Source organism: Ailuropoda melanoleuca, chromosome 12 (genome assembly GCF_002007445.2).
Source record: "Ailuropoda melanoleuca isolate Jingjing chromosome 12, ASM200744v2, whole genome shotgun sequence".
Classification (NCBI taxonomy): Eukaryota; Metazoa; Chordata; class Mammalia; order Carnivora; family Ursidae; genus Ailuropoda; species Ailuropoda melanoleuca.
Window position 1 is genome coordinate 24,096,953 of NC_048229.1, and position 71,160 is coordinate 24,168,112.

The window sequence follows — 71,160 nt, forward strand, 5'->3', positions numbered from 1 at the left end:
ATGTTCTAAATCAAGGATCAGCAAACTTTGGCCCACAGGACTAATCAGGGCTATGGTATATTTTTAGAAGGTTAATGCCATGAGCTGAATTGTTTTCCCCCAAACTCACTCACACGTTGAGGGCCTATCCCCCAAAGTGACTATATTTGGAGACAGGGCCTTTATAGAAGTAATAAAGGCTAATGCGAGTCATAAGGGCAGGGCTCTCATGTGTGAGACTGGTGTCTGTATAAGCAGAAGAGGTGACACCAGGGGTCTCACTCCCTACCATGTAAGGACCCAGAGAAGGTGCCATCTGCAGGTCAGGAAGAGAGTCCCCACTAGAAAGCAACATTGCTGGCACCTTGATCTTGGACTTCCAGTTTCCAGAACTGAGAGAAAATAAATGTCTGTTATTTAATACCACCCAGTGGAATATTGTTATGGCAGCACAAACAGACTAATATAGGTAAGAATGGATTTTTACATTTTTAAAGGACTATGTGAAAAAAGAATGAGACAAAAGACTATGTGTGGCCCACAGAGCCTAAAATAGTTCTCACCTGGGCCACTACAGAAAGTGCTGGGTCAAGCCTGCTCTCAAAGAAGGCTGACAGGCCAACAGCCAGGTGTCCTGGCCTTGGGGGGCCTGGCCTGAGTTGGCATCTCAGTTTCATGACTTACTTGATGGACACATCCCTGAACTCCTCTAGCATGAGCTGCCCTCCCTCATGAAGACAGCCTCCCACATCAGGGAGTCTCACAGGACATGAGGGGAAATAACACTCTGGCACCCAGGAAGCACAAAGACAATTTGCTGGGACATTCAGTGAGGTCAGGGACCACCCCTCACCCCACTGTGTGCTGCACGGTGAGCCATCTAAGGGCAACTATGGCACTTTAAGGGGATACTCTTGGCTGCCCTCCTGAGTAGTCTCAGTGATGGTCAAGGGCCCCGCGTGGCTGAATGGGGTATGGAGGCTTAGTTCTGCCCATTCTCAAGAGCCTGTTGTGCAGCCATCACAAACAGAGTCTGAGCCAGAGACCTGTCCCAGGGAACCAGGTGTGGTAGACTTCTGTTCGGTCTGGTCCCAGGAGCTCCTGGCTCATCCATACAGGGCAGGTGCTTTATCTACAGAGAGCCTTTGGCTTTCACATGAAGGCACAAGGGCAGCATTACAGTGCTCTCATGTGCTGGCCTGAGGAGGTGGGTGCTATTCCTGGACCCATTTTTACAGCTGAGGAGACTGAGGCAAAGACAGAAAAGGTTCCTAACTCACCTGGCATGGGACTGCATGAGAATGTGGTTCCATTTCCTCCTCATACCTGAAGAGGCTGTCCTGAAGAGGGCAGAGGTCCTCAGGACACAGGTCTGGTGAAGCAGGGAACAATAAGAAATTCAGCCCCACCTCAGTAAGCCCAGGCAACTGAGCCCACTCCCAACCCCAGACAAAGGAGAGGGCTGCCAGTACCATTTGAGGAACATTCCCTTAGGGTATGAGGAGTTGGGAGACAGGCTCTGACCAAGTACCTTAAAAAGTCCAAGGCTCTGAGGTCAGCTGTGGCAGCCAAGCCAGCTTTCCAGATGTGGAATGGGCCAGCCTGACCAGATCTGAGCCTAGGGATGGACCTGGCCTATTCCAGGCTCAAAGAAAATGCCTAGTCACAGGTGGGTATATCTGAACTGTGTGCCCACAGATACACAGCCATCCCTCAACACCCAAATAAAGGACTGGCCATTTTTTCCTGTCCTTTCAAGAGACCAAGTCGGGGGAGGTAGAAGCAGAGTGTTAAGTGTACAATTTCAAAATATCCCAATAAAACATCAGGTGGTCTTCCAAGAAAACTGTGCAATTTTTAAATACCAGTGAAACATGAGCTGGCTTCAAAAAAAAATTGCACAATTTTAAAGTATCACAGTAAAACACCAGCAGGTTTCCAAAAATAGGGTCTGGGGGGATGGGAACAAGGAGGATGAAAATCCTAAGCTGTCCTAAGGAGGACAGCTAAGGGCACTCTGTTGGGGGCTGCTGTCCCAGGTACGCACTCCCCCAAGCCACTCTGAACATGCAGGATGCTGCCCCACTGTGTATGCGGGCGGGGGGCACACCATCATCCACTACTTTACTGGACATTGTCATTGCTCCCCATACTCTACTTATCTAAGAGCTTGGCTGCAGTCATGTGACTGTCTCACTGAGACAGCCAGGCAAAAGTCCTGCCAGATCTTGCCTTAAACCCTTCCCCATATTTGCCTCCCACTCACCCACTTGTATCAAAAGCATAGCTCTACCTGTGTGCACACACACACCATCTATCCAGTCACTGCTCATTCGGGATGACCCAACAGTCCAGAAATGTATGCTGCATTTGTGTGTTTGTTCACATGGAGCCACTGTTCATTCTGCCAGATTCTGGCATCTTTCATTTGTATGGTGCCATCCAGGTCACAAAGAGCCTTGGACCCTCACCCCCTTGAAACAGAACAACTATCATCTGCGCTGGAGGCCCAGAGAAACCCAGACCTCTCATTCGTCGCTTCCAGAAGGCAGACACTTGCTGTTCTCCCAGGACTAAATACTGGCATTTTTCTTATTCTACTTTCTCTATAAAACCCATCTTCCTGGAGGATCAAGAATCAAGTCATATATCAGGGAAAGTGTGCTCTCTCCATGCCTCACATTTTTGGCAGTTCTCACCTTTGCCTTGAAATGTTTGAGTCAGTTCCTCAACCAATGTCATCTCCTCTTGGGGCTTCTCCAGGTACTGGGGTTTCTCTTAGGTCCTGAGCTCCCCAGAGAGGGTGTTGGGGGCCACTCCTGGCCAGAGCCAGTAGGAGCATGGTGCCTACAGATGGGCCAGGACCTCAACACTTAACAGCTGCTAAAACCAGAAAAGCCCCAGAGGCAGCTTCCCACTGTGCTCTCTCTGAGAACACTACTGCTTCCAACACATCTGGGGTCTGAGAACTCCTTTCCCAAACTTAATTCTGTAGACATTCTTTTCTGGCCATCACCTTCATGGTGGGTCCCAATCTCTTTCTCACACAAACCTAATATCCTTCAGGTAAAATGAGCACTCAAGTCCTCTGAGAATCATTATAAAAAGGAGAGAGTGCTGGGGTACCTGAGTGGCTCAGTTGGTTAAGTGTCCTACTCTTTTTTTTTTTTAAAGATTTATTTTATTTTATTTATTTGACAGAGAGAGATACAGCCAGCGAGAGAGGGAACACAAGCAGGGGGAGTGGGAGAGGAAGAAGCAGGCTCATAGCAGAGGAGCCTGATGTGGGGCTCAATCCCACAACGCCGGGATCACGCCCTGAGCCGAAGGCAGACACCCAACGACTGCGCTACCCAGGCGCCCCTAAGTGTCCTACTCTTAATTTCAGTTCAGGTCATGATCTCAGGGTCGTGAGATTGAGCCCTGCATCAAGCCTGTGTGTTGGGCTCTGTGCTGGATGTGGAGGCTGCTTAAGGCTCTTTCTCTCCCTCTCCCTCTGCCACTACCCTTCCCCCAACCCTGCATGCACTAAAAATAAATAAAATTTTAAATAGGTAGAGAGAGAGAGAGATAGGAGAGACTACTGAGTAGCCAGTTCACTACTGAAGCAGAAGACAATAGCTTCAAAATGCAGGGTTGTCTCTGACCTTGGCACTCAGGCCAGTACAGATAAGGCAGCAATAACCATGCAAGAAATGGAATGCCAGGGGTGCCTGGGTGGCTCAGTCGTTAAGCATCTGCCTTCAGCCCAGGGGGTGATCCCGGCATTCTGGGATCGAGCCCCACATCAGGCTCCTCTGCTGGGAGCCTGCTTCTTCCTCTCCCACTCCCCCTGCTTCTGTTCTCTCTCTTGCTGGCTGTCTCTATCTCTGTCAAATAAATAAATAAAATCTTTAAAAAAAAAAAGAAAACTCATCATCAAAAAGAACGAGTTTTAAGTATAAAGATGTTGATAAAAGATAGTAAAGGGGCGCCTGGGTGGCACAGTGGTTATGCGTCTGCCTTCAGCTCAGGGCGTGATCCCGGAGTTGTGGGATCGAGCCCCACATTGGGCTCCTCCACTATGAGCCTGCTTCTTCCTCTCCCACTCCCCCTGCTGTGTTCCCTCTCTCACTGGCTGTCTCTATCTCTGTCAAATAAATAAATAAAATCTTTAAAAAAAAAAAAGATGGTAAAAAAAGTATGTGGCCTAAACTTTAGTGCAATATCACTAAGAGAAAGATATTTTTTAGGGATAAAAGTTAGGCTGTAGAAGATAAAATAATCTTGACTATTCATTTGCCCAACAGACACTATAGCAAAAATATAAAGCAAAAACTTGGTAATGAGAAACACCACATGGGAAACACCAACCTACATTTTACAATTTGACTGATCGAGAAGACAAATTAGAATACAAAATAAAATTTTTATAAATTTAAATTGTTTAAAACAGTGTCAAGCTGAACTGTATATACAATTATTTGTTTACACACTTGTGTGCTAGACTGAACTGTTCGGTTTACCCAGGGAAAATTAACAGCATTCTCCTCATTTTGTGGATAAGGCAACTAAGACAGAAAGAGCTTGAATAAAACTTAGTCAAGGCCTCATGGCTGAGGACTAGGAAGTCAGGAGCTCTATAGCCCACAGCCTTGAGCACACGGCCGTCCTGGTTCTCTGCCTCTCCCTCTGGTACACCCCTGCCCAGTCCACTGCCCTTACCCTCTTTCTTAGCATCCTCCATCAAGGACCCACCTCTCAGCCTTTCTTACTCAGAAGCTCTGCATGATCTGCCTCAGGCTACTGGCCATCCTGTCTGCCTGCCCTTGATGGTTTTTGAGTCTTAGGTGGTATGAGACTGTCTCTATTGCCCCCACAGCTACCAATCCATGTTCTCACTCACCCATCCCACCCCTTCACTATTACCTGATCTGTGCAGAAAAAGCTGCCTCTTAACTCACTCCAGTGACCCTAGACTCCACCACCTTCCTGGCACACAGATTCCTCTAAGCCCACACCCTCCCAAATGGCTCCCTTCAATTTCTCAGGAGAGAGATTTTCCTTCTGATCAAGTAAACTCTTGCATCCCAGTGTCCCCCCCCTTCCAGTTACTTCCATGCTCCTGTTCCTCACAGCTAGGCCCTCAGAGCAGCCAACACTCCAGTCTCTCCCTCTTCACCCTGTCCATCATCTCTCTGCCATCTCACTCCTAAATATACACACTACAAATGTACACCACACCCAAGAAGCTCACCAAGATTCTACATCTATCTATCTTGTTCTGAGACTCCTGCCCATCCCTGGGCAGTCTCCTACTGCCTGTGACCATTTCCACCCTCCCATCCTCCTTGTCTGGAGGCATCTGAGGGCAAGGGCTGGGAATGCTACTCTTAAGTCAAATTGCCTGCTTTCAAAGTCCCAGCTCCACCACTTGCCTCTGAAGTTCCTAGTTTTGTTTTTGTTTTTTTTTAAAGATTTTATTTATTTATTTGACAGAGAGAGACAGCCAGCGAGAGAGGGAACACAAGCTGGGGGAGTGGGAGAGGAAGAAGCAGGCTCCTAGCGGAGAAGCCTGATGTGGGGCTCGGTCCCAGAACTATGGGATCACTCCCTGAGCCAAAGGCAGACGATTAACGACTGCACCACCCAGGCGCCCCTGTAGTTCCTAGTTCTTAAACAGACCTCCTTAACCTCCCTAGGCCTCAGTTTCTTCTTCTGTAGACATCTGGGAGAATAGCAGGCCTTGTGTCATGGTGCTGCTCTGAGGATTAAATGAGTTGCATTTCTAGAGCTTAATGTCACACTGACACACAGGACACAGTAGATTTGGTCACATCAATTATACTTGAACATAAAATTCCCCTTCTATTCCTCATGCTGGACCTGAGGGGGGCTGGTGTGGCAGGGTCCCTCTGTCTGCAGGGCTGGGGCGGAGGCTGCTTTCTCCTTCCTTTTCCAGTTTGCTCTTTCCCTGCCCGTGGGGTGGGGTTTCAAGTGCTGCCCCAGGCTTCATGTTCAGCCTAGACCTCCCTGTCACTGCCATTTCCTCCTCTATTTCCAGCCCTACATCCCATAGACTCCTCAACTCAACAGATCTGAGTGACCAAGAGTTCTCTCTGTGACCTCCATCCTGGTTCCTCACTAGAAATGGAAGCTCAGAGTCCTCCTCAGCTATTCCTACTCCCTTTGCATTCTCTCTTGCACTCAGTTATTTCTACAGCCAGATGCTTCTACTCTGAGGCTTTTTGAAATCCAACTCTTAAGCCCTCACGCAAAGGACAGTTTTATGTCCCGGCTCTTTACACCTCCAGACCCCTCTAACTTAGCCCCTAACATGGGGTATCAACAAACACACCCAATACAGGCACCCCAATACCGTAGACCCAGAGTTTGCTGGACTGTCTCTAATTCTTTGTTCACCTGGAAAACATGCACTTTGTCTTCAAACTGAGTTCAAGATCACGTACCAGTGGAAGAAAACGTATCCAAGTTCTGAGGCTGCTGGGGTAAAGAAATCCTCACTTGCCAGGACTGCCGCTACCACCTCCTGCACAGAGCGCCTGCGCGGTAGGTGGCGTTAACGAACAGAGAGAGGGAAAAAGACGCGTCTGGGTGGGCAAGCCCCAGATTCCCTCCCATACGCCGGCCTGAAACCCTCAACAGCTGGCCTTCTTTGCAGCAGGAGAGCTTCTGTTCCAGAGTAGGAGAACCTCAGACAAGATCACACCCAGCTGCACTCTGCTGCAGGAGGGGCCCTGGCTGCGCCAGCTTCCTCCCGGTTTCTGCAGCCAGAGGGACTCGAATCTTACAGGCCCCAGTTCCGCCGCGCAAAAGGAACCCCTGAGAGTCTCGCTTCCTCCCCCCGGCACCGCCCAGGTCACAGAGGTCCCGCCTGGCCCCGCCCACAGCTGAGGGTCCGCGTCGGTGCGGATTTCAGGCTCACCTGAACGCGCGGAGTAATGCCGGCGCTTCCGGTGGAGGGCGGAAGTGCGCGCGCTTGGCGCAACCAACTTCAAGTCCCAGAAGGCAGCGCGGCGGCGTCTGTTGCTTACCGGACTCCGTCGGGGCCGGAGTTGTTTGGTCCCCGGCCGGGGGCCTGAGACTCGAAGGCTACCTTTTCCCTTTTACAGCGGCTCGTGTTATGGTTTAGACAGTTGTTTTCCTTGGGCTGCGTCCCGTGGCGTGCCTCTCCCCGTAGCCCGGGCTCACGGACGCGACTCATTCTCCTCAGCCGGCGACTGAGGCCGCGACGCCAGAATGGCGGACGTCTGTGACCAGCGTCGAGGCCTGGGTTCGTGTCCGAACTGCGCTCGGCCGCACCCTTTCCTCGTCGGTTTCTCAGTCGCCTCGACCTTCTGTGGAAGTGAACGAAGACACCTTGAAGGGGGCTCGGAACGGTTGTCGACCCTGAACCTGCTCAAGCGAGGCCGTCCGCCACCGTCCTGTGCATTCTGCGGAGGCTCAAAGGCAGGCAGGGGAGTGGCCTCGGTGCGCCTTGGATGGTCTTTGTCCAGTGTGGAAGCCGGAGACCGGCTAACTATAAGCGGGCCTTCTAGGTTTAGGATTGCTTAGGGGAGCATAGTTGGCTTTCCCCGGTTGGCCCTAAGTGGGACAGGGGCAAGAAATAGGGAAGCTGGCAGTTAGTGATCACGTCCTGTTTGGGCCCGTTCTATTACATATGGTCAGTCCACTGTTACGTGTGCTGTCTCACTGCGTCGTTCTGGGGTCAGTTTGAGACCCTCCGTCTGCTGACCTACCCCGGCTCTCAAACGAGGGAGACCACAGTTACCTTCCCAGGCCGGCCTACTGGCGGGAGCGACTCTGGCTCTGCCCGAGCCTCGTAAGCGCCTGAAATGTTTCCTTGTGTCTGAGGTGCTCCTGTGACCAGCCTTCCTTGCCTGGACTCTTCCTGGGGCTGACCCAACAGCCGTCATCTTCTTACTTGAGTACTTGATGCTTGTTGACAGGACCCTGCAATATGTGGATTCTTCCAGGAAGTCTTTAATCTAGCTTCCAAAGGGAGAATTCTGATGGAGTGGGCTCGTGCCTCTTATTGTGTTGCTGAATTAGGCAAGGGGAAATGACACATCTGCTAGGGGCTTCTGGGGGGAAGTTCTCTCAAAAATGGACGTAAGACACTAGTATGTCCCCTTTCATTGTCTCTGGGCAGTGTTATCTGTGTATAATGTGTAGAGCAGTACTGCCATGCCAGCACCTTCAGGAAGCCAGCCCAAGCGGCAAACAAAGTCGACATGCTGAGAATGGCAGAGGAGAAAGATGGAAAGAACCAGAGTCTGTAATGAGATCCTCCTTGAGTCACTGAATAACTGATATTGCCTATGTCCACCTTGGGACTTTTCCTTATGATATCATAAATGACCTTGTTTTTATTTGGAAAATTTCAAACATACAAGAATAAGGCGAAGAGTGTGATGAAAACCCATGCTTCCCTCCATGCATTTATCCAACTTCATTTACCGTCATCGTTCGGTTTTTTATACTTAATCTTATCCCCACTTTCTCCCAGCCCACCACTGGGTTATTTTGAAGTAAGTGCCATATTGTTTCACTCATAAATACCTAAGATTGTATCTATAAAAGAGATTTTTTTAAAAAAAAGATTTTACTTATTCATTTGAGAGAGCACAATCGGGGAGAGGAAGAGGCAGAGGAGAAGCAGACTCCCCACTGAGCTGGGAGCCCAATGTGGGGCTCCATCCCAGGACCTAGAGATCATGACCTGAGCTTAATTAAGGCAGTTGCTTAACCACCTGAGCTACCCAAGACCCCGGGAATGACTTGGTAGAATAGGAAAATCCATAGAGAAAGTAAATTCATGGTTGCCTAGGGCTGGGGAAGTTTGAGTGAAAACGTGAGTAGTCACTCGGATATCAGTTTCTTTTGGCGGTGATGAAAATGTTCTAAAGTTGATTGTAATGATGGTAAAACAGTATATTAAAAACCATTGAATTGTACAGCTTAAGTGGGTGTATGTGAATTATGTCTCACTAAGGCTACTTAAAAATCCGTACATAAAGGGACACCTGGGTGGCTCAACCGGTTCAAGTGTCTGCCTTCTGTTCAGGTCATGATCCCAGGGCCCTGGGATGGAGCCCCATGTTGAGGTTCCTGAGTTTGGTTCCCAGCTCAGCAGGGAGTCTGCTTCTCCGTCTGCCCCCCTCTCATGCTCTCCCTTGCTATCTCTCAGATGAATAAATAAAAATCTTTAAAAAAAATCACTACATAAGGGTGCCAACATCTATTAGGGAAAAAAAAAGATACAGTGGGGGAGAAGACTTTTAAATATATAACTACAGTCTTTATTTTTTTTTAAAGATTTTATTTATTTATTCGACAGAGATAGAGACAGCCAGCGAGAGAAGGAACACAAGCAGGGGGAATGGGAGAGGAAGAAGCAGGCTTATAGCAGAAGAGCCTGATGTGGTGCTCGATCCCAGAACGCCGGGATCACGCCCTGAGCCGAAGGCAGACGCTTAACTGCTGTGCCACCCAGGCGCCCCATAACTACAGTCTTTAACACACCTTAAAATATTAGCAATAATTTCTTAGTACCAGGTATCCAGTGTTTACCCCACATGTGTCCATTTTTTTTACATTTTATTTATTTAAATTAGGATCTAAACAAGTTTCACACTTTGCATTTGGTTAATGTGTGCTTAAGTCTTGGAATTTATGAGTTCCCCGACATGTGCTTTTTCCTTTTGTTTCTGTTTGTTGAAACCGGGTGAATTTTTCCCATAGGATTTACTACCTTGTGGATTTTGGTGATGGTATCCTTATGATGTCATTTCTCATTCCCTTGCTTTTGTGGTAAACTGATAGTTGGATCTAGAGGCTTAATTAGATTCAAGTTTGTATATTTGACAATCCTTCATAAGTGGTGCATGTGTGTTCTTTTGCATCATATCAGAAAGTGTATAGAGGCACCTGGGCGGCTTATTCGTTTAAGCATCTACCCTCCAGCTCAGGTCATGATTTCGGGGGTCCTGGGATCCAGCCCCGTGTCAGGCTCCCTACTAACAGGGAGCCTGCTTCCCCCTCTCCTCCTTGCTCGTGCTCTCTCTCTCAAATGAATAAATAATTCTTCCATAAGGAAAAACTTTCCCTTCCTAATTTTTTTGGTTACTCTGAGGAGGTAGAGTTTGTTCAGGAAAAACAGGATAGATGCTTCATTCTTTGCCTTTGCTTTGGGAAAACAGATGTGCTAGCAATCTCCAAAGGTAGCCAGTGAGTATGTTTTATATACATGGATTTTTAACGTATTCTATGTGTTCTAATCTGTTGCAGTGAATAATCTGATGCTCTGGTTGTCCAAATGGTGGCCACGAGCAGCTCTCTGAAGCTGCCTTCTGTGTCCTTTTGACATGATCTGAGTAGGTTTTGATAACTACTTTGCTTTCCAGTCAGAGAAGATGTTCCAAGGCTCATTCTGTAAATTTCCTGCCCCTGCCCTAGAATTAGCTACTTCTCTGAGGAACCCTGGTTCTTTTTAGTGGGAAATGTGTTTTAGAGATCTGGGCACTAGGAGTACCATTACTGGTAGGGTAGTTATTGTTATAAACCTCTTCAGTGGACAAAGTTGGAATATATATTTTTAAGAGAAAACACATTTTGGATTAATCTTGATAATTCTAATTTAAATTTAGGATTACAGGGCTTTAATTTTTTATTGCTGAAATCTTGGTTCTGAATTACGTCAGTAATTACATCTGTCCCTCTTCCCTCCCCCAACTTATGCGCTAGCTCACTCTCTCTCATATAAATAAATAAAATCTTTTAAAAAATAAAATGAGGGGCGCCTGGGTGGCACAGTGGTTAAGCGTCTGCCTTCGGCTCAGGGCGTGATCTGGTGTTATGGGATCGAGCCCCACATCAGGCTCCTCTGCTATGAGCCTGCTTCTTCCTCTCCCACTCCCCCTGCTTGTGTTCCCTTTCTCACTAGCTGTCTCTATCTCTGTCAAATAAATAAATAAAATCTTTAAAAAAATAAAAAATAAAATGAATTTTAGGGGCGCCTGGGTGGCACAGTGGTTAAGCGTCTGCCTTCGGCTCAGGGCGTGATCTGGTGTTATGGGATCGAGCCCCACGTCAGGCTCCTCCGCTATGAGCCTGCTTCTTCCTCTCCCACTCCCCCTGCTTGTGTTCCCTCTCTCGCTGGCTGTCTCTATCTCTGTCAAATAAATAAATAAAATCTTAAAAAAAATAAAATGAATTTTAAAAACCTAATTTATATTAATGCAGATCACTTTTATGGCTCCAAAGTAAAAACTACAAAAATCAACATATACTCAGAGAAGCCTAGCCTCTGTGCCTCCTCTTCCCTCTATTCCTGCTCTTCTCCACTGGTAACCATTTATATAAGTTCTGGATCATCCTTCCATTTTATTTTTTCCCCTTCCCTTCCCCCCACTCCTTCCATTAAAAAAAAAATATATATATGTATATACGCAGATATATATATATGTGTATATATATATGTGTGTGTGTGTGTGTGTATATACGCAGATAACATTCTGCTTGTTTAGCCCACCCCCTTCCTTAGGTAAAGGTTCTATACCACACATGGTCCTGTGATGTACTTTGTTGTTCCCACCTAACCAATTGGCTGGGGATACTAGTGTCTGACAGTTGCCCTGGGCACTGACTGTCAGGATGGCAGTTCCTTCCATCAGCCCTCTATTGATGACATATAAACTGTGTCCATCTTTTTGCTATTAAAAATAGTGCTGCATGGGGCGACTACTTGGTTCAGTTGATTAAGCCAGACTTAGTTTTGGCTCAGGTCATGATCTCAGGACCATGAGATCGAGCCCTACATTGGGCTCTGTGCTCAGCGAGGAGTCTGCTTGAGATTCTCTCTGCCTCCTTCTGCCCACCTACCCCCAGCTCTTTCTCTTAAAATGCAATAAATAGATCTTAAAAAAAAATACTGCTGCTATTTTTGGATATGGATACTCCTGTGCCTGGGTCATTTTGTGTTTCTGCCAGTGTATATTTGGAATAGGAGTGGGATTGGTTGGTCAAAGGTAAATGTGTATGTACTTTTGCCCAATTTCTCTCCTTTGGAATTGTGCCTTTTTGCATCCCATGAACAATGTATGGAAGGGCATACAGTCTCATCAGCTGGATGTGGCATCAAACTTTTGACTCTTTGCAAATCTGATAGGTAAGAAACAGTATTTCAGTGTAGTTCTAGTTGGCATATCTTTATGAGTAAGAATTTCTCCAATTATGAGCATCTTTTAATGTGTTGAAGAGTCATTTTATTTCTTGTTCTTGTCATATTTTGCCCATTTTTCTGTAGGGTTGCTAGTCTTTTACTCTAGCTTTAGAAGTGCTTGATTGGCAATATTTTAAATGGTTTAAATTACAATTTGCAGTTTTTCAGTTTATAATCATTTTTAATGTTGCTTATAGTGTTGTGGAGTTTTTTTCCATGTAAAAGTTTACCAAATTTATCATTGTTTTCCTTTATTGCTTCTGGATTTTGATTCATGGATAGGAAATATTCTCCAGTTACGGGGGAATTCACCCATGTATCTTCTAGTACTTATGTAGTACTAGATGACTAGTATAGTGCTTCATCCTAGTGTATGGTGTGAGGAATGACTTCCATTTTATCTTTTGCCATATGGCTCCATAGTTATACTAGCTAAATAGTTTACATTTTCCTCACTGTTTTGAGGTGTTCCTTTAATCATGCACTAAATTCCCACATGCATTTCAGTATTTCTGGATTTTCTGTTGAGTTGATCTGTCTATTCATGTGCCAATATTGCAATTTTAAAATTATAGATGCTTGATAATATGTTTTACTATTTAATGGAGGTCACCCTCTCTAATTGTCTTTCTTTTTCAGGGTGATTCTGTCTCTTCTCACTTTTTTATTATTTAGCTCTTAAAAATTGGTGGAGGGTTGAAAGAGGAGCTAATAATAATAGTAATAACAATAGTAATAGATTAAGGACCTACTATCAGCCCTATAAAGCACATGTGTTTATTAACTCAGTACTTTTCTCAGCATTCCTATAGATAGACACTATCTTAACTTCCCTGTGGAACAGCTAGAAAAACTGAGGTACAGGAGAGGTTAAGTAACTAGCTTGAGGTGGCACAGCTGGTTAAGTGGAAAAGCTGAGATTAGAACTGAGACCATCTCACTCCAGAGCCTGGGTTTTTCCAAACCCTATCTGTCAGTTTCAGATCAGACTGACTTGGAAATCCTGGATTCCTTCAACTCCTGATTTGGTCTCAGCCATGTCTCCTCTTTTCCTGGAACCTCAATTTCCTCATTGCTGCCAGGAGGAGCCCTTAACTGGAGCCCTCAAAGTCAGGGTGTTCAGGTTGAGTGTTGGTGCCACTGTCAGGAACCACTCCGCCTCACACACAGGAGGGGAGATTATAGGCAGAAGCAGCCCAGATCATCCTCCACCGCCCCCCCCGCCCCGAGACTGGATGGAACGCTGCTGATTAGCTCTCCTTTGACCCAGCTGTGTCTCCTAGGTTTGGATGTGTTCCCAGCTCCAAGTACAAAACATCACCCTGCCTGAGATTAATTGTCCCATTGGACATCCCCTCACACAACTTCATGGGGCACCACTCCCTTAGAGGGCATTGTTCACTCACCTTTTTTTTCCCGTTCTGTGAGTTTTTAGCTTCTTAAACCTGCTTTTCTTTCTCTGGGTGTTGTGAATGGAGTTCCTGCTGTTGCTTCTTCTCAATGCAGGTAGAAAAACCCCAGTGAGATGAGAGGAGGGATATCCCCTTTGCCACTAAAGCTGCAGAGAGGCTACTCTAGGGTAAGAAGACTTGTCAGCCAGCTGGACTTCAGATGTTGTTATGCCCTCTTTGAGAATATGTTAACCTCTAAGTACAGTTTCCAGTTCTGATTATCATAATTACCATTATGCCCTTGATGATACATTTCTGTTAACATCTTTGTTTCCTGTGAGAAGGTTGAACTTTACCCCACCCTGTATTCCTGGAAAACGGCAGCAGTGGAAGAAATCTCCCCAGCCTTATGTTCCTGGAAAAGTCTTAACTGCAAAAAACCACTATTCCCACTTGAATTAGATAAGACCACAGGTAACACCCTTGTTTATCTAGGATAAGGCCAGACACTTTCTCATTCTTTGTCTCATACAAAATTAGCTGAACTCTTTGCTCCTGTTGATCAATTGGAACAAAATATTTGTGACCTTGGGGTGCCTGTCTGGATCAGTCCATAGAGTGTGCAACTCTTTATCTTGGGGTTGTGAGTTCAAGCCCCGTGTTGGATGTAAAAAAGTTAAAAAGTATTTATTTGTGACCTTGATATGGCCAAACTTAGTTATTCTCCCCTTCCCACAGGACCCTAAACTCTGAGGTACCATCAGCTTGGGCCAGCATCAGAATGCAAAATAGCCCTTCAACACCCCTCAGGAAAATCAGCTGACAAAAAAAGGAGAACGGGAGGGAGAAGGAGGAGGAGGAGAAGAAAGAGAGGGAGAAGAGAAGAAGATGTTTCTTGATCAGCTGTCCAATGCCTGTCCTTTTTTTCTAGCAACTCTATAAAAGCAAAACCTTTTTCTGCCTGACTTTGAGAGGCAGATCTTGTGGTCAGAGCTTCCTCTTTATTACAGTAGTTTTTTCCAGCAAGGTCTCTTAAGTCTAGATTTTTTTCATTTGACATCTGCAAGGTCTTGGGAGAGTTTTCACTGGTAAGCTCAAAAAGACAGTTAATTGCTATATCTTCTTCCCAGCTCTCCCACCCCCCTCCAGCACTGTGCCTGTGGTGGGATTACAGGTTTCTTCTAGATTTCATATTTAAACAGAGTTTGAGAATCTGTGTCTCATTTAAGTTAATATCTAAGATGTGCCTGAGAGTGCAGGTGCAGAATGAATCTGGCAGAGGACTTTTTGTTGCTGAGGATTTAATTTCAGCTAGTAACAGGATCCTATTGGCTTAGCGTAGGGGAGAATCCTCTGGTGCTTTCTGGACCTACTAACCAATGCCACATGGGACAGTAAATGCCTCCTCACATCTTCCAGTTTAATCAGTTTGGTTATCCTTGGTAGCAAATGACATAAACTGATGGTGGCTGATTTGAGGCAGAAAAGGCCCTGTTGTAAAGATTTCAGGCAAGGAAAAGCTGGAGGGGTAGGCATGGAAAGGGGCTGGAATCAAGGGAAGTGGCAGCAGAGACCTTCTAGCCAGGATGCCTTCCTTGGCCCTGCTGCCCCAGACATACCTCCAGGTGGAATAAGGTATCTCTGGAACTTTCTGTGGTAGGCAGAATGATGTCCTCCACTCCCCTCCCCACTAAGATATACATATCATAACTCCTGAAATTTGTAAATATGTTACCTTATATGGATGGCAAAAGGGACTCGGCAGATATGATCAAGCTAAGTATTTTGAGATGGAGAGATTGTCTTGGGTTATTCTGGTGGGCTCAAGGCAATCATGGGCTCCTTACAAATGAAAGGAGAGGCAGGGGAATGAGAGAAAAACAGATGTGACAAAAAAAGCTGAGATTGGACTGATAAAATTATTGATGGGAACTACAAGTTGGGGGATGCAGGCAGGCTCCAGAAGCTGGAAAGGCAAAAAATGATTCTCTCTTAGAGCCTCCAGAAGGAATGCAATCCTGCTGACTGCTTCATCTTAGCACAGTGAAACCCATTTTAGACTTCTGACCTCCAGAACTGTATGAGGACAGATTTGTATTGTTTTAACCCACAAAGTTTGTGGTAAATTTGTAAATATAATTTACAAATAATTTTTAAAATATGCAACAGTTTGTAAACAATATGAGATTTCTGGGCATAGGTCCCAGCATGAGTATTTTTCAAGCACTCCAAGTGATTTCAATGTGCAGTCAGGGTTGAGCACCTCTGCAGAAATCTAAGAGAGCTGGTGAATTAATGCTGGCAGAACTCTGCATTCTTCCAAATACTAAATGCATACACTAAATATTTTGATACCCACAATACTTTGTGAAGTAGTTTTTATTTCCTTCATTCTAAATGCAAAGAGATTGAATCCAGAGAGACCAAGTTCAAAATCAACCAATTAGGATGGGTTGCTGATAGGATTTGAACTCAGGCCTTTTTGTATTGCCACGCTAAGTCTTAACTCCATCATGCTGCTGCTGTTGTTGCTCCTGTCAAATTGAGAGACTTCATTTTTTTAGAGCAGTTTATTACTGCTTGAGGAGTGGACCATGGCCCTGTCTCAGGTAGATAAAGTAATGAAGATAATGGCAATTGTATTCAACTAAAAAAAAAAAAAAAGTCCTGTTGGGCGCCTGGGTGGCTCAGTTGGTTAAGCGGCTGCATTTGGCTCAGGTCATGATCCCAGTGTCCTAGGATTGAGCCCCACGTTGGGTTCCCTGCTCAGCAGGGAGTCTGCTCTCCCTCTCCTTGTGCTTTTGCTTGCTCTCTCTCCCTGTGAAATCTTTTTTAAAAAAATCCTATATAACATCAAATTGCTACTTTTAAATTTTGCTCCAGTGTTACAACACTAGATTTATCCCACTCTGTCCACCCACTCCCTGGCCCTTTAAGGTAGGGTAAAGCTATAGCTGGGGCACACTGAATACATTTGTAGGGATTCTCTCCAATATAAGTTCATTAATGTTCAATAAAGTGAGAATTTTAGTTGAAAGATTTTGCACAGTAGTGACAATCATGAGATTGCTCTCCAGTGTGAGTTCTCTATGCCTAATAAGTAAAGAACTCCAACCGAGAGATTTTCCACACTGAGTGTACTCATGCAGTTTTTTCTCCAGTTTGAATTCTCTGATGAGTAACAAAGCGAGAACTCCGACTTAAGTATTTCCCACACTGATTACATCCATAAGGCTTCTCTTCAATGTGAGTTCTCTGCTGTGAAATAAAGCCAGAGCTTTGAAATATTTCCTGTATTGACTACACTCATAAGGCTTCCCTCTGTGATGCTTTCTTTGATAAAATCAAGGATGTGACTGAAAGATTTCCCAAACTAATTACAACAGAATAGTTTCTCTTCAGTGTGAGTTTTCTTTTCTTTTTTTTTTTTAAAGATTTTATTTATTTATTCGACAGAGATAGAGACAGCCAGCGAGAGAGGGAACACAAGCAGGGGGAGTGGGAGAGGGAAGAAGCAGGCTCATAGCGGAGGAGCCTGATGTGGGGCTCGATCCCGTAACGCCGGGATCACGCCCTGAGCGGAAGGCAGATGCTTAACTGCTGTGCCACCCAGGTGCCCATTCAGTGTGAGTTTTCTGATGCCTAATTAGTTGAGATGTCCTACCAGAAGCTCTGTCACATTCATGACATTCATGGGGTCCCTCTCCAGTATGAATTATAGAATGTCTAACAGGGAAGGCCAGCTGAAAGGCATCCCATGTTGATTATTCATAGTTTTTCTTGGGGATGAGTTCTTTAGACTGTTGAATAAACATTATTGATAAATTTTCTGAAATTGAAGGATTTTCGTATTCCTGAAATAAATTGGTCATAATGATGTTTAGGTACACTGCTGGATTTGATAAAATACTTTCTTTTCTCATTTTAAAATATTTTATTTTCAACTTATGTGTTTATCTTCACAGATGAGTCTGGGTGGTAAATTTCTTTTTTATACCATCTTTATCAGATGTGGATATTATCTTCATTTAGTATTTTGTGAAGGTGTCCCATTTTGTTTTGATGTGGAATTATTTAACAATTTGGACTAGTTTATTCCTTAATGTTAGATTTAAAGTCAGCTATAAAGTCTCCTGGGCTTTGTGTCCATGTCACTTCCATGATAATTACTCTGAGTCTTCTGCTGCTTCCTGGGTCACTTTTGTTTATTTATATTAGGAAAATGTCCATATAGTTCTCTGTAAGCTTTTATAATTCCTTTCATCTTTTCTGTATCTGAGGCTATCTTTTTTCTCATAATCAGGCTTGTGCCGGGTTTATCTATCATCTTAACCTTTTCTTTCCTTTCCCTTTATTCTCCATTTCATTAACTTTGGCTTTAATCTCAATTAACTTGAATAATTTGGTTTATTGAATTGAAAAGACTTGAAAAAAACCAAAAACTTGAATTTTTGGTTTATTATATTGTTTTTCCAGTTCCCTGAAGCAAAATATTCCTTTCTTTTTGATAATCCTACTGTAATAATACAATCAAGGCTATAATTTTTCCTATTATAATACAATCAAGGCCATAATTTTTCCTGTTATAGAGCTTAGCTGTGCACCATTTATTTTGTTGTGTCCTCATTTTTATTTTATTATTTAAAAGATTTATTTATTTGAGAGAGAGTATGCACATGTCTGTGCAAGCACCGCGGAGAGGGGCGGAGGGAGAGGAAGAGAGAGAATCTGATTTTGTTTTCTCTTTGGTTCAAGGATTAGTTTGAAAGTTATTTCTTAATGCTCAGGAAATTAAGATATTTTTATTATCTTTTTATTATTTACTTATACTTTTTTATTTACTTAATACATCTATTAATTTATGATCAGATAATTCTCACCTATAAAAATTTATACTTTAATATTTAAGTTTTTTGTGATTAAGCACATATATTCTTGAAACCATAGAGTACAAAAATTCTATATACACCTATTAAATTGAACTTATTAATTTTATTCAATTTTTCATTACATTTATTTCATATACTAGATATGTCTGATTCCGAAGGCAGCATATTAAATTCCTTCTCCAAGTTGCTTTTTCTTTTCTTTGCTCTAATCAAATTCTCCTTGTATCTCAAATTGATTTTTGTTTTATTTAAGTGCCATTTTTTAGTTGCATTTAGGTTTTAAGTTGCCATTTCTTCTTTTACAGTACTCACGTGGCCTTTGAATTATTTTCTCCAGGCATTCAAGGACTGCTTGTTGAGCAAGTGACCAAAAGCGTGTGGATCTAGCTCTGCCACTTCTGCCTCTGTCCCTTTGGACAACTTGCTGAGTTTCCTTCTGTTCACCCACGAATCAGGAAGAATACTGCCAACCTGGCAAGGTTATTGTGGGCACTAAGAAGATACTGAAACCAAGCAGGGGCTCTGATGGCTGTCATTAAATGCCAGCTCTGAAGAGTAGTAAGGGTGGTTGTTTCTGTGTTCTGTGATCCGAGGCTCTGAGGAAAGCCAGGTCTCAGCTTGTGAACTGGATCATTTTCGCCAGCCTTCAGATGACTCGTAATTCTACCGCATCCATTTCTGCAAGTGCAGCTGCCTCTCTCCCAGACGTTACATTTGCACCCTTTTCTAGCAGACAACAGTCCTTGTCCCAAGCTCACAAAAAGGTCTGAGCATCCTACTCGTTCCAGCTGTTAGACTTTTCCTACCTAACCAGTCTGTGAGAACTGAGAGTCATTCCACTAGACCAAACCACTAGTTCCCTTCAGGTTGCCAGCCTTAGGCAAAAAGTGTCTGCCCCCATTCCCTCCCACAGATCCAGTGCTTTCCATTGAGATATACCATCCCTTAGGGCACAAATCAGCACCCCATTGGTAGAAACTTGCAAATCACATATACTCCATGCTTTAGTTTGCTATCAGTGCTATTAGTGGCTTGAACAATACAGATTTGTTATTTTACCATCCTGGAGGTCAGAAGTCCATCACTGGGGGCGCCTGGGTGGTTCAGTCGTTGAGCGTCTGCCTTCGGCTCAGGGCGTGATCCCGGCGTTATGGGATCGAGCCCCACATCAGGATCCTACGCTAGGAGCCTGCTTCTTCCTCTCCCACTCCCCCTGCTTGTGTTCCCTCTCTCGCTGGCTGTCTCTATCTCTGTCATAAATAAATAAAATCTTTTAAAAAAAAAAAAAGTCCATCACTGGGCTGAAATCAAGGTGTCTCCAGGACTCTGTTCATTCTGAAGGCTCTAGGAAATGAGTACATTTCCTTGCCTTTACCAGCCTCTAGAAGCCACTCACATTCCTTGGCTTATGGCTTTGCATCACTCCAACCCCTGCTTTTGTCATCATATATTCCTCTTTTACTCAGACCCTCCTGTCTCCCTCTCATAACCACCCTTGTGATGACACTGGGCCCGTGGGGATAATCTGGGATGATCTCCTTGTTTCAAAATCCTAACATAATCGATCACATCTGCAAAGTTCCTGTGGCCATGTGAAGCACCATTTTTACAGGTTCTGGGGATTAGCAGTGGACATCTGTGGGGCCATCAATCTGCCTCCCATGATCCCCCAGGAGATTCAGGCACAATGAGCCCTGATGGCAAACTTGTGAATGTAATGGTGGGTGCTGCTGATATGAATTATGTGTGCGTGGGAAAAGATGGGGAACCACCACCTTCATATATTCAAATCCTGCATCATCTCATCCTACTTTAAGCAAAGTGGAACTCTTCCATTCATCAGAGATGAATTCTCTGGCCTTCTAAAGCAGTCAACTGGATTTCAATTTGGTCACTTTGAGTAAGTGACCCCAAACTTCAGGGGCCTTGGGTGAGCTGCTAGGTAAGCCCCCCTGGGGGGGCTTATCTGTTCACCCCCTCTGAGGGGATGATTTCTCCTCTCCTCATTCACCACCCAGCATCATGTAGCCTTGCCACAGTTTCAGCTGACAACACTGCTTCTCATTTCCCTGAGGAAACAGAAAACGCAGCATCCTTAATGGCCTCATCTCATGGAAGTTACACTGTGTGACTTCTGCGGACCCTATGGATGGAAGCAGTCAGAAGCCCAGCAGGATTCTAGGAATAGAGGAAAGTCAGAGCATTTGTGGCCATATTGGAAACCACCACAGATGTGAAAGCAGTCAGCTCACCTCCTTCAGAGACCATCTTCTGGCAACAAACCAGTATATGACATTTCAGAATGAACTGGCCTTGTTTGAGGACATGGTTATGGCCTTCACCAGTGGGCACTGGGCATCATGGTAAGGCCACTCCCGAGGTAAACAGACATCCCTACATCTTCGGGACTTATAAAAGGAACTGCTGATGTTCTCCATTGAAAACTGCTCTGTCTCCCTTGGAAAGATCTCCAACTGTGTAATGGGAGGGTAGCAGGCCCTGGTAAGTTCTTCAGCCCCTAATGTTTAATCTCAAAGAAGCTGACATGTGAATATGTTTAAATGTGATATAGCAGCCCTGAGCCCAGTGCCTGATGCAGGAAGGGCAACAAGACAGCTGGTGTGCCATCACCATTCTCCAAGCACTTGGCCTCCTGGCTCCTCTAGTCTGTCTGCAGGGGCGATTCATTCCTGTACAGAAAGGAGCAAGACGCTCTACAGAAGGCATGACTGTGCCTCACCCTTGTCAGCGAAAGCCCAAGGGCTCTTAAGAGGCATGCCCAGCAGCATTTAACCAATGTCTGATGAGCTTAAGTTCAATATCTGACCCAGAATTTTAAACATGTTTTGAAATATTATGCACAACTCAAGAGAGCAGAGGTGGAGTTGTGGAGCAAGGGGTGGGATGGGCTGCAGGTTGCGGGTTATGTGACCTGGAGAAATTATTTTAATTTGTCCTTTCACGTAAAACGTGAAATGTGGGCATCAAACACATGCCCTAATGCTGCCAGTTTCCTGTTGCTTAACTTGGTGATGAGCATCCAGTCAGGGTAGTTCCTTCCCTTGAAGGAGTCCTGTGGGAACAGTGGAAATGTGAAGTGAATGAACATTCCCAGGAGGTTCCCACACTGGCCTGGGGTTTCCTTCCCTCTAGGCCTCCAGTGGTTGTTCAAGATTCCCATTCCCTGAACCTAACATTCCCTACATGTTGATGGTGTTCTAGGATCAGAATGACCCATGCATCCTAACTCATTTGGAATCTTGGGCTGGAGGGACTGCAGCTTTGCACAGAGTTTTCGAGAACTGGTCTAACAATCTCTGTTTTGTTTTAATGCTGCTTACCTTAAATATCAAATTACTAATGAAAAGATATTTAATAGGTGGGAAAAACACACAGATTCTATCACAGAAATAGTTTATTTATACTTGTTCTTTTAGTCCTTGTCCATATGCATAAATACTTTACCACAAATATAGTATCAGTGCACTTTTTGGTACCTGGCTTTTTAAACTTACATTATAAGCATTTTCAGGTTTCACTAGTATCATTTTTAATGACCAAATGAGCAAATTATAACAGCAAATCAAGTGAGTGAAAAATTAAATGTTTTTCCAACCTATATTCATTAGCAACAACTCCCCACCAGCTTTCTTATTTACTCCTGTGGAGGGTGGTCTCCCTAATTGTCCTTTGGTCTTGAGAACATCATCACTCAATGCTGCTTTTCACTTTCAGTTCTGAATGGCAACCAGGCCTGTTCATGTTATGCTGCAGGATCAGGCTGAAATGGCTGAAAAGGCTTTTCAACCAGCTCAGCTGGAGGACTGTGAGGTAGGCTGTTTCTTTTTGCATTTCACCCCACTGTGTGTCTTCTGATGCCCAATGAGGTGGGAGCTCTGGGTGAAGGCCTTTCCACATTTGTTGCATGTGTAGGGGCGCTCCCCAGTGTGCGTTCTCTGGTGCCTGATGAGATGGGAGCTCTGGCGGAAGGCTTTTCCGCAGGCCTGACACTGGTAGGGCTTGGCTCCGGTGTGAGTCCGCAGGTGCTGGGAGATGGCTGAGCGGTCATTGAAGGCCCGTCCACACTCATGACACTCAAATGGCCTCTCTCCAGTGTGGACTCTCTGATGCTGTGTGAGGGAGGAGCTCTGAACAAATGCCTTCCCACAGTCCTGACACACATACGGCTTCTCTCCTGTGTGGATTTTTTTATGTACAGAGAAGTATCTTGGGTTCCGGAAAGTTTTGCCACATTCGCTGCATCGGCAGACTTGGCTCCCTTTGTGGATTCTTGTGAATGTGATCTGCTGAGCACTCCGGCTGAAGGCTCTCCCACAACCACTATTTTCTCTGGCTTTTTCCCCTTTGTGGCCCTTCTGATGAATTTTTACACATGGACTACGTGTCACCTTCTTAACCCGCGAGCCACGCTTGCGCAAGCGTTTTCTAGGGAGAGTTTTCTGGAGTGAAATATGGCTTGTGACAAGGCCAGTGTTTGCCTGGGATGGGGGGCTTTTCTGAGGGAGGGTTTCTTCCTGAGTTGGCCCCACCTGCTTCAGTGCCGTGTCCAAGACTTCCTGGGCCTCACCCTGTGAGACATCTCTTGACCTAGGGGACCACGTGTCATCCCTTGAGATTTCTTCGATTTTCAGGTCATGGGCTAGTTCTTTCTCAGGAATGTCAGACTTTGAAGTTAACTCTTTACTTTCTAGTGTAGTCTCCCACCCTGAAAGAACCCAGAAGGTTTAGATAAAGTAAAGTGCTAAAAATGAGCTGAAAGTATGACATAACCAAGTGTTCAAAACCTGTTTGTGTTTTTTTTTTTCTTCCAAGTACAGTCATATGACCTGGGGGAACTATGAAAAGTAGTGAAGCAGCAAAGAGAGGAACATGAGCAGTCGGGGACGGGGCTAGAACTGGGAGTACTCTCCTGGCTCCAACCCCTCTTACACCTTGAAGGTAGGCAGCAAGTCAGTCCTTCACTGGACCTGAGGCTGCTGCTGTCCACATAATGCCCACCCCTCTAGGTCCACAGGGCTAGCTGAAGGCATGGACGGTACAAGGAATTCTTGAGGGCATCCCCAGTTCTCACACTAGGCCCAGAGAAGGCAAGAGCCTCAACTCAGGGCCTCGGTGCTCCCAGTCCTGGAGATGGAGTGGCTAGCATGGGCACAGCCTTACCCACAGAGACCAGGTGTCCAAAGGTTTCCAACATCACGTCATGGTACTCGGTCCTCTGCGTCGTGTCCAGCAGCCCCCACTCTTCCTTGCTGAAGTCCACGGCCACATCCAGGAAGGTCACTGGTTCCTGTAATGCCACATTCTGTGTCTGATCAGCAGGAGGGCCATTGACAGGGACAAAAGGAAGGACGACTGGGGCCTCCTAACAGAGTCTGCTGTGCTGAGGACACCCCTTGCTAAGAAACACTGACTTAGGCCATAAAAGGCCCAGTGGGTCCCTTCTCACAAAATCAGAGTGGGGCCCAGGCTGGAGACAAAGTCCTTGCTTTGCTAAGAGCTACAGGTGCCATAAGCAAACTGCCTCCACTCTACCCAACCCTACGTGCAGCTCACCCTTTCCCCGCAACTTCCCATAGAAGACTGCCCCTGAGACAAGCCCCCGACTAGGCACACCCCCTTCTCCTGAGAACAGTCCCTCCACATGTGGTGGAACCAGCCCCTGCCTTTGTGGACCGGGGCTGCTTGGGGGTGGGGTAGTCAGAGGCTGCACCAAGATCAGTTCTTTCTGGGGAGCTGGCCAGAACTCTAGCAGGAAGAGGCCTCCCCATGGCACTGTGCCTGGATCTGGGAGGTCTTTTGCCCATGAGGGGCAGAGCCTGCTTGAGAAAGAATGGGAGAAAGCAGAACAATTAGACCAGGACTAGACAGACATTCCTCTCTCTCATCACCTGGAAGCCCCTGAATACAGCCTTGCCTGAAGCCTATCCCAGACCACTCATTATGTGAGAGCCAATAAATTCATCTCATGCTTGAACCAGTTGCGAGCCACTTGCAGCATAAAGAGTCCTAACCAATGCCACACACACCATCACTTGGTCGCACTCTGGGCCTCAATAGTTAGCAAGACAGGGACAGTGGTGTTTCATCTATGCCCTGGCTCTGGGATATTTTTTAAGCAAATCCCAGACATTTTTTCTGTCATAAACACATAAATATGCATTTCTGAAAGACAAGGGCTCCCTTGTTCTCACGCAGATCCATACGTGGTCTGCATGCCTCTGCCTGGGGCTCCCAAGCATCTATAAACACTTGGCCCCTGCCTTTTGCCTCCTAAATTTCTTGACTTCAGTCACTGTGCCCTTTCTTGGTCTCCATGGTGGCAGCAAGGCAGTCCAGCCCTTCACGCTCAGAAATTCTGAAAGGCCTGGCCGGTGGGAGATGGGGGGAAGGGGAGGTCATCTCACAGGGGATGCTTTGACTAGAGAAGGAAAGGGTGGTACTCCCCACTCACCTCAGGTGGTGCCTTCGCCGGCCAGGTAGTCATATTCTCCCCTTTTTCTTCCTGAGGAGCTGTGGTCTGGAGAGAGCAGCTGGGGTCCTGGGCAGGCAATGCTGGGAGGAGACATCAGCCCAGGTGATCAGCTGGGTATAGTGCTACTTCCAGGACAGGGCAACAACAGCCATGTCTCTCTCTGGGACCCAATGGGCCAGCACACACATGGTATCCTGCTGTTGCTGCTGTGAGGGCATCTGTGCCCACCCTTCTCCTCGCCAGCTCAAGTCCCCACTCTGGCTCCTCTTCATAGCCCACGCCCAAATCCCTACACCTGGATAGTTCAGGATGCGTCATCCCATGTGACTATAGAGCACTGGTGTCCCCACTGCCAAGACCCCTGATCTCACTCCCTCTCCAGGAACTGTTCTGGACCCAGTCCCTCCTCTAAGGCAGCTGATTCATCTCCCCATTCACCTCAGCAACTGGCCTCACACCTGTCCTCAGAAGCAAAGACCCCATTTCTGGCCTCCAAGTACTCCAACTTCTTCCTCTTTCCTTTTTTCCACGGAGGTTGGGACTTCCCCTGACTCCCAGAACTGGACCTATTCTCGTAACACACACCCATCTTAATGAGAATTTTATCAAGTTTCCTCTACCTTAGAAAACAGCTCTACTTGGTCTTAGGCCCCCTTTCAACCACAGCTCCTTCATGCCTGACTTATCTGTCCCCAGCTGGTCCATGGGCTTCTATAATGACGAGTTCACCCCCATTATCAAGGGGAACATATGAAGTGACCCAGGCTAGCCCACCAGGCTGCCACTTCCTTCTGGCCATAATAATTGGATGAATACAGGGCCCACAGCTAGATAATCAGAGCCAAAGAGGCTTTTGTTGGAACACTTAGGAAGACAAATTCTGTGCAGAGAAGTCCCACATGGAGGTAGCTTGCCTGTGAGTGAAGCTGACAGGAGGCCAGGAGAAGTAGGATGGAGGAGAGAAGATGAGTCCTGAGGACACCAGAACCCCTGGGTCCAGCCATGTCTGAAGCTAGTAGATTGCCCTGGGACTTTTTCAGTAAATTCTCCTCTCTTGCCAATCAAAACTGAGAGTCCCAACTAACTTGCTGATCACAAATGCAGGATTCTCAGTTCTCTGGAAGGCCTCTTTCCACTGTCCTCTGTGATATTAACTGATTTCATCCACACCCAAGGGGTGAAATGTAATAGTCTGGCTTTCATCTCATGAGCTCTACAACTGTCTTCTTGGCATCTCTATCAGTTTCCTATTGCTGCTTAACAAATGGCCACAACAGTGGCTAAAAATAATGCAAATTTGCTTTCTTATGATTACAGAGATCAGAAGTGTGACGCCAGCCTTACTGAGCTAAAATCAAGGTGTTGGCAGGGCTACTTACTTTTGGAGGCTCTGGGGGAAAATGGATTCCTCACTTTTTCCAGTTTCTGGAGACTACCTAAAATACTTGGCTTCTGGCCCTTCCTTGTGTCACCTCGCTTCAGGGGTCACATGTCTTCGCCACCCCTAATGTTCACGACTGCCTCTTTGTAGGTACCCTTGTGATTACATTTGGGCCCACCCAAATAATCCAGGATAATCTCCCTGTCTCAAGACCCTCAATGTAATCAATGGCATCTGAAAAGCCACTTTCACTGTGTGAGGTTACATATTCGGGTGAGCACGGAAGCAGTGTCTGTGTTCCATGGAACTCAGCCTGACAGAAATCAAGTTTCATGCAATCTCACCCCTACATGCACCCTACACATACACTCCCATCTCAGCTCCCCACCACTGTCACTCCTGCCCTAGCCACCACGTGTCATGGAGGGCATGGTGACAGCTCTGGGTGGCCAATCTGCTTCTCCTTTTGACCTTGTTCTCTGTCCACCATTCAGAGCAAGCTGCAACCTGGTAAATCTTTAAAGCTCAATAAGACCACACCATATGTCTCTGGGGAGAGCTCATGGATTGGTTCCCACTGCTTTAGAATAACACTTCTCATTGCTTTAGGACAACATGAAAATCTCTTCAAGGGCCCTGCCAGCCCTGCCCCCGCTCCCTTCTACTAAAGACCTACCCAATTTCTCTCTGATTTTGGACTATATTGTTACTGCTCCCTTTTTGGGCCTGGACAGGTGATGCTCCCCTGCTTGACACATCCTTCCTGCCCACTTTTTTTTTTTTTTTTTAAGATTTATTTGCAAGAGAGAGAGTGAGCTTGCATAATTGGGGGAGGGGTAGAGGGGAACTGGAGAGGGAGAGAAGCAGACTCCCTGCTGAGTGTGGAGCCAGCCTTGGGGCTCATCTCATGACCTGAGCCGAAATCAAGAGTCAGCCACTTAACTAACTGAGCCACCCAGGCACCCCCTTCCTGCCCACTTCTGAGTTCCACTTCACACCAGGTGTTGCCTACAGCAACTTGCCTCCAGGAGCCCTTGCCAGCACCCTTGAGTTCTTCTCAACCCCACCATTAGTCACAGGCATATTTGTTTGTTAAATTCCCATCATTCCTGCTGGACCTAAGGCTTGTTGAGCTCATGAGTCTGAGTCCTATCTGTCCTGGTCACCACTTTATCCACAACCCCCACCGAGTGCGTGACATTAGAAGGCACTCTGGGAGGGTCGCCTGGCTGGCTCAGTTGGGAAAGCATGTGACTCTTGATCTTGGGGTTTTAAGTTTGAACCTCACGTTGGATGTAGAAATTACCTAAAAAAAAAATAAAATCTTAAAAAGAGTGCATTCTGGGAATATGCCTAAGTGACTAAAATCATGTTTTCTATTAGCTTGTAGTGCAGCAGGGATCCCAAAAGGATGAAAATGAAGGATTTAACTGTAAACTTCTCTCAGAAGCCTGGGGAGGGCTGCTTAAAGAGTGTAGTCCCAGGCCCTACCCAAAGGTTTCAGTGGCTGTGAGGTGCAGCCTGATACTTTCCATTTCCATAGACAGGTCCAAGGATAAGGCCATTCTCAGAACCCTTGACCTAGAGACAATGGTAGGTGCTTCAGCAAGGAAGCATCTAAAACTCTGACTCAGGAACATGTTTGGGAGGCAGATACCCTTGGCCTAAATGGAGAGAGTGTGACCCTTCCCCAACCTCTCCCAGGAAGCCTGAGTTCTTCCTCCCCCCCCATCCTCCAAGATGCCCCCATAGGAGTATCTCTCTCCATCCCTCCACTGCACTTACTTTCCTCCTCAGATATCCAGGTTACATCCTCCACCAGGGACACTGCCTCCTGGCAGTCCTCTGGGTGCTGCGATTCCACCCACATCCGGAGCTTCCTGGGCAGGGCACCCAGGAACTGCTCGAGCACCAGCAGCTCCAGCATCTGCTCCTTGGAGTGCACCTCGGGCTGCAGCCACTGGCGGCACAGCTCACGCAGCCGGGCCAGGGCCTCTCGGGGCCCTGCCACCTCCTCAAAGCAAAAGCCCCGGAACCTCTGGCGCGCAGCCTCAGGGTCAGCTGGATGCTTGCCTAGCTGTTGAGTGGGCCCCCCGAGCACATCTGGGCTCAGGGCCTCATCTTCAGCATAGAGGGCCCGGATCTGGGCGTTTCGGGGACGTGCTACCTCTTGGTTCAGTGTGAGGACTTCAACGACTTCGATCTTCATCAGGGGATTCCCAGCAGGAAAAGGATCCAATTGAGGGTCCAAATGAGCTGTAGGATACTCTGTAAGTCAAAAAAGCACAGCCAGACAGATGGCCAACAAAGCACATGAACATGGTCAATATTATTTGCCAGATGGTTAAAAAACACTGTGAGATGATACGACATTATCAAAGATGGATGGTAACAACTGTTGGTGATGTTGAGAAACTGCTGTTGGTGGGAATATAGAATGCTGCACCATTTTGCAAAACAGTCTAACAGCTCCTCAAAAAGTTAAACATAGACTTATATGACGACCCAGGAATTCTCCTAGGTATACATCCCATAGAAATGAATATAGATGTCAACACCAACACTGGTACTGGAATGTTCATAGCAAAATTATTCATAAGAGCCAAAAAGAGAAACAACTCAAAATGTCCATCAAATGAAGGGTGGATAAACAAAATGTGGTCTACCCACACAATGGAATATTATTTGGGAGTAAAAAGGAATGACATACTGACACGTGCTACAGTATGGCTAAACCTTGACAACATTATGCTGAGTGAAAGAAGTTAAACACCAAAGGCTACCTATGGTATGATTCCATTTACATGAAATGTCCAAAAAAGACCAATATAGACACAAAGTAGATTAGTGATTCCCAGGAGATGGGGAATTGAGGCAACTGGGGGGTGTTGGCAGGAAATTGAGGCAACTGGGGGGTGTTGGCTAATAAAAATGAAGTTTTTTTCTGGAGGGTGATGAGAATGTTCTGCAATTAGACTGCAGTGATGCCTACACAACCTTGTGAATATAATAAAAACCAGTGAACTGTACGCTCTCAGAAGGTGAACTTTACAGTAAATAAATTATATTTCACTACAGAGGGGGAAAAAAGGCAAAAGGCAAGGAGGATTAAGAAGAGACCTACTGGAGCGCCTGGGTGGCTCAGTCGTTAAGCGTCTGCCTTTGGCTCAGGGCGTGATCCCGGTGTTCCGGGATCGAGCCCCACATCGGGCTCCTCCACTAGGAGCCTGCTTCTCCCTCTTCCCACTCCCCCTGCTTGTGTTCCCTCTCTTGCTGGCTGTCTCTCTGTCAAATAAAATCTTAAAAAAAAAAAGAAAAGACCTATCATTCTGTATAGGTCTGTAGCCACGCACAGGGAATAGAACCTGATCCTGCCTCCATGGGCGTCAAAAAGATGACTGGGAAAGTCAGGGGCTCTGTGTCTTGGCGTGGAGTTCACAAGAGCATCTGCTGAACACAACTCCAGCATGATCCCAAAATGCTAAGGAGGACACACAAACCAACAGGAAATAAGAAAGCTCTCTACAACTCCAAGAAGAAATGCTAATTAATGACTTAAAATCTTTTTAAAAAGTAAACAGAAGAAATGTAACCACGGATTATAGTTTACTTCAATTAGATTTATGTTGTTTTATAAACACAGAAATGGCAGGGCTGATATCAAGAACAAATGTACCCTCTCACCCTTGCTGCTTAGAATATACATGATTAGCACAGCTCTACCTGGAAGGAATTTACAGCATGAACTCAAAGCCTTAGCAACGAATGCCCCAGGGGAGTGCCGGGGGACTTTCACCAGATTAATCTACTGGTGGTCAGGGAGCTTTCTGAAGAGGAACACAGATGTAAAGACATCAAGGGAACGACTATTCGGAGACAAAGGCCAGACCACATATGACGGTAGAACTCTTGACACTGAAACCCGTGGCAACAAGCCCAGACCATGAGAACGTGTTTAACGACTGCCAGTTTCTCTTTTTTACCCCGCAAGTCAATAACCTCCAGTGAGAGCCTTTCTTTTTTCGCTGTACCTCTTTCCGGCCCTTGCCTCCCTTGCTGCCGTGGGTTCCCAGGAGACAGCCTACCCTCATTTGGGTGGTCTTTTTCCACGACACATTGCTGAGCAATGGTATAGGATGGAGCAAAACTGGAGAACAGGCAGTGTTAAAATACGGCTCAAGAAAATTGTGAAAGATTTACATGTAAGCATTAAAAATAACATTGATTTTAGTGTGATTATTACAACGCAGGAAAAGTCCTACCACGTGAAGCAAAAAAGCGGAGCAGGAAATTACTGGTGTGGAGTCACTGCAGCTGTGTTATTAAAAAGAACAAAGACAAAAACAAAAGCCTCGTAAAGACATGAACAGCGGCTGCCTAAGTCGCGCCAGCTTTGTTTTGTTTTTTCCTCCGTGCCCATCCTTCCGAGCACCTGCAGATTAAATCTGCCGACACGCATCTTTTTAAGCGGCGCTCGAGGCTGGGCTTCCAGAGTGCTGCGTTGCCGGGGAAGCGGCTCGGGCGGTGGCCGCAGCCACAAGCACACGTTTCCGCTCGCGTTCGGGAAACTGAAGCAAGCCTTCATCCCTCCTTTCCCCGGGGAAAAGGAGTGACACCGCCCAAATCGCCACAGTCACGCCCCGATCCCCCAGTCCGGAAGAGCGCCAGCCACAACTTCCGACCCGGCCCAGAAGTGCGTCACGCCCCGAAACCGGCGCACTACAACTCCCAGGAGCCTCCGCGGCGGAGACTTCCGGTGCCGCCATGTTGAGGCTCTGGGTCTGACCCAGGCCCTGCCCGGACAGCGGCCCCTCGGCTAGTTACTGGGCCCTGGGATGAGGCCTCTTCCGCTCTCGTTCCCTCCCCCGACCCCCCGCGACGGCGGACGCGCTCTGGGGCGACGCGGGCGCAGCTGGAACTTCCACACCCATCTTGCTGATCTGCAAGTTTCTTCCCTTTGGGCGTGCGGGGCGAGGGAGAGCGCGGTCGCTTCCCCCTAAGGCAGCGAGTCACCTGTATTCCTAATCCGTCTTCGTGCCCCCGATTCGAAATCCTTCCCCTGTTGCCGTAGGGTTTTCTTTTCCCCCTCTCCAGATTTCCTGATTACAAACCTTGGTTCGTTTGTGATTTCCTCGGTTTACCGGTTTCACAAACCTAACTGGTGCTGGAAATTGCTGGCGCGCTATCCGAGAAGTGAGTCAGCTCGGGGTCAGGAGTCGCCCGCGATGGGTGGGGCCGCGCCCGCTGCCCCGGACGGGCCTTGGGCGCTTGGGGTTGCAAAACACGTCCTGCGCCGCGCTTTTTATCTTGGCCACAGCCACACTCCTTTCCTAGGTTTAAAGTGACTTTTTCCCTTGATAAAAGCAACTACGGCGTTGATCTCCCATTTCCGACCTCTTCCCCTAAACTTTTGTATTAATTTCATTTGGGGGCTTCCCTTCCCGACTCGTTTGTATTTGCCCTTCCTGTTCCTTAGGACTTCTGAGAGTTCATTCCCCCCATCCCCGGCAAATTTTTGATTTGAAAGCAAAGTTCATGTATTCCCTTTCAATTGAGAGCTCTTGGAGCTTGAAATTTCCCTGAGAGTAACTCCGGAAGCCAGGGATGGCAATTTCCCGAATTCCCATTAGCCCTTGACCTGAAAAGTGCCCGATATGGGCTACTGGGGCGCGAGGGGAGGTAGCGCTCCCTAGCGGCTCCTTGCTGAGCCACGGGTACCATTTTGAGCAATAATCATACGTGACACTTAAAAAAAAAATCTTCATTCTCCACAAGCTTCCCAACTTTCTAATTTCTAAAACTTGTTTTTTACTCCTTGGTTAATCACAGGGATTATTTAGTACTTTATCTCTTAAGAAAATTAACTGTAGGTTCTTTTCATTCCACTCCGTCCCCCTTATTTCTCCTTTAATCCTGATCACGGATTTTGTTCCTCCTCTTATTGTTGGGGGCACCAGGGCAGTTTCTCAGAATCTTGAACTGAATGCTCATTCAAAAATGTTAACTCTTACCGTTTTAAGTTTTAGAACCTCTGTAGGTTTGGATGTTGGGAACTCTGCTGATCCTTGTTGTGCTGAGAGCTCAGTGGATCTGCAGCCTGGCACTCCCTGCTGTAGCAGCCCTTCAGGACAACACACATTCTGTAGGGTAATCCTAAAGCACCTAGTGGGTGCAATGCAGTAAATGAGATGGGTCACAAGCCTGGAAGCCAGTGGGTAAGTGTCATTCTAGGCACTGCAATCCTCTAAATCTCTCATACTTTGGACCATCCCCCAACCACTATCTGTGCCAGAAGTATTCACCCCACTTCACAAAGAAAGTGAAACCTCTTAAGTTTACCAACTGGCAGAGTTGGAACTGGATCCTCAACTCGCTGGGGCACAGCTGGGACTGACTGACCCACTCATCTGAGTGGGGCTACACAAAATAATCTCTGTCAACTGCAGCTCCAAGTACTGGTTTTCAGTCCATCAACTGAATGATCTGGGGTGGGGTTTGAGCAATTTAGTCCCCTCACTTGCAACTATCTATTTAGTAAGTTGTTATACAAATTCACCAAGCCTTTGGGCAAGGTGCTTAATCTTTCTGGGATTTAGTTTCCTCTTTTTAATTGATTAGGTACACAAGTGATTAGGTATAGTATGTAGGAAAGGCTGATGGGAGCTGCTGTTTTCTTCCTCCTCTTAGTTTTCTTTCATGCTGTCTCTGCTGCTTCCCTTCCAGGGTAAGCCATCTCTTCCTCAGTGCTCAAGAGTTCATGACTAACCAGGTATACTAAGACTACCAGTCCACAAATGTAACAGTAACTAATAATAGTGACTTTTCACAATCTTGTTGGGGACCAGGGTCAGGAAGAGTGCTTATCTCAGCTCCCCTCATCCCTGTGTCCATTCCCGTTCCTTTTCCTCCCTGTCCAGAATGCCCCCAGCTCTTCACCCTTTTTCTTCCCCTCCCCACTCACTCTTCAGCTCTGCTGGGCACCCCATGACATCACCTAAGTTTGTTTACCCCACTAGACTGCTTAGGGTGTCAGCTGGGTCTTGTGCATTTGGAAACCCTAAAGCTAGGCCCAGAGGAGGATCTGCCAAAGGTGATGACCATGTTTACATCAAAGTCTTTGAATAACAGTAGTTACTGTTACATGAAGGTCCCCCAAGACCTGGGCTTTACATACCGTAGTCCCACTGAGCAACAGCATCCAACCTTCACACAAAAGAAATCCATGCCGGGAAAGCCTAGGAGCCCTGCCCAGGCCACAATGAGGAACACAGCAGCTGGGATCCAAACCCTGTTCTTTTATGCCCTTTACACCAAAAGGTGCTTCTCACAGCCGCTATCTTACTTTTCCTCAAATGTGCTAAATTGTGTCTTGTCTGTAGGTATTTGTACTCCCCTCAGCCCTGCCTCGTAGTCTTTCCTAACATCTTTACCTGGTACCCCTTCCAGTTCTTAACTCAATTATCACCTCCTCAGAACTGTCTTCCCGCCCAATTTTGAACCAGTATTGCCCACCCACATCACTCCCCTCTAACATATTCCATTGTTTCATTTTTCTTCAGGGCACTGACTACCATTTCAAAGTATCTGCTTCATTATCACTCTCTACCTTCTCTACAGCACTGCCCAATGGAGCTTCTTTGTTTAAGGAAATGTTCTAGATACACTGTCCAACATAGTAGTCTCTAACTGCAGGTGACCAGTGACCATCTGAAAGATGGCCAATGTGACTAAGGAACTGAACTGCTTAAGTTCACTTTAGTCTGTTTAAATGTAATCAGCCACATGCTACTGGCTGCTCTGGAACAAATTAAGGCCAACGAGACAGGCCTTCTACCCTGCTCAACACTGTGACCCACCCCTGTAACAGTACATGGCACTTTGCCAGGCGCTCAGCTCAGGCAGTATTTATTGACTCAACACAGCTTCAAAGCGCAATTTGAGTGTTTTAGCTGTCTGGATTTTCCCATATTTCTGTCAAATTATAGAAAATCTCACTAGCATTTTAATTATGTCCCACTGGCAAATTATTATGGGAAGACTGCTGTCGCTTCAAAGTTCCCTTCTACTTGAGAGCCTGAGCAGGATGGGAATGAAGGCCACCAGGTAAGAACACACCTGTTTTACACTCCTCCTTCTTCCCAGACCAGCCATGTCAAAGACTTGGATTTCTGCTTCCACTGGTAGAAAGGCTCCATCAACACTTCTCTAGAGGCTGCTGGCTGGAATGATGGTAGGACTTAAGAAAGGGACTTCATACACTTCTAGCCTTTGTAAGTCCTCAAAAAGCAGTCACTGCACTCTACCTCTGAGACTAATCATTAAAAAAAAAACAAACAAACCAGTCATTTCTTCTACTTATTCTGTATCCCACTTACAATTTTTTCAAATAGAAATTCCTTAATACTTTATTCCTTAACAATTCCTAATCATTTCATAAATAATTTATTCTTAGACCCCATTTCAAAAACCTATTAAAATCTTTGTGTTAAATTGGCTACTCATGGTATAAGCCAAAGCCATTCCTCTCTATCGTTTTGTAATTTGTCACATTGATGAATTCGTAAAAACTATTTCAGAGAATTATTTTTTAAAGTGGTTAATTGTTGAGTTACAAATATTTCCTTTTCAATATTTTTCTTATTTTGTGCTATAGTGAGAACAATGCTATGTATACTTTGCAGAATCTGTCAACATTCCAGCCTGTTCTGTCATTGAACTGTTCATGTTCCATGGAAATTGTCTTTTAACAAGAAGTTGGAAAATATTCACTGCCCAGGTCAGTAATAGGGAGCTGGCCACTTTGTTTTAAAAAAGTTAACTTTAGCATTTTTCCTGTGACCAATTTTGGCAACCTTACACTTTTCCAGAAATCTTTCCGTTTTGTTTGTTCATTCCTACACTCAACAAGTAATTACTGGGCACCTGTACTGTGTCAGGGAGTGATAACACAGAGGAAAGGAGATGGTGGTTTCCATTTTATCAGCATGGTTATGGACAACACTTCTTAAAATGGAAAGTTACCCTCCCACCCAGTTTCCTACTCAGGAGGCCATTACAGTCTACCAGCTTCTATATTTAGTGATAAACAACCAACACACACATTTGTGTGTGTATTAAAAAAAAAAAAAAGGGCATTGATATTACATGCATCTATGTATCTTTATACATCTTAATATATATTTAAGAAATACATATTATCTTGGAGACTTTCACATCAGTACATAGACCTGGCTCATCCTTTGGTATAGTTGTAGAAAGCATTATAATGAAAACTACACGTGTTGCTGAATGCGTGTATACTGCTGTTTCCCTCTGTAGGTTTTTAATTTGCCTTTTATTTATCCTCTATTTAATCAAAATTGGTTTTGCATTTTGTCCTTCCCAAAAATTAGCTCTTGGTTCTTTTCTTCTCCATTTCTGATTCATTTATTTAAACTGTATTTATTTTTCCTCTTTCCTTAAGACTTTTAGAGTCAAATGCTTATTCATCTGTTTTCCTTTTTTTTTTTTTTAAAGCAATCTCTACACCCAGCATGGGGCTTGAACTCAAGACCCCAAGGTCAAGAGTCACATGCTCCTCCTACCAAACCAGCCAGGTGCCCGTTTTCGTTTTTATTCAATTAAAAGGCATTTTTAGGCCTTGAAATTACTCCAGGGATTACATCTGGATACCAGGCAGAGCAGTTTCCAGATAAAAGCATCAAGATTACATGGGTCCAAAAGAGCAAATATATGGAAGGTGACAGAGAATGTATTCTTGAATAAAGGTTGCACAGTATGTGACCACACTCTATTAGGCTGGATTATGCCAAACATGTTATGATAGTCATTCAGGATTCTAAACTCTTGGCCCACTCTCCAGGATGTGAGCCTTTCAGAGTTCTTAATAGCACTATGTATCTCAGCATTTCCCCTTATCATCCCTTACCCACACTCTTGTCTCAAAGCCTGGCATTGTCTTCAAAATCTCTTTGAAGACATCCTCTTGTTTTTTAGCTTCTTCAACCATTCATTCACCCACCAGTTTCCTGAGCAGGAGATTGAGCAACTGGGAACACACATGGGAAACAAAGACTGCTCTCGTGTTAAGTTTAATATTTGTTCTAGGTGTTCAGGTCAGGTAACAGAACAAGTCGGAAAAGACAAGATCTGTTTTGCTATATTTGTACACTTATATGATCAAAGTTTTGTTTAGAGTTTGCCTTCTATATGATTATCTGGTATAAAAATAGGATGGGACATTTTATTTTTATTCTTCAGTGTGGTTCTCTCCAGTGTAAGTTTTTTTTTTTGTTGTTGCTGTTCTGTCAAATAAGGTGGGAGCTAAGGCTGATGATTTGCCTGCACAGATTACATTGAGGGTCTGCTCTCATATGAGTCCTCTGATGCTGAATACAATGAGGACTCCTACTGAAGGACTTCTTGCCAGTGGGTTCTGTGCCTCCTGAAGCCTTCCCTAACACTGATTACATTCTCAGGTGTTTTCCAGTATGATTGCTATGATGCTGAATAAAAGAGCTATGCATGACATCTTATCCACAGCAGTCACATTCCCTTGGCTTTGGAGTTCTCAGAGGTAATTATTTGGTGTGAGAACTTTTCCACATTAAATGCAACTGGGTTGTGTTTTTATTTTTTCCAGTATGAGCTTTCTCAAGTCAGACCAGAGTGAATCAGGCCAGAAGCATTTCCAGCTATGATCATATTCCTGGGCTTTCTTCCCCTGTTGTTTGAGTTCTCATGTCAAAAAACTCATGAAAAGAACTTCTTCCATTCAGGGTCTTTGCATGTTAGTCTCCCATGTGAGCCTTTCCTTAAAGGGTGAACTGAGAACAGGCTTTCTCACTAAACACATTTTATTCAGTCTTGTTCTTGAATTGAATTATCCTTTGTATGAAACAACTGATTTCCTACATCTATTACACATTTGCGTTATAGCCCATGTGAGTCCTCTCAGGCTACAACACAAAGGGTGAACTCTAGAAAAGGATTCCTTCTGTTCCTCCCAAAAAATAATCTCCTTGTAGAAGTTAGGGGTTTTTTTCTGCTAAAGCTTGCACTAATTTGAGTGTTGCTACATTCATATTTGTAGGGCTCATCTCTCCTGCTTCATTCCTTGACAAGTCAAAAGTTAAATGTCCCATAGGCATGACCTTCAATATAGTGTCTTTACTCCATTGCTTTCCTATGGATTAAATCTAGATTATATCAGGTTTACCACCCAAACCACACATGTGGCACTACTTTCTTGAAAGGACAGAGTGATGGCTAAAGATCTGAATGCTATCAAATAGTTGTCCACATTCCTTATCTTCACAAATCAGTACCTTCTTAAAGATGAATGCCATGTCTGAAGCGCTTATTACTCAGTGTCCCTTCTACTTCAGCTAATGTACGTGCTGCCATTTTTGTTGTCAGGGAGAACTAGAGAGCCACACAGAATGAATTGCCTCAGAAAGGCTGAGCTTTCCACTTAAACCCAGTCCCCTGTATTGGGAAGAGGCACCACTACACCAGTGATGGCAGAGACCACTGTTGGAGATGGTGGTCTCATCTTAGAGTAAATAAAGTATGCCATTCCAAACACCTATAATTCCCAAGTTTTTATGCCCCGCCGGGACTCCTTCTGAAGTCCAGAGGGGTGCATTCCACTGGCTTCACAAACCTTTACTTGGGTGTCTCTAAGTCCCTTCTCATTCACACTTCATTAACATAACCAGTCAAGACGTGGGACAGTTTCACAAACTTGAATTTAGGTGAAAGCTGTAAGGGAGTTCTTTGTAACTCTCTTCAAAATTACTTCAAGTAAAACAAAACCTCTATTTCTACTCTTCAAAAGTTTATGCCTTTACCAGATTTCATGTCACTGACTAAAACCAAAAATTCAGGAGTAGTAATATTTCTCCTGTATTATTCTCCTTTTAAAGTTAGATGTTGGGGCACCTGGGTGGCTCAGTCGTTAAGTGTCTGCCTTCGGCTCAGGTCATGATCCCAGGATCTGGGATCAAGCCCCACATCGGGCTCCCTGCTCAGCAGGAAACCTGCTTCTCCCTCTCCCACTCCCCCTGCTTGTGTTCCTTCTCACGCTCTCCCTCTCTGTGTCAGATAAATAAAATCTTAAAAAAAAAAAAAAGTTAGATGTTGATATACATTACAATGCATACATTACAAATAGTCACAGGAGATCCCTGAAGCCTTCACCTCTTGAGGGATTCTTGGCAGCTTCCTTTCCTTTGGCCATTACTCACCTGGCCTCAGTGAATCCACTTATGCAGTGGGAGAAGGTCGTGCTGGCTTCTCCTCAACCCCTCTGCTACTCTCTCAGGCCAGGTGTCATCACCTCTTCCATAGATGCTACCTACCACGGCTCCCTGCCCTGCTTCCATCTGTGCCCTACCATAGTTCTTTCTTCATAAGCACCTTTATCACACACCTGCCTGATAAAAATCAAAACTCTCCTCACAGTGAAGGAGGACTGTGCACTGCCTGTGCACTGCCAAACCTAGCTTGCCTGTCAGTGTACCTTAGTTACCTCCTCCCAGCCCATTTGGTGACTGTTTCCTGAATGTGCCAAGCTTGTTCCATTCTCACGGTCACCCCAAGTGCTGTCTCTGTGCCTGGAAGCTCTGTTCACCACCACTCTTATACGTCTGTAGAATTCTTTTTCTTTAGGAATTGGCTTAAAATTTGACTCCTGCAGTGCCCCCCTGCAACCACCACCTCTAAAGCAGTAATTCCCCATTATCCCCCACTTTACATCACCTTCTTTTTCTTCTCAGTACTTACCACTACTTATCTCTTCACAGAGTTATATCTGGGGAACTTGTTTGTAGAGGCCATAATCTATTAGACTACAAAGTTCACAGTGGCAGGGATTATGTTAGGTCTTTGGTTCACTACCAAAGTGTTTAGTGTACTACATGGGAACCAAGAGGACTTCCACAACAGGTATTTGTGAGGTGTAACAAGGGGAGGCAGTGGAGGGAAAGCAACATGTAAGGAACTCTTTGTGACAGAGCAGAGATGAGTCTGGAACCTATTACCTCAGGCACAGTCTGTAATAAAGTATCCTGATGAACCTCCTTGCACATGGTCTCTTGCTCTGGGACACAGCCTCGGAATCTCTTCTCACCTGTTAAACCAGTTCTCCCAAGATGTGCAGAACCATAGGTAACCAAAATCTCTCATGGCAACTAGGTTCAGGGAACTACTTGGTCATCCAAAAGTGCAAGGCTGGAAGGTTCGCTAACACAAGACTTGAGCTCCAGGGAGGATGAGACAGGCCTGCCACAACCAGAGCCACCACACAGGGACGGACTTTGAAAGGCTGGATCAAGGGGAACAATCAGGAAAGACACCACAGTGGGTGGATACAAAGTGCTTGTGTTGCTGGGGACCTTCCAAATGAGGCAGAGCTTAGTGACCTGGCTAATGGTTGGAAGGGAGGTTTTCAACGTAGGGAATGAAAGGAAAGGCTCTGAATATGGAAAAGCAAAAACACTAATGCTGAGCCATCAAACTGAGACCAGAAGAGAGTCACAGAGGTGCCAGTCCATGTTGTGGCAAACAAAACCATCACCAAAGATGGGGACCAGGCGCAGATTTCACAGCTGAATACAGTTGGAAGCACGTAGTTCCAATGTCACTTGAATTTGAACACACAGAACAAAAGCAGGGGAGAGCATCCAAAGTTTTCTTTACAAAGTCAGCACACACTGATATAAAAGTTGATTAAGAGAAAGAACACAAAAAAGAAATCCACCCACCTCCCCAACCTAATTTATGAATATTGATGGGTCACTGGATGCCAAAGCATGTTACAACAAGGTCATATCTATGTGTATTAGGTCACTGTTCAAAGGAGAAAATCACTATGATCACCTTGGAAGGCTATGAAGGAAAACTGGGGCTATTACTGATTATCATAAATTAAAAAGGGCTAGATGACTATTTCTTTATCCAGATAAACCGGATTTGAATCAAAGCTGAGAAACTTTCCTATTTAAGTCAGACATTCACTCTTTACCCTTTCAGCTTCCGTGTTTTGGAAGTACCAGCTGTGATGAATGTCATTATGTAATGGGGCAAAAGAAGTTAAAAAAAATACTAATACGGTTCTCTCCTCCTTTATACTTGCTGGTAAAATGACTGTACTGAGAAAATTAATGAGAACCTAATAAGACAATAAGAGAATTTTGCAGCATGCCAGGCTCATCTGGATCAACTATGTGAGACTACAAAGGAAGACTAACAGAAACACATGAACAGCAACCACGGTGAAAGCTCAACAGCACTCAGAAGGCCTGACATGGCACAGTGAGGCAAGCAGATCTCCTTGTATACTTGTGTCAGAACTGGACTAGACAGACCAATTCTGCATCAAGGAATTCTAAGTCCAATCATTCTAATAGGATTTTCTCAGTGAATCCCTGACAAGCTGATGCTAAGTGTTCATCTGGCAAACCACGTGGTTGAGAACAGCTAAGAATTTTTTAAACAATTATGAGAGGACTCCCATTTATCCAAGTTTGTTATAAGACTACCATACATACAGCAATATGGTCTTTACTCAGACTAAGATCAAGGAAGCAGAAGGGACCAAGATGGAGGCCTGCACCCAATAAGGACTATGGGAATTTAGTCTATGATAAATACGGTGTTTCTGGTAAGTGGAAAAATCTTCAGAAAATGTGCTGAAAGAACTTACGCTCCATGCCATATACATAAACTCCGTGTAAGTGCACCAATTGAAACACAAGAAAGTATTTATAAAACCTTCCTATGACAGAAATAGGAATAAAAACATATCTGACTTTACATCGGAATCTGGGGTTGTACTGTATGGTGATTAACACAATATAATAAAATTAAAAAAAAAACATATCTGAAAGGAAAAATACTTAAATCATAAAACTTCTTTATGGAGACTAAATTTAAATTTAAAGGTAGATGGTACACATAAAAATATGTGTAACTTCATGAGGGAAATGTGAACTACACTCAACATACTATCAGATCTGCAAACCTTAAAAAAGATCATTAGAAATCTCTGGCAATGAAGGGGGAAAGCTCTCATGTATTTGAGCAGCTACATTTATTTTAAAGGATTTTAGAGAGCAATCTGTTGCTACTAGATTTTTAGCTTCTACCTTGGTTGATTCTGACGTTCTATCTCAACAAATCTATCTACAAAAAAAACCCAACTTGAAAGTCCAAAAAAAACGTACACAACAAAGTTTTTTTCAACAACCTGAAAGACTATCAAGAACAAAATCAAATGTGGACTACATAATATCTGTTAAAATGAATGAAACAGGCCTGTTTGTATCCAGTGTAACACTCCCAAGTCATATTCATATACGTACATGCAAACATCTATAAAGTAAAAGTCTGGACAGACACACCAGTTACTGGTGATTACATGAAAGAAGAACAGAAGAACAGTGGAGCCCCTATGGCCAACCTGCCACTGGCAACAAGTTCATGCTCAATGAAGTGGTACACTCCTGACTCTGAGACCGGAGGAAAACAGTTTGATTCAGCATGTCTGCAGCTACTCATACCACCCCATCTGGGGTTTTCCCTCGTCCGTCTTCTTTTCTAAGACACCAGTCCCTAACTAACCAGTCAGCCCATTCCCTGCCAGGACTCCCGTGAGCCTGGTTCTCACCTGAAAAGGTGTCTTGAGGAATTCCTCTCTCCACCGACCAGAGCGCTTCCTCCTCCTCTAACTGAGATACCACATCTGGCTTGGAAAGCTGATGTTCTGCCCAAGGGAAAAGAGACAGGGCTTGGGGGGGTCTGTGTTCGGGAGAAAATGCGTTTCTGCTGTGGCACATGCTGTCCCTGAATTCTTCCCTGCAAGGGCATGACTTCTGGTTTATCGTGGTGATAAGAACCTAAACCATTCCCTTTGTCAGCTACTTGCCCCCCTGGACTCCCCTTCCAGTAAAAGTAGCAGTGGGACCCAGTTCTGGCCAACAAGTACCAAGAAAAATATGTCAGCTGGGGACCTCAGGGCTTTTTTTCTCCTTGCTAAATATGGGAGGTGTGAAAAGAGAACTATCCAGGGCTGCCCCCTCCCCTTCTTTTGGCCTTGAATATGAGCATGATGCTGGGTGCCACAGCCATGCAGCCACTAACCTAAAAATGGAAAAGTTCACGCTATCCACAAAGAAGTGGAAGGGATCAGTCTTCAGTGATACTCCTGAACTGTTGGAACACTGACCTGACATCCTATGGCATTCTTGTTCTAAATGAACATCCACTACTGTCAGCTACATCTCTGACAGACCTACCTCCCTAGCTTTCAAGGCCTCTGAGGGATGGACTAGGTGGCTTCAAAAGTCATTTGCGAAGTTGCCCTTTCCCCAAAATTAAAGCCGCCTCCCTCAGGCTCCATGGCCTTTACAACTGCACTCTCATCCCTGCAACCTGAGCCCAAGCAGACACACACTTCAGAGGCACCACATTCGTGCTGCAAAGCGCAGATCTTTATTGACATGGAGACCATCCTTACCCACAGAGACCAGGTTCCTGTAGTTCTCCAGCATCACCTCTCTGTACAGGGACTTCTGTTCGAGGTCGAGTAGTCCCCATTCATCTGAAGTAAAACCCAGGGTCACATCTTCAAAGGTCACTGGTTCCTAAAACCCACAGGTTTCTGTTCAGCCACGGTCTGTCGTCACCTACACTGACAGGAGGTGGAAGGCTGACCCAGCACATGAGGGCACAGTCTACATGATGACCCAAGAGCATTCCAGGTGTCTCACGTGTTCCCAAAATTGCCTGAAACTGAGCAAACCCAAGCTTGGCCCTAATCAGGTCACAGCAAGGAGGACATGAGGCCAGAGAGAGCTCTTCTTTCCCCGGACTTCTCCGGTTTTTATTTACTTGGGGATTCCAATACTGGTATTAGCATCTATACCTCCTAGTAGGGAATTCCGTGAGCTTAATCATCACACCCAAGCCTTCATCCCCCACCCACTACCTGTGCTGCCTCTATTTCCTTCACATGTCAAGGATCCATCCTCTGTTTTTTCTTAATGACTGAGCTCAAGTCCCTTCTAGTTCTGATGCCAAAGTAGCTAGTGAAATATAAATGTGAGTCTAATCCTTGTTTAAACCTATCAATGCCTATCCCCAATATAAAGAATAAATCAGATTCCCCCAGAACCCAACCCGTACTCTAACCATTCCCTTGGAAAGCTAAGCAACCTGTGGTTCATCTGTTCAGCAGGGTCTCTCATTCCCAGCCAGTCTCAGTCCTCCCCAAAACGCTCTGCGGTCTGAAGTCATCTCAAGGGAAGGTGGCATCCCACTATCATCCGGCAACCCCCACACCCAGATCCAGGGGTAGACTCAGAAACTCAAAGAAGCCTCTACTCACACGGAACCAGGCCGTCGGAAGCCCGGAAGCCATACCTTCCTTCTCGACGTATCTCGTGGGAGTGGGCAGTCCTGAGAAGGTCGAATTTAGGAGGTAGGAGGGGGTGTGAGGGCTACGCAGAGGGGGGGCCCTCCTTTGCCCAGTAGCGACCCTACCAACGTGAAATGACAAGTCCACCCCCAACCTACAAAAACGCACTTAAAAGGGTCGTCTCCATTTCTCCCCGACACCTAGAGAGGTTTCTTCTAGTCCAGAGAAGACCCTCCTCCTATTTCCACCCAGCGGGAATCACTCCCCTCCCCAGTCCGCACACGCCCAGAACGGGTCGGCCCGCCTTAATCCCCACTCCCGGAGGGAGTTGTCTTTCCTCTGGGCCCCGAGTCCCCCGACCACGCCGCCCCTTCCGGCCCCGCGGCGGGAAGACGGCAGGGAAGGCCGGCCTCCGGCTGCTGAGCATGTCGGGGAAGGGACTGAGGCTGCACACCCCGAAGAATGGCTCTGAGACGGTTCCGCACAGCCCCGACGGGAGCAGATTTCGCGCCACACTCACCCAGCGCGCGGCGCACAATGGCGACCGTCGGCCCGCGACGAAATGCGTCAGCGCGTCGGCCTGGACTACAACTCCCAGCCACCCCTGCGACGTGCCCGCCCGACCTCTCCTAGGCGGCGGCCATCTTGGCCGGCCATCTCGGATGGCGGGCGAAGCCGCCCAGAAGAGGGCCTTCGCTGGCGACCCTCGGTGGTCCACCTGGATTGGGGCCTCAACACTTTTCGAAGTAGCAGCGCAGGCTAGGACAGAGTTGTGCTCCGCCACGAGGGCGACCATTTGTGGGATAAACCGGAAGTTGGGAAGGGAAGGAGCGCAGAGGGTGTGGGCCGGAAGTTGATTAAAGTTGGGGGGGTTGTTGGAGGGACGGATTATTACGTCCCTGCGCGGAGGAGGAAGAGCAGTCAGGGCCGGAAGCGTAGAGGTTATGGCTAAGTGCTATTTCTACCCAATGTGGAGGAAGGAAGGGTGGGAACAGGGCGGGAGGGAAACAGGGGGCGGAGCTAACGTCCAGCCAAGGTCGGGGAAGGAGGAGGGATGGGCGAGTAGTGTGGGGGGGCGGAGCTAAAGTCCACTCAAGTTCCGGGAAGAGGCAGTGAGAGGATAGACGGAAGTGAGTGGGGCCGGTGCTGAATGTGGATTCTTGTCTAAGGGGAGGAAGAAGGGGGGGGGTGGGTAGGGCCTTCCGGGAATGTGCAGATGGCGGGATTCTCTGCCCTCCCTGGGGAGGGGAGAGTAAGGGAAGAGGGCCGGGCATAAATGTCCACGCAAGTTGTGGGGAGAAGGGCAGGGTCAGTTGTGCCCTAAGCATGGGTGAGGGGGTGGGTTGTCGAAACCAGAACTAGACAGAAGTTAAAACAGTGGAAATAGATTTTATTCACAAAAATGTCACAGGGGAAAAGACACTCCAGTATCGACCTGGGCTCAATTGTGAATACAACTAGATCAAGTGGGTATTTATAACTAAGAAGCAAGTTGAAGTGTGGGGGGGGGATTGTTGGTTGATAGAAAATTACACAGTCTGGGGGCTTCTGGCTGAACCAACCTAATAAGATTGTTGCTGAAGGCAGGCCAGGGTGATCAGATACCATCTGGGGGCAACAGTGAGGTTGAGCGGTTTGATCAGATTTCAAGGTAGAGAAGTCTTGTTAAACTGACTTAGGAGTCGTGCTAAAACTAGATTCTAGGAGGAAGTACATGGATGGGCATTGTTAGGAAGAGGGTTCAGGGGAGCCTGACTAAAGCTTGGGTAAGCAAAGAATCTCTGTCAGGGAGAAGGAGTGAGATGGGTAGGATCCTCTGCCCAGTGTCCTCTTCTGTGAGCCGGGGTGCCCATGTTTAGGAAATGAAAGAAGTCAGTCGCTGCCCAGGATCTGGTGTGTGCCCAGTGTGTTCTCATCTTCCTTGGTAGCCAAAGACTACATAGTTTCTTATCTTCTTCAGAGTCCAGTATCTGGTGTTCTCTCATCTTCCTTAGGTCTTAGGGCCTACTGTGGTCTCTTGTCTTCCTCAGGGCCCAGGCTCTGATGTTCTTGGGGCTCTCCTAACATTCTTATGCCCAGAACCTGGTGTACTCTCCTCTTGGAATTTCCTAGCAGGTTTTAGGAGCCCTGTGTGTCCCTTTGGGTCATTCTGCCCACTGCCTGCCAAACTTGTTCCAGGAATTGTTAATTTTTATGATCACTGTGGAGAGCGTCCACCTGCAGGCTGCACATTGTTCATCTTATTTGTTGCAGTTGGGTGGTCTTGATTTTGATTAGTATTTACTCAGAGACGATGCAGATGTCTTTCATTCTAACAGTATTTTCCTTGGATTTTTTGTGGCTATTGTAGATAAAACACCATAAGTAATTTGGCTTCTTCCTTTTCCATGTTTTGACTTAAAAGAATTGATGTTGTATAGCTCTAGGTAGTGGAACAGAGCCAGATTAATTAGTCATGTTATTATTGTTTTATTTTGGATGTGACTGGGGATGCTTGTAGTGGTTCGCCATCAGGTTTGATGGAGGACTTAAACAGCTTTAGGAAGCAAGCCCCCTTGGAAGTTCTTTCAGTTATTTATTTCTGTTTATATGATACGGGATAAAAACATGATTTTTGGTTAAAAGGTGATTTTCAATAAGTATATTATTGAAGATTGATTCATGAAAGCCACTTTAATACAACTTTTAACAATAAATTCTTTTTCTCATTTAGCAACTTAAGCATGCTACTTAATTTACTGCAATTTGATTATGTTAAAGCATTTCTGAACAAATGTTGACTATTATCCATGTAAAATATCAAAAATGTTATGCATCCTGTTTGCACACAGGGCCCCAATCCTTCATTCAAAACGTTCAGGGCGAGAACTATTTTGGAATCCACAAGTATTTGGATTTTAGCAGGATAGTAAGGTGCATATACCACACAGTATGTAACATCCTGAGCAGGTCTGATGCAACATCTGGCCATATATACATACATCTGTAGCAGAATACATGAAGAGTCCCACTCAGTTGGAGAAAGACAATGTGTAAATAGCCTGGTTATATCTGGTAAATTTGACAGATATGTAATAGAGGAAGAAATTTGATTAGAAAAGGTTTGGGAGTTTAGAACTGCAGAAAAGGCATTGTGGATCATGTAAAAATGTCTGGATTAGCAATAATACTTGTTTCATTCCATTGCAGAATTTAATTTGTACTTTTCCTCTCTTCATTTGCTCCATGTAGTCAAAGACACGTTTATTGAGGTACTGAATTGTTGAAATATATCAACATTCTTCCGTATGCTTCCTTTAATATTCCACTGATTTAATTTAAACAACATATGACTAAGAATAAGAGATATAAAACTGTATATTGGCCAAATCACTATGGCAGCCGGTGGCATTCAGTTGAGTCCTAAACCTGCTGTGAGACTCAATCATGGACCTGATTTGTCTCCACTCACCATTCTCTATTCTTCTTTCATCACACAGAGCATCTCAGATTGTTTCATGTGAAGGGGAACACATGCTTAAAAGTCACTTAGAAAAAGAAGAAGGGTGTATCTTTTTGCCTTTAAAACACAAGCCTCTAGGACACTTCTCAGAACTCAGACCTTTAGAACTTCAAGTTGGAGAAGCAGGAATAAATCAGCATTTTACCTATAAATTATTACTATATAAGTAGTAATCCTATATAAATATATATAAAATATCTGGGATTAATTTGTTGGGAAATGCAGGGGAACTACATGAAAATAAGTTTCTGGAAAGAGTTACTAGTAAACTTACATAAGTAAAAATGCATATCATGTTCCAGGATGGGAAGTCCAATTGTAAATCCCAAATGATCACTAAGCTCAATTCAAGAGGAAACAGGATTATAGCAGGGCCCTTTGGGATCCTGGACCTTGGACTTTACTCTGTATTTCCTTCTTCCTCAAAATGGTGAGGAAAGGAACTGACTAGTTTTTCACAGGAACAATCAAGATTGGTGTGCTTGGGTGGTGCAGTCAGTTAAGCATCCAACTCTTGGTTTCTGCTCAGGTCATAATCTCAGGGTTGTGGGATCAAGCCCTGTGTCGAGCCCCAAGTTGGGCTCCATGCTTAGAGTGGAGTCTGCTTAAGACTCTCCCTTTCCGGGGCACCTGGGTGGTGCAGCGGTTGAGCGTCTGCCTTCGGCTCAGGGCGTGATCCCGGCGTTCTGGGATCGAGCCCCACGTCAGGCTCTTCTGCTGTGAGCCTGCTTCTTCCTCTCCCACTCCCCCTGCATGTGTTCCCTCTCTCTCTGGCTGTCTCTATCTCTGTCGAATAAATAAAAATTAAAAAAAAAAAAAGACTCTCCCTTTCCCTCTGCCCCTCCCCACCTACTCTCTCATTCAAATAAATAAATAAATCTTAAAAAAATAGAGAACAATCAAGATGGATTCAAACTCAAGGAGAAATGGTCCCAGAAGCTGTACTTCAAAACCTCCCTTGTTTTTTTTTGCCAGTAAATTTAGACTTCAAAGCCATCCATAGCATACAGTTATAATCACAGAACATTTTTTATGGAGGTGGTGGGAGACTCATTTTGCAATGCAGCAAGTTGGCACGTTTTTTAGGTAAGGTGTGTGGTTTGTTTCAAGCACTCTTACATCACCTACTATGAAGAGGGAATGAGGGAGAGACTACCCATATCTGCATGTGTAATTTGATGAAGCCACCATCTGTCCTTGGTCCCACTCTGTGTTTTCACATCATACCTTTGGATATCTGAAATGTCTCCCTGCCTTCTCTGCAGCCCCTTGGCTGTGCCCCTGAGATTGCAGCTGAGGTGACTTGACCCTTCCTGCTGATGGCAGTGGATCTGTGCTCTTTGTGGGCTGTCCACCTCCTGAGGATTGGCTCTAAATCAAATGAGCAAGGGTCAGCCTGAGCCTGCAGAACTTGGTTACCTGTGATGGCTACTTCCCTCCCTAAATCGTGGTTCAGCATGACTAAGGAAGAGACTTGAAAGCAGAAGCTGGTTGGGAGCAAGAAAGGGTTATAATGCAAGAAATTTATGGTTTTTTCCCCCCAAGTAACAGAATATGCCACCATTCATTATCTGACACTGCATAAAATCCAGAGGCAAAGGGCTTCCAGGGATAGTTCCTGGGTTCAGCTATCACCCTTAGCCAGATACTGTCCATCTTTTGGTTCAACCCCCCCTTAGTGTATTGTCCTGGTTATTCCTAAGGCTTGTGTCCCCATGGTCTCAAAGTGGTTATCACAGTTTCAAGCATTACATGGAGCCATGCAACATTTGGCTGAAGATATTGGCATCGGGGAGTTTTTGTTTCCTGTGCTACTTTATCAAATTACCACAAGTTTTGTGGCATAAAGCAACACAAATTTATCATCTCACAGCTCTGGAGGTCAGAAGTCCAAAATACGGGCACCCGGGTTGCTCAGTTGGTTAAGCGTCTGCCTTCCGCTCAAGTCATGATCTGTAGGGTCCTGGAATTGAGCCCTGCATCTTGCTCCCTGCTCAGCGGGGAGTCTGCTTCTCCCTCTCCCTCTGCCCCCCGACTTGTGTTCTCTCATTCTGCTTCCTCTCAAATTTGAAAGAAAAAAGTCAAAAGGATCTTAATAGGCTAAAATCAGGATGTTGGAAGGGCTGCATTCCTTTCAGAGGCTCTAGGGAAGAATCCCTTTCCTTGCCCTTTCCACTTCTAGAGACTTTCTGCATTCCGTGACCCATGGCCTCTTCCTCTATCACCAAAGCTAGCAGTCTCTCTTTGACTCTGACCTCTGCTTCAGTCATCACATTTGCTTTCTCAGATTTTGCTTCTCCTGCCTCTCTTAAACAAGAACAATTGTGTTGACATTGAGCCCAGCACATGTATTCCGGATCATCTCCCCATCTCAAGATCTTTAACTTAATTGCATTTGTGAAGTCCCTTTTGCCTTGTAAAATAACACATTCACAGGTCCCAGGCATTAGAGTATGGGCATCTTTGGGAGCCATTACTTTGCTTAGCACAGAGAAGGGATAAAATTTTTCCAGAAACCCTTTTTCTTGTGGACTTCCTCAGACCCTATTGGCCAGGACTGACACTTGTGTCTATGTCCTGTCTGTAAGAAAAGCTTATGGTAAGGGGAGTGGCTAACATTTTTGCATCTGTAGAGGGAGATGGGCTCTCCACAATGAGGAGGGTTACTCAGCCACAGGCACAAAAGAAGTCTTAGGTGAAGCTCTGCTCCAGAGTCCTCTCATCAAGTTTAGTTATAAGGCCATATGCTAAATTTGAGAGCAGGTGGTGTTGGAAGTTTCTGGGCTTGCTACCAGTAAAGGTCTGGAACTGAATGAAGTCTCAACATCCAGGGGACAGCAAAGAGATGGCTATCCTGGGAAAGGATTTGGTGGTTGTGCTGGAAAGGAAAGGTGGTATTCCATGGTGTATGAGAGGAGTAGGAGCTCTCCCTTGGGTCTAGGAGGAAAGTCAGAATTTCAAAGGATTCTCATAAAGGGGGAGGGAGAGGAAGGTCTTCAGCATTCATGTGTAGGACATGAATATCTTCCCTCATATCTTCTCCAGAACACACCAGATAGCCTTTTGGGCAGCTATTGGTCAGGCTGTCTCCTGATCCCATCTTGTTAAGAGATTTTAGTTGAAGTTCATGAGGCTTGCATTAGTCTTGGAGTACGGACATTTCACCAGGCTGTGGTATGTCTTTTTAATCCTGCCTGGATTAATCCTGGCTCCTGGCTATGCCCCTAGAAGTGTGAAGATGCACATAACTCTTTACGATACCTTCTTAAAGTTAATAGTAGAATGGCATATGTGAAATATTGGCAAGTTAGTATAAAGCTCCCTGATTTTTTTGAAGTGATGGCATTTGGATTGTGCAGGCAAAAATGGATGGCATATTCTTCAGTTTTCTCCTATGAATACTATAAAATTATGCATATGTTGATCCCCATGATACTAAAAGATGATCGCTGTATGACACTTCAGATTTGGTGGTTCTGTAATTCATGTATGATGTAAAAAGATATGGTTTTGTTATAACCTTTACATTTTATTATTTATGGCAGTCGTTTCTATGATACATTGTCTGTCATGCCTAGACCCTGAGTCCCATTAAATGGTGTTTCTGTGGCAAATCAAGGCCGTATGTAGAGCATAATTGCTTATCCATGACTGCAGGGAACCACAAGTGCACAGTCTTAATACAATCAGATACGTGTTTATGGGTCAAAAACACTTTGTGGATTCTGCCTCCTTTGTGGTTTATTTCTGATATCAAGTAAAATGGAACTCCAACTAACAGCTTTTCCATTAATTACAGTCAATGAGTTTCTCAAATCTATATGAATTTCCTAAGGACAAATAAGGTGATAGCTGTAGTTAAAAGCCTGCCAACATTGACTCCATTCATAGTGTTCTGTAGTATGAGTCCTCTTGTGTTGAAAAAAGTGAGAACACCTCCTGAAGGCTCTTCCACATTGGTTATGTTTATAGGGGTTTTCCCCAGTATGAGTTCCCTGATGTAGCAAGATAAGTGCTATGTTTAAAGCCTTTCCTACAATGAGTATGTCCATAGGTTTCTCTCCAGTTCTGTGGTGTTGAGAAAGGAAGAAGAAGAGCATGAAACTTTTCCCAATGATTGCGTTGTAGTGTTTCTCTTTTTATAAATGCTTAGATGTAGAGTAAAGCATTCCATCCTTGAAAATTATTTCCTGAATTCACTGCAAATATAAAGTTTCTCTTAAGTATAAATTCTCTCATACTGAGTAAGGGATAATTTGCATTTATACATTTATATGGTTTTTATCCTGAATGAGTTCTGAAACCTATGAAAGGCAATATTTCTCAGTGAAAACTCTCCCACACTCAACACGTTTGTGAAGTTTGTCTCCTGAGTGAATTTGCTCTCAGTTAAAAGGGTTGAGTTCTGTTTGAACTTCTCTATATTCATTACATTTATATGAACTCTCTTGAGTATGACTTATCTGATGTCATTGCATAGTGGAAGATGGATCAAGTTCTAATTAACTTTTCCCCAAAATTCATTATTATTGTGGCCTCAATCCTGAATCTATGTTTCCTGATATGTTCCACCCATCTTTCTTGGTTCTCCTGCCTCTTCTGTAAGTGGGCTTCACATTCCTGGTCTCTGACAAATATGGAGGGATATAGGTCATACTTTGCGAATCTATTTCAAGATAGCATATGCTTCTAAGAGAAATGCCCTGCTTTCTGGTTAACTCTTTACTTTTGAGTGTAGTTTCCCAATCTGGAAAAAACAGGCAACTTTAAGTGCTCAGAGAAAAACTCCGGTAGAGAAAAAAGTGATATTAAGTGAAGAAGCACATTGGAAGCACGTGGATTTGTTTTCAGATCTGCCTTGCAAGGAGTGATTGAGCTGTGAGCAGACAGAGTGCACCCAGCCCCTTGAAGTGGCTGATGGGAAGATAGATCAGTCTAAGCTATTGATCAGTCCTCCCTCTCCTTTTCTAGTTGCTCTTTTGGACCCCAATTCTTTGAGGACTAGTCCTAAGCCCCTTTTTTCCCTCTCCTTCCAGTGTAATCTCTTTCATTCTCCTGGATTCAAACACATTTTTAAAGTTGATAAATCATACTTCCACAGCTTCATCCCAGATCCTTTTCTGAGCATTGGACACATTCACCTGTCTGCTGGGCATCTCTGTTCATTCTACAACCACAGCCTGTCAAAACTGAATACTAATCCCACATCCCTATGTGTTCTTATCCTGGCCTTTCTCTACCAGTGGGCAGCATCACCATTAACCCAGTTGCTCACGCCAGCAGCCACGGACCCTCCACCTCCATTTTTAATCAGTCACCAAATTTTGAGTCCACCTTAAGAATACATTAAGTTGGTCCCCTTTTCATTTCCACTGCCCCATCCTACTCCGAGTCACTGCACTTATCAGAGGAACTACTGCAGTAGTGCTTTAACTGTCATTCCTTCTTCCGTGCTTACCTCTGTCCCACAGGCATCCAGCACAATCTTTCAAAAATGTAAACCAGATTGTGTCATTTTTCTACTTAAATATAACCAATCATTGCTCTTAAATATTTATATTTTTTTCTAGAATATCTACCTCTGCTATGATGATAGTTACATACAGGCAAATACCACATCTGTTTGTTTATCCTTTTAGTCCCAGCATCTGGCATGGGAGAGCCAAGACTATTTGTTGACCAGCTGTCTCAGGTAACTCATACCCCTCACCACTTCACTTTTGACTGGTATGTAGATGACTTCCAAGTTGAGATCATTAACCTCTGGCTTCTAAATTTCCAAAGTTTGTGACCATATGTCTGCTGAAGATCTTTCCTACACAGTATGCCATGAATTTCTTTTTTTTTTTTTTTAAGATTTTATTTATTTATTTGACAGAGATAGAGACAGCCAGCGAGAGAGGGAACACAAGCAGTGGGGAGTGGCAGAGGAAGAAGCAGGCTCATAGCGGAGGAGCCTGATGTGGGGCCCGATCCCACAACGCCGGGATCACGCCCTGAGCTGAAGGCAGACGCCTAACCGCTGTGCCACCCAGGCGCCCCTGCCATGAATTTCTAATGATGTAAATCAGATCATCTCATTCTCCAGGGTAACCCCACCCCAGGTGTCTTCCTATTGCATTCAGATGGATCTCACACTCCTGAATAGTGTTCACAAGGCCTGGTATGTCTGAGCCTCATTGCATCTGAGACTGGTCCTTCTGCTCCTTCCCCTTACCCATCCATTCTGTCCTCACTGCCTGACATCAGTTTCTTGATTGCACCAAATTCTTCCCACCTCAGAGCCTTTGCTAGCACTTCTCTTTCTGCCAAAATGTTCTTCCCCAGCTCATTATACACTGGCTTCTTCTCATGCCAGAGAGGTCAGATTAAGGCTGACCTTCTCAGGCCTTTTTGAGCTGTGTAGTGAGCTTGGTAATAGTCTCCCAAAGATGTTATGTACTAATCTCCAGAACCTGAGAACATGTTACCTCACATGGCCTAAAGGACTTTGCAGATGAGATTGAGTTAAGGATCTTGAGATGGAGAGTTTATCTTGGATCATGTTGGATGGGCCCAGTGTAATCACAAGGGTCCTCAAAAGTGTAAGAGGCATGCAGGAGAGTCAGAATCAGAGGAGCTTTGGTGGTAGAATCAGAGGTTGGAGTGATTTAGGGTCATGAAGTACACAATGTGAGTGGTTTCTAGAAGCTGGACAAGGCAAGGAAATGGATTCTCCCTCAGAGTCTCCAGGAGGAATACTAACCCATTGTAGACTTCTGACCACCAGAACTATAAGATAATAAATTTGTGTTATTTTAAACCACTATGTTTGTGGTAGTCCCTTATAGCAGCAATAGGAAACTAATACAGTTTATATGACCTAGGGTACTTTCTTCTTTGTTCCCTCGTACTTTCTTGTTCTTTTCACTTACCATGCTTATCATGATATGTGATGATGACTTGTATACATGAAGATTTTCCAGAGAATCTACAGCCCCTAGCACAACAGCTGCCTGGCATTGAGTAGAAACTGAATACTGTTGGTAAATGAACAGAGGAGTTGGACTTAAAAGGAACTATGAGGAAAGAGTCTGGACCCTAGTACCTCATACTTGGATTACTGAAGCAGTCTTAATCTGTTCTCTTTAATCTTTGCTCTGTGATTCACCTTGATGCCAGAGTAATCCTCCTATGCCCCAGTAACATCTTCAGGACACTGTACGGTCCCAGTGGTCTTGAAATCCAATGCCCCCAGCATGGTGACCTGAGCTCATTGGCAGTTATGGGACTTCCACTTTTCTCCTTACTGAATTACTTGGATGTTAAGAGATGTATGTAGCCTATAGTCCTTAAGGAAGATTCATCCAAGGGACACTTGCAGCCTGCAGCCCTCAAGGAATCTTGTGTGGAGGAGCTATAGCATGGAGATGTCAGGTCATGAGTACAGTGTAACCAAAGTACCAAGGCAGCAATGACTCTGGGCAAGAAAGAAGCCCAGCCTGCAAACTTCAGGGAACATAGATGACAGAAAAACATCTTAAATTGTACCATGAGGGTGTGATTAGGAAAATCCAGACCAAGGGAAACTTTACAGTCTGACAGACCATGTTTCAGAAGAGATCAAGTAGAAGGAAAATAAGTAAGTGCTGTGTTGTAAGCAGCTTCCAAGATGGCCTCTAGTGATTCCCCACTCCTAGAATTCACACTGTCCTGTGGTTCCCTTCTCCCACACTGCACCAGGATTGGTCTGTGTGACTCACAGAATGTGATGGAAGTGATGGTACATCCCTTCCAGGAGTAGATTATAAAAGACAGTGTGGCTTTAGTCTTGATTGTTTCTCTCTCTCTCTTCTTATTCTGGAGGAAGCCAGATTCAGTGTTATGAGGACACTGAAGTAGCCATGTAGAGAGGCTGAAGGAATGAGATTCTGAGGCCTCTTGCCAACAACTACATAAACTTGTAAAATGCATCCTCTATTAAAGTTAAGCCTCATATGACCACAGCCCCAGACAATATCTTGATTACAGCCTATGAGAGACCCTGAGGAAGAACCATCCAGTTAAGCTGATCCGAAATTCTTGACCCACAGAAACTGTGAGGATATAAAATGTTTGTTGTTTTAAGCTAGGAGTCAGCAAACTACAGCCTCCAGGCCTAATCTAGTTGGCTATCTTTTTGTTTTGGTTTGGTTCTGAATGGCTCACAAACAGAATAGTTTTTACATCTTTAAATAGCTAAAAAAAAATTAAAAGAATTATATTGTATGACATCTGAAAATTACATAAAATTCAAATTTCACTGTCCGTAGAGTTTTATGGGAACACAGCCATGTCTGTTCATTACTTATTGTCTATAACAAAAGCAGCATTGAGTAGTTGCAATAGAGACCATGTGGCCCAGCAGATCTAAAATATTTACTATCTGGCTCTTTATAGAAAAAGCTTACTACTCTTGTTTTTTTGTGTTTTTTTTTTAAAGATTTTTATTTATTTATTTGACAGAGAGAGACAGCAAGAGAGGGAACACAAGCAAGGGGAGTGGGAGAGGGAGAAGCAGGCTTTCCTCCAAGCAGGGAGCCCGATGCGGGACTTGATCCCAGGACTCTGGGATCATGACCTGAGCCAAAGGCAGATGCTTAATGGCTCAGCCACCTAGGCCCCCTACTACTCTTGTTTTAAGCCACTATATTTTGGGGTAATTTTTGCATGGCAGTGAATAACTAATAAATGCTGTGTCTCCTTGCCCCTGACTTTGGAATAAGGCATGAGACTTGCTTTGGCAAAAAAGGGGTTAGTGGCTGTGATATGAGCAGAGGTGTAGAATGTGCCATCGTGTCTGGACTTACCATTTTGTACTTCTGCAATTCCATGACAAGAACAAGACGGCTAACGCACTGATCTAAGGTGGATGGGAGAGAAAGGGAACAGGTCTGCTCTTCATGAAGCCTGAAGGCCAGCTCAGCTAAACACAGCCTAGGTCAGCAAACCCCAAGATGACTTGTGGGCTTATGTGCCAGATGAAATGACTATTGTATTAAGCCACAGTATTTTTTTCTTTTTTAGATTTTATTTATTTATTTGAGAGAGAGAGCAAGAGCAGGGGGAGAGGGAGAAGCAGGCTCCCCGCTGAGCAGGGAGCCTGATGTGGGGCTCTATCCCAGAACCCTGGGATCACGACCTGAGCCAAAGGTAGAGGCTTAACCAACTGAGCCACCCAGGCACCCCTAGGCCATTGAATTTTAAGGGCAGTTTGTTGTACCATTTTCTTATGGTATTAACTGATACATATTCCCGGTTACCAATGGCTTTTGGTCAAAACAGAAATAGTCATTGTTTTTAATCTTGATATAATGTTATATAAGAAAAATTCTATATGGTGTGATCTTAACTAGGGCCAAAAAAAAAAAAAAACCCAACCCACAAGGGAAAGAAAGCAACTAATGAAAATAAATATGCTAAAATGTTCACAGAGATCATGTTTCAAATAAGAGTTGTTCAGTTGTCACTAGTTGTCACAATTCAATTGACTGTTTTTCAGTCAATGAATTCATTAAGCATCTAGTATGTGTCAGGTATGGTAAAAGACCTAAAGAGGTGAAGGAATGAGCTAGGTAGAAATCTGGTGGAAGGTGTTCCAGGCAAAGGGTACAGCATTTGCAAGGGCCCTGAGGTGGGAGCATATTGTGCATGTGAGAGCACCAGGGAGAAAACCCATGTGGCTGGAACTGAGTGAGTCAGAGGGAAAGGAATGGACAATGAGCTCAGAAAGGCAACAGCGGCTGACCCGGTCAGGACTTTCAGGCTATGATATGAACTTTTACCCCGAAGGAGTTGGAAACGTGTGAAATTTTTAAGCAAAGGAGGGAGGTGCCATAGGAACTCTCTAGCTGCTGTGGGGAAATAGACCTGTGGACAAGGAAAGAAGCAGGGAGGTTTGTGACATGATCACTGAGAGAGATGCTGGCAGCCAGGCCGGAAGTGAAAGCAGGTTGCATTCTGGGTAGATTTGAGCATGATGCTGTCAGGACCTGATGCCGAATCACCTGCAGGATATGAATTAGGAGAGTGTGGATACCAGTGAGGTTTCAGCCTGCACCAGGGAAAGAAGAAAAATGCTGGTCACCAACACAGGCAAAGCTATGAGAGGGGCTGGGGATGGGGGAAGCACGAGTGTTTGGTTTGGGGCCTGTAAGGTGTTCATTAGGCCTTCAAGTGGAACGTCAAGGAGGTAGGCAACTGTTTTAGTCTGGAGTTCAGGGAAGAGTCTGGGCTGACATTATACACTTAAGGGCCATAGAAAGCAATAGAAAATCTGAAGAAATTAGGTGCTGACTAGAAGGAGTAGAGACAAGGGTGCTATAAGCAGAGGAGTCTGATAATGGTAGAGAACCTTGTGTGAGGAGCAACACAGTAGGCACAGATTGTGACTTTCTTTCCCAAGCTTGAGGCACTTTGGCTTTCGTGGACTTCTTCTTTCATTAAAAAATACAGAAAATTATATTTTATGACTGTGTTGGTATAAAGATTAATATAATCCAGGTGAGATTATACTCCTTTCACTTCTAATTTTAAAAGAAATACCATTTTTGTGGACCCTTAAAGGTATCTTTGGCCGTGGGTACTGTGCTTTTTGTGCCTGATGGAAATCTAGGAAGTCTAGGAATTGAAAGATCAGAGGCCACACACACGAAGGAGCTAGAACTGATGAGGCTGAGGGGCAGGGCTCAGATCAGGCATGGTCTTGTAAACTCAGTGAAGGATCTTATTCTTTAAAAGGAATATGTATGTCAACGGAGGAGAAGGTGCCACGGATAGAGACTTGGTTTGGTAGAATAGGGAAGGGCTGGGACATTGCAGGAGGAACAAAAAACGGAGAAACTAAGGATGTTACACCATGATTAGTTTAGCTTGTAAGGCAAAGATGATGGGATTTTGAAGATGCAATTAAGGTTACAAATTAGTTGATTTTAGCTAATCAAAGGGAGATTATTCTGGGTGTTCCTGACTTGGTCAGTCTGAAGTCTTGAAAAGAGTGTTTAGAGACTCTCTCCTGCTGGCTTGGAAGAGGCAAGCTGCTGTACGTGAGCTCTGCAGCTGCAAGAAAATGTATTCAGTCACAATCTGAATGAGCTTGGAAGCAGATTCTTACCCAGCTAAGTTTATCGGTGAGAATGTAGCTCACTGACACCTTGATTGCAGCCTTTCAAGAACCGAAAACAGAGGATCCAGTTAAGCCATGCCAGACTTCTGACTCACAGAACAATGAGATAATAAATGCATGTTGTTTTAAGCTGTTACATTTATGGTAGCTTGTTACACAGCAAGAGAAACAATAGAGACACGAAAGGACTATGGGAACAAGTTCCAGGTGAAAAACATTGTCTACCTGGGGCGCTTTGTTATTGTTACACACCTTCTACTATAGAGCAGAACCAGGATGCAGCCAGGATACAGCCAACCCCTATACACGGGGCATACTTAAAACAGAGGACCCGGGCTCCAAAAGGCACCAATGAGTTGCCTGAGTTGACTGCCAATATCGGCCAATCAGAACGAATCATCCCCCCCCCCTTCCCTCATTAGCATATTGGACCTGAGTGGGAACCCCAGCCGGGCAGCACTTTCTCTATATGAGCAGGTCCACTGCACGGCTTGGACGGGTGAGTTTAGTTGCTGTGTGTTAGTACTGTCTTCCTTCAGTTTGAGCTGTCACCCCAATATATCCTTGCCTATGCCTTTGATTTCCCGCCTCATTTCTATTGTTGGTCCCAAGAACTTGACTTCAGAAGCACCTGCGGGCGAATGTAGGTGGGAGACGTATGAAGGGAGATTTCATAATATAAAAAAGTGTTTAAAATGTTCATACTGTTCTCTCTGGCATCTAGGAATTCCACTTCTAGCATTTTTAAAAAGGCCTTAGTAGTTAAACGATAGTGAATTTGGATTGAGGGTTTAGTGTGTGCGTAGAGCACACAAGTATTAATATAGTCCTCTCACAGCTCTCTAATTACTCTGATTTTCAGATGATGGTGAATTTTAGAGAGCTGAGGTCTTTTTACTTCAGTTCCGGAGCTAGAAAGCATCTGTGTTAATCTGAGGCACAGGTTATGTCTGTTTAAATCCAGTCACTCTTAATCCCATTTGGTTACTATAAAAAAACCCCAATGATGTATATGTGTATAGTGATAAAACACATATTGTCAAACGTTTATTGTCTAATTTAGGGGCAGGGTACATGGGTTCTCACGCAATCTTGTTAAGTTTTCTGAATATTTGAAAATGTAAACAGAATGTTGAAGAAAAGTAAATCCAATAAATGCAATATTTTCTAAGGTTCACATATCTTTGGCTGAGGGAGTTACCCCTCATTCATTTTCAGGCAAATTGTCTCTAAACCATTGACATTTCTTTGTATTAAAAAATATATATTCTAGTAAGAACAGCTAGGGGGGGCCAAAGGTAAAATTTCAGTCACCAGATAAAGGTCTCTACCGCCCCTACAGGCCGGCTGGGTGCTCCGCGTGTAGCTGGCCAGGGTGAATCCAGTGAGGACTGCGGAGGATTTCAGGCTCTTGATGGCCTGTGTTGCAGGCTGAACTTCGCGGATGATTTTTCCTTTCACCTGTGGGGTCACCTTAGAGCCCTGCGATTGGGATCCTCACCAAACGCCTTGAGGACCTTGACACCCAGGAACCGTTGTCCTCTCCCCTTGTCGCCGGTAGAGGGCGCGGCCGCCGCAGCTAACGCGACGGGCAGGAGGAGGTGGCGCGCCGCGCCCGCGGCCTTCTGGGAGATGTAGGCGGCCGGGGAGCACGCAATGGGTGGTGGGGAACCGGAAGTGGGTGCGCAAGTACCGGGAGGGGTGCGCGGCTGCCTTGCGAGTGTGAGGTGATGGACAGCCCCGTGTCCACCTTGCTGTTGGTGGTAAAGCTGCGCGTTTAGCGCTCGTGCTGCGGCGGCGGCGGGGCTGCCGGGAAGAACCCGGGCAGGGTCGCAGGCTGCTCCAGTGGGGGCAGGTGCCTGCTGTTGGCTATCACCGGGGGGCGGGGGGCATCTCCCAGATCCGCAGTTTGGGCATGGGCCTTTCTCCGGATCCAACTCCGGCTCCCAGCAAGACTTCCAACTTCTGGGGGAGGAGAAGCACTGGTGGCAGACATCTGACCCCCGGATATCTGCGCACAGATCTTCCCACAGATAAGCAGTAGCTCAGTTCCTGTCCAGTCACAGGAGACAGCTCAGGGCCGGAGAGTCCTTGGGATCCACTGACGTTGAAGCTAAAGGGCAAGTTCTGAGCCCCACCCCCACTCCCAATGTACAGTGGTGAGCAGAGACTGGATTCTCAAAGGAAAAGGCAGATTCCAAGGTACAGCACTTACGAAATCTTGTTCTGACCACAGAGGAGGCTTTTGGTTTGGTTTTTTATTTTTTATTTATTCATTTTTAAAGATTTTATTTATTTATTTGACAGGGATAGAGACAGTCAGGAGAGGGAACACAAGCAGGGGGAGTGGGAGAGGAAGAAGCAGGCTCATAGCGGAGGAGCCTGATGTGGCGCTCGATCCCATAACGCCAGGATCACGCCCTGAGCCAAAGGCAGACGCTTAACCGCTGTGCCACCTAGGCGCCCCTGGTTTGGTTTTTTAATTTAACTTCAGTTAATTAACATACAGTGTATTATTAGTTTCAGAGGTAGAGTTTAGTGATTAGGAAGCTTTTTTTTAAGACCCTGATTCTTCCCTCTGGAGGAAAATCCCCTATTCTATGTCCTCTGGGTCCCTGGCCTGGCCTCTGGGAGGCCTTTTCTCCATTCTGGAAGGGGGCATCACAAAAGTACAAATCAAAAATAAAATATTAACATCGCCCCCAAGATGCTTCCTTGGTGTTTCATTACAGTAAATATCATCTCTCCTCCAAAGGTTTACAAAACGCTATCCTGATTTCTATTGCCATGGATTCCTTTTGCCAGTTTTTGAATTTTGCATAAATGGAGTTCTTAAGTATGTATTCTTTTTACCTTCTTTTGCTCAACACTATGTTTTTAAGATTTATCCTTGGGGCGCCTGGGTGGCACAGCGGTTAAGCATCTGCCTTAGGCTCAGGGGGCTCAGGGCGTGATCCCGGCGTTATGGGATCGAGCCCCACATCAGGTTCCTCCTCTATGAGCCTTCTTCTTCCTCTCCCACTCCCCCTGCTTGTGTTCCCTCTCTCGCTGGCTGTCTCTATCTCTGTCGAATAAATAAATAAAAAATCTTTAAAGAAAAAAAAAAGATTTATCCTTTTTTGTGTGTGTAAGTAGTGGTTGGTTTGGTCTAGTATCCCACTGTATGAAAATGCCAAATTCGGTTCATTCTACTATTGGTAGGTATTTGGGTTGATTATGCTTTGGGACCTTTATGAATACCGTAAATACCATGGACGTTCTTGCATATAGCTTTGGTTGCATCTTGGTATGCCTTTCTGATTGGTAATATGCCTAGGACTGAAATTGCTGGGTGACAGGTTGTCCTGTTGTTCATATTTAGTAGATGCTGCCAAATAGTTTTCCAAAGTAGTTACACAAATTTATACTCCTACAAGTAGTATGTGAAAGTTCCAATTGCTCTACATTCTTGCCAATGCAAAGATATTAGGAGTCCTTTTAATTTTAGCCATTCTGGTAGGTGGGACTTGGTATGTCCTGTTTTGTTTTTTTTTTAATTACCATCACTGAGATATAATTTATGAACAATAAAATGCACCCATTATACGTTCAGTGTGTTCTGACAAATGTATGCAATTTTATAAACATCAACACAACCAAAATAGAGAACATTTCCATTATTTCAAAAGTGCCCTGTGCCCCTTTTAGTTGATTCCCTCTCTTCACCCAAGACTCTTGCAACTGTGACCTGCTTTCTGTTTCTACAGTTTTGTCCTTTCTAAAATTTCGTATAGTTTCTGGTGCTGGTCAAGCTGGTGTAAGCCAATTACAGCTTCTCTCTCCAATCGACTACAAATGAAATCTCTGAATAGAGTTCAAAAGCAACTACCTAAGAACTCTGAAAAGTAAACAATGGCAGATTGGGTACAGAAATAAAAACTTGAATGATGATATGTATGTAAAAGAGGTGTGGTTTGTGTTTTCTCCCCCTACATTTTCTCCTAGTTTTTATAGAAGAGCAGGCCAAATCTTGGAAGTGTACCATAGACACAAATAGCAAAACTCCAGGAACCTCCCCCCACCCCCCTATTTCTAGCCAGAGGACTGGTAAGAGAAACCTCACTTGACCAAAGAATTTCAGGGGATTTCTGCTAATCTTTTCCCCCACCACTTTGCCTGGAAAGCATACCCCATTGCATGGAACTGCACAATAGAACAGGGGCTAAAACTTAGAGAAACTTGTCTCCCTGGCCAGAGAAACCAGAAAAAGGCCATTTCTGTCTGAAGATTGTTTGGTGGGGGGATCTCAATTACTTTTTCTTTTGTTTTCCTCTCACTGCTACACACTAAAGGTGGCCCTAGTGGGACAGAACTGACCTCTGAAAGAACCCCAAATTTCTGGCCAGAGAAACTCAGATAAAGAGCTGCTGCTGGGTACCCTCAAGTGTGGGGGGAAATCTTGATGAGGAGAGAGCTGAAAAAGAGGATCCTGAATTCCATTTATGAACTGACATAAGTCCTGGGCTCACCCTCATGAGCAAATATGAAACAGCAGAAGAAGCATAGGAAAGGGTTTGGGAACTAAAATAAATATAAACCACCATCCAGATTCTAGAATAACTCTGAGTGATGCATATAGCAGGTAGACCCAAACACCATAGCAGACTTTAAAACCAAACTGACACTGGAGGGTGACTGGGTGGCTCAGTTGGTTAAGACTCCAGCTTTGGCTCAGGTCATGATCTCAGGGTCCTGGGATAGAGCCCCACGGTAGCCTCCCCGCTCAGCGGGAAGTCTGTTGTCCCTCTCCCTCTGCCCCCCGCCCAGCTCCTGCTCTCCGTGTCTCTCTCTCAAATAAATAAATAAAATGAAATAAAACAACTGACATTGGAACCATCATCCACAGAAAATGAGGCAGAACTTACAGTCTAAACCTAGCTGTGTTGATTCCTGATAAAACAAAAATTAAGCATTTTCCAACTGATTTTAACAAATCCCAGAATCTTATAATATAATATTCAAAATACCCAGGACACAATCCAAATTATTTGACATAAAGAGAACCAGGCAAATGTGAACAATGACTTAACATGTAAAGGAAAACACCCAGGTGCTAATCTTGACATGAACCAGATTTTGCAATTATCAAAGACTTTAATCAGCTATTATAACTATGCTCCACGAGGTAAAGGTAAACACAAATGAAATGGAAAGATAGAATTCTCAGTAGGGAATTAAAACTGGAAGTTGAAATTAGACCATATGCAAGTTTGGGGACTGAAAAATAAATACCGGAAATAAAGAGTTCACCAAATGGATGTGCTCAGGAGCAGAATAAAATAAGAGGAAAGAATCAGTCAAGCTGAATGAAGATCAAGCTGAAGAACAGGCAGAATAAAATGATCAGAATTAATGAAAAGAGCCTCAGTGAGCTATGGATCAATATCAAAGTGTCTAAGTTGTATCATTAAAGCATTGGGAAAGGAGAAAGATTGGTCAAGAAAAAAATGAAGAAATAATGGCTACAAACTCCAATTTGGTAAAAGGCGCAAATTTACAAAATCAGGAACTACAGTCATCCCCAACAGAAAACTATGCCCAGATATTATCAAACTGTGGAAAACTGCCCCCGCCAAAAAAAAAAAAAAAAGAAAGAAGAAGGAAGGAAGGAAGGAAGGAAGGAAGAAAATATTGAAAGCAACAAGAAAAATTAATTTTAAAAAGGAAATATTTCATGTAAGAGAACAATGGCTTCAGTAATGGTGAACTTCACATTAGAAATCACAGAAGCGGGTGGCCTGGGTGGCTCAGCGGTAAAGCGTCTGCCTTCCTGTCAGGTCATGATCCCAGGGTCCTGGGATAGTCCTGCATTGGGCTCCTTGCTCGGCAGGGAGCCTGCTTCTTCCTCTCCCTCCTCCCTCTGCTTGCTTCTCCCTCTGCTTGTGCTCTTGCTCTCTCTCTCTGACAAATAAATAGAAATAAAATCTTAAAAGACAAAAAAATCATAGATGCTACAAGAGAGTCAGAAAACATCTTTAAAGTGCTGAAAGGAAAAAAAAAACCTTTAAATGAAAGTTCTATATCTAACAAAAATATCCTTCAGAAATGAAGCAAAGGAAAGGCATTCTTAGATGAAGAAAAAGTAAGAGACTTCATCACCAGCATACCTGCTCTATTAAAATGCTAAAGGCAGTTCTGCAGGCTGAAAGGAAATGATACCAGAAGGAAAACTGGTATCCTAAAATTTCCTCATTGCATTGTTGACTTTAAAATTAAAAGTTATTTTACCAGTAAAAATAGGTTTATTTGGGAATAGCAGAGGGTTGCAATTTGGGGTAAAAAAGCTACAGTAAAACCATAAGCTAGCCAAAAACAGGAGAGGAGAGGGATGTTATTTTATGGGGAACAAAGAGGAAGTTGGGAAGGAGTATTCTGAACAAAATTCCATTGGAGGGGCGCCTGGGTGGCTCAGTCGTTAAGCGTCAGCCTTCAGCTCAGGGCGTGATCCTGGCGTTATGGGATCGAGCCCCACATCAGGCTCCTCCGCTATGAGCCTGCTTCTTCCTCTCCCACTCCCCCTGCTTGTGTTCCCTCTCTTGCTGGCTGTCTCTATCTCTGTCAAATAAATAAATAAAATCTTTAAAAAAAATTCCATTGGAGAAAAGTAAGAGTTTGGGATGATGACAGTTTCTCATAGACTGAGTTGCTGGAGCAGTTGATTTCTTGTGGGAGATGCAATTTCCATCTTTTCCTGTTGGGGCCTGTAATTGATGATTCTTTCCTATTGAGATTCTTCTGTCAGAGTCTTTTATAGATGATTCTTGACTTGGAGTGGTACAGCAGGACAACTCCAACTTCTGGCCTCCCAGTTCCTTTTTAGTGAGGCTTCCCTGTGTAATTTTCATAGCATGAACATAGAAAGCAAAAACTATAACATTGCCTGAGGGCTTTTCAATGTATGTAGATATAATACATAGGGGTAAAGGGATGTATATGACTGTAAGGGATCTATATGACTGCAAGGTATCTATATTTTATTTGAAGTGTAAAATATTAACCCTAGGTAGACTACTAAAACATAGTTAGATATGTATACCATAATCCCTGGAGGAACTGATGTAGTTTTGGAATGTAGGTGAGGTTTGGTGGGGTGAGGTCTGGAGCTGACAATGAAGAAAGAATTCTTGACATGTCTTTGGTGCAAAATGGTGGTTTTATATTAAAACAAGGAGACAGGACCTGTGGGCAGTAAGAGCTGCTGCGTGGAGGAGGGGGTTTGAGGGGCGACTGATTATATACTTGGGAGTTGGGTAGGTAAGGAAAAGGGAGGTTTCAGAAGGGTTTTCATTTGTTAAAGACTCACAGGATACCTGAGGCCTTGCCTTTGTCAAGTTAAGGTTTTTCCCTCTAGCAAGGCATTAACGTTAAGATAGCTGGAAGTTTCTTGGAGGACTGTCACGCATATCCCACCCAGGAGTGAGGGGTGAGGGAGAAGGCTGCCAGGTGTCAGCTTGTGCTTTGTCCTCAGCAAGCTTTCTGCTCCCTCATCAGAACCACCAAAAAAATGCAAAGATATATAGTTAAAATGCCAATAGATAAAATAAGATGGAATGCTACGAAATATTCAAACAATCCAGAGAAGGCAGGAAAGAGGAAACAAAGGAACAATCCTAGAAGAGACAAAGAGAAAACAAATAATAATATTGTAGGCCTTAAATTCAACCTTATCAATAATTACATTAAAAGTGAATGATGTAGGGATGCCTGGCTGGCTCAGTCTGTAGAGCACGTGACTCTTGATCTCGGGGTTGAGAGTTTGAGCCCCACGTTGTGTATAAGGTTTACTTTAAAAAAAAAAAAAGAGAATGATGTAAACAATTAAACAGTGTTAGAATGTTGTCAAAAACTGACCTCGATGCTTCAGAGCCAAAATATAATGTGAAGACAGAGTTTGGAATGAAAATAAATAGCTTTATTGCTTTCCCAGGCAAAGGAGACTACAGCAGGCAATGGCCTTCAAAAAACTGCAAGCATGGTTGGTGGAAGGGATGGGGGGCGGAGATGAAAGGGAAATACAGGATCTAGCTGGTTTTGACAGGAATTGTGTATTTGCTCCCAGCTTCCTGTGTCCTGTCTTTAGGCTTAAAAAGGTTTAAAATCTAGGTTTGCTGGGGGCACCTGGGTGGCTCAGTTGTTAAGCATCTGCCTTTGGCCCAGGGTGTGATCCGAGAGTCCTGGGATCGAGTCCTGGGATCAAGTCCCACATCAGGCTGCTCTGCTGGGAGCCTGCTTCTTCCTCTCTCACTCCCCCTGACTTTGTTCCCTCTCTTGCTGGCTGTCTCTCTCTCTCTCTCTGTCAAATAAATAAATAAAATCTTTAAAAAAATATATATAGCTTTGCTGAAACATTAGCACAGCCATTTTGATTTTTGCTCAACTCTATGCTTTTTTTTTTTTTAAAGATTTTATTTATTTATTTGACAGAGATAGAGACAGCCAGCGAGAGAGGGAACACAAAGGGGGAGTGGGAGAGGAAGAAGCAGGCTCATAGCGGAGGAGCCTGATGTGGGGCTCGATCCCATAATGCCGGGATCACGCCCTGAGCCGAAGGCAGACGCTTAACCACTGTGCCACCCAGGCGCCCCTCAACTCTATGCTTTTAAACTGTTTTGATAATGGATAAAACACAAACAAAAACAAGACCCAACTGTATGGTACCTTCAAGATTCCTATTTTAAATACAATAATATAGGTAGGTTAAAGGTAAAAATATGGGAAAAAATATATGGCAAACACTAAGCAAAAGAAAGTTGGCATGGCTATGTTGTTATTAGACAAAGTAGACTTTAGAGCAAAGAAGATTACCAAGGATGGGACACCTGGGTGGCTCAGTCATTAAGCATCTGCCTTCAGCTCAGGGTGTCATCCTGGGGTCCTGGGATTGAGCCCCGCATTGGGCTCCCTGCTCCGCTGGGAGCCTGCTTCTTCCTCTCCCGCTCCCCCTGCTGGTGTTCCCTCTCTCACTGGCTGTCTCTCCCTCTGTCAAATAAATAAATAAAATCTTAAAAAAAAATTATCAAGGATAAGAAAGGACATTACATAAAGATAAAAGATGAAATTTATGAAGAAGGCATAACTATCCTAAATATGTATGCACCTGACGACAGAACTCCAAAATAAATGAAGCAAAACCCGGTAGAATTAAAGGAAAACTAGATCCATAATTATATATATAGTTGGAGATTTTAGTACTCCTCTCTCTGTAATTTAATAGAACAAGTAGTTGGAGATTGATAAGGATATAGAAGATTCAAACAACACTAACAAAAACTTCCCTGATTTGTGATTTGCCCTATCTTAATCTGTATTTCTGGTCTTTCAATTCTTTTTCTATACGCTTTTTACAAAAATCAAATCACAATACTGTTCAATATAACCTTTTGCTTACTGTAAGGTGAATTTATTTGCATATGAATAATTACAGGCCTGTTGTGAGATTATTGAGCATTATGGTCAAGAAAGAATTCTTAATACATTTTCTGGTGCAATTGGTAAGTTTAAGTAGCACAGGGGCAGTATCTGTGGGCAGAAAGAGGTGCATTTTTGCTGTATGAAATTTGGTTGTATGCTTAGTGCTCAAGGGGGAGGGAATGTGCAGGCAGTATTAAATCATAAATGTCTTCTTTGAATTTCTACTCTGTAAACTATTTTGCAAGATTTCTCTTGTGCTTATGATTCAGCTTGGTATTAACTATCAGTGAGGTATACAGGCAGTCACAAGTCACAAGTTAAAGAATGTAACAACCAGCACTTCCTTGATCCTTAAGGTACTATACAGGCTATAAGTCAGCCTTCTGGGCTAAAGGTGAACATGTTTCTGTTTCTATCCCTCACCAGGACTAGAGCTTTCTTCCTAAATTTTTATTGTAGAAGTAATTTTAATCTTACAAATGTTAAAAACCAAAATTCAACCAAGAAAATTTGAACTCTGATTGGCTTTTTTTTTTTAAGATTTTATTTATTTATTCAACAGAGATAGAGACAGCCAGCGAGAGAGGGAACACAAGCAGGGGGAGTGGGAGAGGAAGAAGCAGGCTCATAGCAAAGGAGCCTGATGTGGAGCTCGATCTCATAACGTACCAGGATCAAGCCCTGAGCTGAAGGCAGACGCTTAACCGCTGTGCCACCCAGGCGCCCCTAATTGGCTTCATTAAAGGATCCATGAATTGGGCAGCATTCCATCAATAAATAGAGAGGAGCTCCAAAGGGCTACAGAATAGGAAGTGTTTTTAAGGGCAGGACAAGAAAGTCATTTAAAAAAAAGGATTATTAGTGAGGTCACCTTCATTTGGGGACAAAAGGGTCTTAGGTCTTACTAGGTGAATTAGCCTTCCTTTGGGGGATGAAGAGGGCCCATGTGACAGATTACCTTTTTGGTGGTGATCAGAAAATTCCTGAAAACGGGTTAGGACTACATTTCTGAGGGAGACTGAGAGTGCAGTTAGTTTAGGTATTAAGTCCCGGTTTGGTGACTTGGCCTCAAGTAATACCATTTGGGGCCTATGGTTTTCTTTTTCTCTTTTTAAATTTTATTAAGTAATCTCTACACCCATAGTGGGGCTCAAACTCACCAACTCGAGATCAAGAGTTACATGCTCCACCTACTGAGCCAGCCAGGTGCCCTATGGTGGTATTCTTTTTAACATAGAAAAGCTGCAAAAATAATGGACTTCCGTAGATCTTTCACCAGCTTCCCCTAATGTTAACATTTTAGGTAACCATGATATACTTACCAAAACAAGGAAATTACTGGGGTGCGTGGATGACTCTAGTTGGAAGAGCATGCAACTCTTGATTTCGGGGTTGTGAGTTCGAGCCCCAAGTTGGGTTTAGAGATTACTTGTTAAAAACAACAACTAGGAAATGACCATTGGTTCAATGTTAATGACCGAAGTACAAACTTCACTGGAATTCTGTCATTGCGTCTATTTGTGGTGTCTCCTTAGTCTTCTCCAATCTGTGACAATTCCTTAGTCTTTCCATGTCTTTCATGACCTTGACACTTTTGCAGAATACTGCTCAGTTATTTTCTATAATGTCACTCAGTTTGGGTTTGTCTGGTGTTTTTTTTTTTTTTTTTAAAGATTTTATTTATTTATTTGACAGAGATAGAGACAGCCAGTGAGAGAGGGAACACAAGCAGGGGGAGTGGGAGAGGAAGAAGCAGGCTCATAGCAGAGAAGCCTGACGTGGGGCTCGATCCCATAACGCCGGGATCACGCCCTGAGCCGAAGGCAGACGCTTAACCGCTGTGCCACCCAGGCGCCCCTGTCTGGTGTTTTTGATAAGATTGAGATGGTGCATTTTTGACAAGAATTCCAAAAAAAGTAATGGTTCAGGTGGTGCCTGCCAGATTTTTCCACTGTCAAGGGTACTGTTTTCCCCTTTATAATTAAAAAATATATTGGAGGAGATTGAGAACCATCTCTTTATCCTTTCCCAGGCTGTGCTGGAGGATCCCAACCTAGTACCCTGGACCTCAAACCCTGCCTGGGCTACTCAGGGGATTGCAACAATCTTCCCCAGCGTAAATGCTGGATGGTGGGAGTATGAGTATTATTTTTTTGTATATATCCGAATTACTGGAATTATTTTATACACATACATACATAAAATTGAGAACAAGTATTTCTTTTCAAAGCATATTTTCTAATTGCTTATTACTAATTTTTATGTTTTTCCGTAATGTACTCACTGATTTTTATTAATATTCTATCTAAAATACTTAGCTGTCTTATTAATTCAAAATTGTGTAGCTTGGGGCGCCTCGGTGGCTCAGTCAGCTAAGGGGCTGCTTTCGCTCAGGTCATGATCCCAGGGTCCTGGGATTGAGCCCCACGTTGGGCTCCCTGCTCACTGGGGAGACTGCTTCTCCCTCTCCCTCGACCACTCTCCCTGCTTGTGTTCTCTCATTCTCTCTCAAATAAATAAATAAAATCTTTTTAAAAAATTTGTGTAGGTTGTTTCGATTAAGTAAATAATTACATTGTCAACGAATAACGAGGTGTACTTGTCTGAATTTTAACGTATTTTTCTCAGAAATAAATAATAAATTATGGTATAGAATTATTTTAAAGTTATTTAAAGTTATAAAATATGCCATAAATAAAAATAAGGGTGCACAATAATGATGGCGTCGGGTTAAAACCACAGGAGAAAAAAATTACCGTGAGTCCGTATTCATGTCAATAAATAACTGGGTGAATAAATAAAAGAGGGAGTTGGGACGGCTGTACCGGAGAACTCCCTCGGTCGACGGACTAAGGTGGGGTCAGGGCTAACTGAGGTGTGGACGCAGGGCGGGGGGGGGGGGGAGTCTGGAACCCCCGCCAATCCCGGCCTAGGCGGAGGAGCACAGCCTCACGCGGGCCCAGGTGCGGCGTGAGCTACGAAACACCCGTCTCACCATCCGCGGCAGGGGGGAACCGCGGAGCCTCCAGGGACGCACACATCCGGGTCCCGGCGCGCGCACGCGCACCCGCCCCAAACATGGCCGCCGCCCTCGCTTCTAGCCGACTGCCCGCCGGAGGTGAGTTCCGCCTCGCCCCTCGACCTCTCGGTGCCTCACTTTCCCTCGGGATGGTGATGTGTGTGTGTAGGAGGGTATGTTGGCGGGGGGAGGGGTCCGCCGAATCCTGGTGTGGCGTGTGCGGCGCGTCCACGGGCGGGTTTCACGAGGGGGTAGGCGCGCCCGGCTCGCA

At 44.7% G+C, this 71,160-nt stretch overlaps 3 protein-coding genes across 9 annotated transcripts in view; 1 reads left to right on the forward strand and 2 right to left on the reverse strand.

Moving 5' to 3' along the window:
* ZNF544 (zinc finger protein 544) overlaps positions 1-6,898 on the reverse strand; it is a 14,220-nt gene extending 7,322 nt beyond the window's left edge. Inside the window, 2 exon segments of the mRNA XM_034639360.1 lie at positions 1,260-1,351; positions 6,429-6,898. Coding sequence (XP_034495251.1) covers positions 1,260-1,292 — 33 coding nt within the window. The 5' untranslated portion in view covers positions 1,293-1,351; positions 6,429-6,898.
* A 14,981-nt stretch (positions 6,899-21,879) lies between these two features.
* ZNF274 (zinc finger protein 274) lies at positions 21,880-44,354 on the reverse strand. 6 transcript variants are annotated; one of them, XM_034639366.1, is made up of 8 exons: positions 44,296-44,354; positions 43,746-43,816; positions 42,876-42,959; positions 42,027-42,122; positions 28,142-28,624; positions 24,955-25,055; positions 23,664-23,790; positions 21,880-23,208 (listed from the first exon to the last, which is right to left on the reverse strand). In XM_034639366.1, the coding sequence occupies exons 3-8, from the start codon at positions 42,907-42,909 to the stop codon at positions 22,295-22,297; spliced, it is 1,755 nt and encodes a 584-aa protein (XP_034495257.1). In that variant the 5' UTR covers positions 42,910-42,959; positions 43,746-43,816; positions 44,296-44,354; the 3' UTR covers positions 21,880-22,294. The 6 variants fall into 6 exon arrangements, with proteins under 6 accessions (XP_034495257.1, XP_011232891.1, XP_034495260.1 ...); XM_011234589.3 differs by having other exon boundaries at positions 42,876-43,002; positions 44,296-44,342; XM_034639369.1 differs by lacking the exons at positions 42,876-42,959; positions 43,746-43,816; positions 44,296-44,354 and adding exons at positions 32,368-32,518; positions 34,472-34,575.
* A 26,522-nt stretch (positions 44,355-70,876) lies between these two features.
* ZSCAN18 (zinc finger and SCAN domain containing 18) overlaps positions 70,877-71,160 on the forward strand; it is a 52,528-nt gene continuing 52,244 nt past the window's right edge. Inside the window, exon 1 of one of the 2 annotated variants that reach the window (XM_034639392.1) lies at positions 70,877-70,988. The gene's annotated coding sequence lies outside the window, so the exon portion shown is untranslated. The remainder of the gene's footprint in view (positions 70,989-71,160) is intronic. The other variant, XM_034639391.1, reaches the window with a different exon arrangement.

Bases quoted from the DNA above. Each gene is read 5' to 3' on its own strand.
- ZNF274 (XM_011234589.3), bottom strand. From the start codon at position 43,778: ATGGCTTCCGGGCTTCCGACGGCCTGGTTCCGT. The intron at 42,123-42,875 runs GTAAGGATGGTC...TCCCTTGGGCAG, and splicing joins CAGGAACCTGGTCTCTGTGG to AACATCAGCTTTCCAAGCCA. The intron at 23,791-24,954 runs GTGAGTGGGGAG...GTGGCATTACAG, and splicing joins CGGCGAAGGCACCACCTGAG to GAACCAGTGACCTTCCTGGA.